The 72,089-nt window shown below is 33.7% G+C and overlaps 1 protein-coding gene across 1 annotated transcript; it reads right to left on the reverse strand.

Moving 5' to 3' along the window:
* Positions 1-46,970: 46,970 nt before the first annotated feature.
* LOC108338618 (uncharacterized) lies at positions 46,971-59,529 on the reverse strand. The gene is made up of 7 exons (XM_017575608.2): positions 59,243-59,529; positions 59,109-59,157; positions 58,442-58,544; positions 58,188-58,283; positions 57,980-58,054; positions 57,539-57,608; positions 46,971-47,271 (listed from the first exon to the last, which is right to left on the reverse strand). Exons 1-7 carry the CDS (start codon positions 59,483-59,485, stop codon positions 47,197-47,199), a joined length of 711 nt encoding a protein of 236 aa, XP_017431097.1. The 5' UTR covers positions 59,486-59,529; the 3' UTR covers positions 46,971-47,196.
* Between the last annotated feature and the right edge of the window lie 12,560 nt (positions 59,530-72,089).

Consider the following 72,089-nt stretch of genomic DNA (forward strand, 5'->3'; position numbering starts at 1 on the left):
ATGAATTGTGTTGCAATGTTTTGGTATGATGCGATAAACTGTTGTTTGTGATGAGTAATATTATTGGGTTTTCTCTATTGTTTTATGATGCATGTTGAGTTAATGATTTGTGAGGCTTTTAAACACAGATGGTGGTTGCACATAGTTGTTTTAAAAACAGATGCATGATTTCAATTCTAATTAATTTGTTGGGCATGATGTTATCAAATTGTGGAACTTGAGTTAACCAGTGAGAGGTTGGACTCCAGAGTTTTTGATTGATTGAATGTTATTGCTTTGGAAGCATGATTGATTTTGCCTAAGTTTCTATGATTAAACCTCTTGCTTGCTTGTTACATATGATCAAGGCCATTTGTTCTTCTCCCATATAAGTTAATGCCAATATGTGAACCCAACAAAGAACCATGTTTTTTTTTTATCCTTTGAACCTTGAGCCTAACTATGAAAAACCCTTTTGAAATCCTTGCCTTGAGTTGAGTAGAGTATGTTTATATGGTGATGGACAATGGTTCAAGTTTGGGGTTGTGGGAAACCGGAAAGAACTTTGTGAAAATCTTTAAAGAGCATTGAGCAAAAGAAAAAGCAAAAGAAAAAGAAAAGAAAGAAAAGAAAAGGTTAAGAAGCTCAATGAAAGGAAAGTTGAGAATGAGTTGAAGATTGGTTTCTCACATAAAAGGAGAAAGAGAGATTATTGTTAATGTAAATAAATGAATTATGCACTCTCTTAACTCAAGGAATTTTGTTGCCTAGAAAAACCAATTTTCTTCTTAGCCCAGCCATGTTACAAGCCTTGAAAAGCCCTTCTGATGATAACTTACTTGTGAGTGTGTTTGATGGTATTTAAATGAAAGGCAAAGTTGATTCATGTGACATTGTGATCGTAAAGTGTAAGAGTGTCACCTTACTATACACCTTTGAGTTTGAGTGAAACATTATCCTGGGTATGGAATTGTTCCATGCACTTTATGATAACATTCTTGCTTGATTATTGATTATTCATGAGGTTTGCATCTGTTGTGTATGTCTCAATTATGTGAGCATCATAGTTAAAGCTTGATTGGCTAAATCATCATTATATCTTGACTAATCTTTCTATGATGAGCAAACATGAGTGATTTACTTGTCCAAAAGGAAAATGCTTTTTGGTGTTCTAGACCATTGTAGTATGATTATTTTGTTTAAGCCAAGTTACATTTTGCTTGAGGACAAACAAAGTTTCAAGTTTGCGGTCGTGATAATGGTTGAAAATACCGGTATCTGTGATGCAATTTTGATATTAAATCAACCTTTTTTGACTTTGAAGTTTGCTTGAACTCATGTTTTTAGTTTAGTTTTGTGAATAAGTGAGTAGAGGGTATAATTAATGATTTTATCACTAAATTTCCTTAATTTTGTAGGTTATTGGTATGATTTGAAAGAAGAGCAAAAGTATCAAGGAGTTGGAACTCAAGAGGGACAGATCAATTACCAGAGAAGAAGGCTAAAGAAGGTCGCAGAGCGCCTGATTTCCCCTTTAAAGGGCCCTTAGCGCAAGATGTCACGCATCACCGCTTGGGCGCCCCCATTAAGGGCGTTGAGCTCCAGCTTCTTTGTGTCGCACACCGTTTGGGCACCCATTAAGGGGCCTTGAGCGCCAATTCTCTCGCAAGCTCGCCCGATTGCCCTAAGTAGGGGCGTTGAGCACCAACGTTATTGGACTTGGACTTTATTTTTGCTCTATTTAAGAACTTGCACACCTTAGGGTTGGTATCTTTGGAAGCAGAGATGCAGAAACACACTTTTCCACTCTCTCGAGGCAGAATTGGATGCGAGAGCTCCCCTCTTCAGTTTCTAGGGTTTTTCTATCACTTTCATTCTATTGTACACTTAGTTTCTCCATGATTATGGAGAACTAAACTCATTTGTTGTTGGTGAAGATGTAATCTCTAAGCTCTCATGTATTTGAATTTGTTATGAATTATTATATGCTTATTTCATTAATTGTTAGGGATTTTCTCCTTTGCTCTATGCTTGTTATCTTTTGATCATTCATGGCATGATTTTATGGTCTTCTTTGTTATTGGGAAATACCTAGAAACGACGATTTGGAGAATTTCTCCCAAAAGCAATCTTGCCCAGGGATGGGGATAGGAGGTTTAGTTGTCTTAAGCTTCTGTTCGTAATGCAAAATTAATTATTAGGGATGCAAGGGATTGTGGTCTAATAATTAAGGATAGGCTTTCTTCGCCGGGAGATCGGGTTTTTAGTAATTTAGATAGTGACGTTAACAATTGAATGAAGAAGATGAATTCTTATATGCATGAGAGTAAGGATGGTGAAATCTAAACCCCAACAACATACTCATCTCATATTATCAAAATCATTCATTCACTTTTGAGTTTTTCCCCAATTGATCAAATTGCATTCATATTTACTTTTTCTGCATTTTGCATTCTAAACCAATGAAATTGTTCTTAAGTCTTGATTAGTTAAGGTATTACATGATTGTCTAGTGTCGTGAGTCTTCTGGGATATGATACTTGGTCTTACCATTTTATATTACTTGATACGATTTGGTACACTTGTCAATGTGTTAACAAGTACTCAGTTGTAATCTTGTTGAAGATTATAATGGAACCCTCTAAGGTGCTAGAAGATACTAGACGTATAGCTCGGGTGTAGCGAATCAGTATAAAAACAATTGTGTGCTTATTGCTTTATGCTTTTTAATCACTTCTCTTACAAGCCTACACTTGTAGTTTATTTTTTATATAATAGCTTCTTTCATTAAACAAATTTTTGTTAGAAAGGAATTTTCGTTAAAACTATGCAGCAAACACTTCTTAACAACTGAAACGTACTTGAAACAAATTTATTGTTTAAATTGGTTTCAAAGTCGAGTGTTTAAGAACTCACGTAAAACCTTTTATCCTCGAGGAAAGTGCTATATCATATCTATTGCAAAATTTTTTTTCCAATAACACTATTCACTCCAAACCCCCTTCTAGTGTTTTTCAAGTACTTCAGCCTCTTCCTCCGTGAATCAAGGAATGAAGGACTCAAGGTAGCTCTACGATGGAGGATCTGCCTCTACGAACGAGCGAATGATCGAGACGATGAATGAATGAAGAGACTCTATGAATTGTGATATAAAACGCCAATACTTTCTATACCATCTACTTCTATAATGGTTCTGGAACCCATATAAAAAGCTTTTTTTAATAGGTATAAAAAAGGATTTTTTTTTCCTAGTGATTGCTACCTTTTTTTAAATATTTTTTTTGTATTTAGAATTTTTCCAAACCTTAAAAACAAAAAAGTCCCATAACAGTTCAAAAAGCCTCCATCTTAGATTCAAAACTAAAACTATAAAACACAAAATATAACAATCGTTAAAATAGAATGGCTTAGTTTCTCACACCAAGAGGGGGTGAATTGGTGAAGTGTAAAAAATATAATCTTTCAAAAACTATTTCACAAAATAAGATGCTTTTACACTTTTCTTGAATCGCAAGTTAAAAGATATGTAATGTAGTAGTAAACTTAATCGAATATACTAACAGCGTAATCGACTTAATAAAAGAGTGTAGGGATTAAAAAATTCAAACGCTAATTTTTATACTGGTTCGGCCAAGCCTACATCTAGTGTCCTTCCAACCACAGGATGCAAATGCACTATAAAGATCAAGGTTTTTACAACAAGGTTTTTACAGAGACCTCACGTCAAAAGTGTAAAACATCTCTCTAACCCTCTAATCTAAATATAGGCAACAACACAAACAAGACCAGCAGCAAGAACATCCTCTTATGTTGTCTATCCCTTTGAGACACTCTCAAAGTCAAGAACATCGTTCTTCTTCCTGCTAACACCATAAGAAATCTAAGTCAATCTTCAAAGATTGCAAACCCTGATCATGCATAATACAGCCAGTTGTGCAGATTGATCATGCGTTCAAATCAACAAGCCTTCCTTCTCAAGAAACCTCAAGTCTTTGATCACCACGGTCAATCTTGGTTCTTGGAGCATTTTCTTTCTCTATAAGATCACACAACTTTTTGTAAAAGATATGAAAATGTCATATTCACAAAAGTTCTTACAGAATTCAAAAAAAACGTCAATTTATAATAATACACTTAATAGACGTGTTTTAATCGATTTCGCTACTAATGTAGTCAAATGCATCTTGTAGTTATAACAAACTAACATCAGTCAAGCTCATTAAATGAATGCACATTTAATACAATGGACTTGCAATAAATGTTTGGTCAATATATTTAAAAATATGATCGTTAAGACAGTTATGTTAAGCATTCAATCAGTTTTCAAAATAATAACCAACTTAGTCGAATACAAATTGCATGTAGTCAAATAAGAAAAATCACTTAGCACATTTTTGAAAACTTTTCTCTTCAAAATAACTCACAGCACACTTGATAAAATTTTGTGCAAACACACGAGTTTTAATCGATTCATCCCATAATGTAATCGACTTAAAACTGTTGTTTTGCTACACATTAAAGTTCAACCATAGTGCTTATGGTTTTCCATTTCCAAAAACTCATGTCATGCATACACATATAAAATCACATATTAAACACAGTGATATGCAATGAACAACACAATCATGTTCACGAATATGCTTATACATATTTATCACAATAAACGAAAGTATATAACAAGTAAGCATAGAACATGTAACATAGAATACTCATGTGTAATTAATTATGTGTTGTCATCATCAAAAACACAGATATCACTGAGATTGTAGGTTCAGCTAAACCAGTGCTCCCCCTATCAACAATCTCAACAACAACTAACACTAAAGTTATCAAAACTAAAACTATTAAAACAAAACTAAAACTAAAATATCAAAAAACTTGTCATAAATTGTTTTGAAGTAAAATACAATTGTTGTTATGAGACCTAAATCCATCATTCTAGTAGATACATTGTCCACTCCTATGTTACATTAATCATTGTGTCATCCGTTATAGGTGTGGATTCTTCGAGCGCTAAGAAAATAACATAACTTCATTGTGTCATTTTTGAACATATTCTAAGAACTCAGAAACTCCCTTTTCATACTTTTCACTAATGTGACATTTATTCATCCAACTTCGATCCATACTATATTCATAGCAAACTTCATCCATCTCAGTTTTTTAACTCTTACAAGGTGAGACCCTACTCGTTCTGAAAAAAATATTTTCCACAATCTACTAACACGTATACGAAGAAGTCTAACATCATAAATTTGATAAAATTTCAATAGCATTTCGCATTGGTTTTCAAAATACACAAAATGAAAGTGATCACACAAGACCACAATCAAGTATTCATCTAGAGAACAACACAAAATGGTATCAACCAAAAGTTTATCAAATATATGCATAAACTTCAATGCACACATTATAACGAATTAAGAAAAATATTTTTTTCAAACATTCCAATTAGACAATTTAAGATTTAGTACAAATAATTAAAAGTTTAATAATTTGTACTAAGTCTCAAACGAGAACTAAGGTTCACTTAGTGTTTAACTAAAATTATAATAAATCTTAGAAAAACTAAAATTATTTAAACATACAACACCTAATAATAAATCTACATTTCATACTACATATATTTTAAAATTTCATTAAAAATAAAAGGCCAAAAAAACATCTAAAAAAATTGTCTCAGATAAAAACAATCATGGTGAAGACAAATAACCAATGCCAGATACAAGGAACAAGAGACAAAGTCAATGGTAACTAAAAATTCAATTTAATCAAATACCTAAAAGCAATTTGACTAAGTATATGAAAATTATTGTATCTTCGAATTTGGCTAAGTATACGGGAAACACCAAAATAACATCCAATAACGAATAATCAAGAGACAAATTGCATGCAATGTATATTAGAAACAAAAAACAAGTTGTGTATCCAACCAAAACAATTGAAGGAAGTTGGAGTGTGGTGTCGTCACTACTAAGGAGGAGTCATCGCTAGTGGGGAGAAAAGAGAACTCACGTCACGCTTAAAGGTGTTCAAAACAAAGAAACTACATGAAAACAATATGTGAAAACGTTATAAAATCATACCCAAAGTAGCCGCGAAACATGCATTTGCCTTATCTTCTCCACCATTGTTCTTAGCTTAGCCATCTTGAACAAAGACAATTATTGTTTAAACAAAACCTATGTTCCAAAGACTTAATAATATACAATGACCCTAGTTTAACCCATATTGATGTAAAAAAATTTCTTCTTAGTGACTTGTCTTAGTGTTTTATCACACCAAGACACAAAATTATGGTCCTTTAAGCTTTATTCATGTTAGTCTTCTCCTTTCTAGATGTAGATGTTGTCATGTTAATCTCACCTTTTACCCTTTGGAGTCTCAACACAACCTTGTTGTATCAAGCCAACTTCCATCTTGATCCTCCATAATTCAAAGTGGTTGTCTCCATAAAACTTCTCGATATCAAACTTCGTGACCATTTCTTCAACTTTGTTTTACTTTATTTTCTTGTTCTTATAAACAATGTCAAGTATTGAGTTCTTCCCATAGATGTATAAGAAAGGGTCAATATTTAACTTAGGAATTTAAATCCAATAAGTCACACTAGTACAATAACACCGTTTTACAACTCTACGAGACCTGAAAAGCAGAAAAACAACCAATTTCAGTTTTTGGTATTTTATAAAGCATGAACTATGAACGTGTAGTGTAGTATTAACAACAAACAAACAACAACAAACAGCAAACAAGTTCAATCAAACAACAACAACAAACAAGTTCAATCAAACAACAACAACAACAAACAAGTTCAATCAAACAACAACAACAAACAAATTCAATCAAACAACAACAACAAATAGGTTCAACCAAACAACAACAACAAACAAGTTCAACAAAAAAAACAACAAACAAGTTCAACAAATAAGTTCTTCAAAACGAAAACGAAAATGAAAAATAACCTTCAATAGGTGGGTTCGTTGAAATAAAGTGTTGAGACTAGTGAGAAAGAAAGCAGAATGCGCCTATGAAGGACAAGAACACGAAAATAATCAATCAAAACAAACGAAAATCATACCTAAAGTAGTTAATTAACATGCATTTGTAACAAATGAAAGAAAGATTACATATGATGGTCGTCAAACTTCGTTCCAGAAAAGTTTGATCAGAGAAAAGGGTGTTGCGTGCTAAGATAGAGTGAATGAATTTTCAATCTCCCGCTCAAATTTTTATTGAATTCACTAACCTTTTAACTTCTAACGTTGGGGCATTTAACATTTTATATCCTTTTGACGTCTAATTCTAGGGAATTCGACGTTATACATAAATACATTTTCACCTTCGTGCCAACCATTTTCGCAAAATTTACCCAATATAACAAATTGACGTCGAATTATAATTCTAAACGATGTCTAATAATTGCATTTATTTACAAAAACGTCACCTGTCATTTTTAACGTTGGTTATTCAATGGTTGGACGTTAAACGCGTGACGTCATATGCTGTTTTTGCACTAGTGTCATCTTATATAACATATATGTCACTATTTTGAATCTAAAATTTTAAGAAAATAAATTAGTGAATTTTTATACTTGTGTATTGTTTATCTAATTGATCTTTCACTTGATGTAAAACTCGTAACTTCACGTATTAAATTCCTCGTAATTACATTTGAATTTGTTATATTGCTCCCTATTAAGCGCGGATAAGCACAAAATATTGAAAATTTCAAAATTGGGTCGGTGATCGTATTAAAAATATCATATCCACTACTCGTATTAAAATTGAAAAGAAAAACCTAAATTCTGATATTAAAATTTATCTTAACTATTGTAGTTGAATTTCACCAGTCACTCGTTATCATGTGGTTCCTTAAAAATTGATGGTTCATGTGCTTCCAGGGCCCAGCACTGATATAATGTTTCCTTTCTCAAAGCGTGAACAGTGAATAATTGAGCGAAAATGGAACTAAGATGAAGTTAAGAACAAACTTGTAAGTGAAAGCACACATCGACCCACGCGCCCTTTTTGTCTCGTTGGTCACTTTCACGTGCCAAATATTCTTACACGTTTTTGGAGCCACATCCAAAAGAAATGCCAAATTAATCCAAAAGAAAAACATAGATAAGCTTTCTATATGTGCTCGATAAAATCATGCTGTGTGCCTGCTAAACTCATTTTGTAGTTAGTTTATTACACATAATGGAAAGAGAATAGTTGGTGATTACGATGTCTTCATCCTAAAATCTTGATTAGAAGATAGCTCTTTTTTCCTATCCAGTTCCTCCACCACCGCGAACCCCAGTTAAATTCAGGCATGATATACTTTTTAGTTATCGGGAGAACCCGAGTACTCTCTTTCGGATCCTTTTTTCTGAACTTTTGACAGTTGAGTCTCGGACGCTAACTAAAGAAACTACTGCATCTCGCTCTTATTCTAAAAAAAACAATAAAAAAGAAGACAGGTTGCCCTGCCCTGTCAGTCTCGAGCTCATAAGAACAATGTCAAAAGAATGTAAAATATTTAGGTGTGTCAAAAAATCTTTACTTTTTTAAAGTAAACATTCTAAGATTTTCAATTTAGATGAATGTACTGTATGACTGTGAGATCAGTAGTTGATTGAACAATCAACTCCTTCATACCTATCCTTTTGGACAACTATTATAGAAAAGACAATGATTAATTGATATGTCAACTAGTAAGTGATTAGGATTGCAAATTAAACTCATTTATAGATAAAGTGTATTTATCAGCTGTCAGATCATAATTAAGCAAATGTTAATTAAAAATTTATTTCAAAACTTATAAATATGGATTTAAAATAAGGAAGTAATTGCATTATTGAAATGGACTCTAACTACTGAAGTCGTTATTGGAGTGTCTTTGAAAACTTGAATTGTTAAGACACTCAGATATTTGTTTGGAGTTTAGCATTAAAGACACCTCAACCCCACTATCGAAACACGGTAAAAAGAAATGTTCTAAAATAATAAAGTTTTTATATAATAATTACTATTATGAGAAATAATTTAATGTTAATTTTGAAACAGCTTCATTCACAATTAAATATGCAAAAACAATTTTGCACGTCTTTAATGAGTTGTATCATAAATTTCGAATAATTTTAAATTAAAATGTGCCAAGAAAATGATAATTGATTCTAAAACTAATTGAAATATCTCTCTTCAAGCTAACTAAGGAAACAAACATTAAAGTAAATAGAAACAAAAAAATCAAAGTTATAAGAAAGTTAACACAAATAAAAATCTTACATATCTAAAGTATTTTAAGAAAGAATGAAGTAAATCAGTATAAGAAATTTTTTTTACAAAATATTATATAAAGAAAATTAAAATCAATAACTTAAACACATCTTAATAATCAATGATAAGTACATAAATATTTTAAACCTACAAAGAGTGACATGCAAATACCTTTATTCATCCATGCGAGAGGATTTTTTAAATGACTTAAGAAAAATATTAAAGATGAACTTTTATTTAAAAATTTCATTAAGTAAACTTATCATAATCTTCGAAATATTCTCATAAATAAATAGATTAGTCTAATAGATATGAGAAATAAAAAACAGTTTACCTCATAAGTGTTGTATAAAAGCTGACAAAATCACGAGCAGTATTTCCTGAGGCGTGTAGATTCACTATCCTTAAGGACTTATCCGTGATGTATGCGCAAGTCCCCCAGAATACAACAGGAACTTCCCATAATATCTCTGATGATCTCAGAATTAGCAATGATCTCTAAAAAGAGTATAAGATAAATCCAGAATAATTTTAGAAGAGGAAAAGAAGAAAGGAGAAGGAGAGAAGACTGTTTTTGGTGTGTTTTAGGAATGGGAGAAAAACTCTCTATTTATAGACCTAGGAAAAAATAAAATCAATAAAAGGCAATAAAAACCATTAAATATTTTACCGTTGGAGCACTTAATAAGATGAATTTAAACGTTATTGGCAATTAAAGTTTTGAACATTGCAATCCAATGTTTTTCTTTTGCAATAATCTAACATTATTACAACAATCCCCCACTTATTGCAAAAGAAAAAAGAAAGTTGACATAAAAGCTCTTTGACTCAAGTAGTTCAAAGACTAAAAGACAGATAATAAACTTTTATTCTAGTTCTCATAGGATGTAATACATTAGACCTGGTAGAGTAAGCTATATGAACCAGTCTTAGATTGAAATACTTAACACACAGTGTAGTTGGTATAGCAAGCTATATGAACCAAAGACACTTGACGTGTGTTAGAGGTTTATCAATCACAATACACCCCCATAATCCTTGTTGTTATCGTTGTGTTGCGCTTACTAGGTCATGCGTGTGCCCGGTAATCATGAGTGCTCTAGAGATCATGCCAAGATCTCATGCAAGCGGCCCCACTCGACACTCATATAGGTGATTTCATCAAGTGTATGCTGCAAATCATACACCACCCATAAGGGATATGAAAAGCATTAAAATCTTTGTTTAAACTAAAATTCTTTCACCATGGTGAATTTTAATAACAAAGTTTAGGCTCTCAATAATGCAGTCTCTAGCACTTTCACACACACCATAGGAATGGACATAATTGATTAAAATCAATTTAGTGCTATCAGAACTAACAAGTGACTTGTTTTTACCCATATGAACCTTATTCATGGGATCTCCAATCACAAAGGTTAGGTTACCATCACATGTTTGTTTGCAAGTGGCTTGAGTCTCATTCCCCTCGATGTTTCTAATATCATTTGTCTTCCCATGAGTTTTGTCAAACAATCTGCTAGATTCTGTTCTGACTTCACATAATCAATGGAAATAGTTTCACTCTTTAACAACTGTTTCACCAAATTGTGTCTCTATTCTTTCCATTGTAATTCTTGTTTTTAGCTATAGCTATTGTCGATTTTCAATCACAGTGTATTGACACCAATGGGGTTGGTTTCATTCCTAGTGGAATGTTTGTTAAGAAGTTTTTCAACCATTCAGCCTCACTATCAGCCATCTCAAGAGCGACAAACTCATATTTCATTGTTGATCTTAATTGTTTGTCTGGCTGATCTCCATGTAATCGCACCACCCCCAAGTGTGAATACATAACCACTAGTGGATTTTGTCTCATCTGAATCAAAGATCCAGTTAACATCACTTTACCCTTCTAATACAATAGGAAATCCACTATATTCAATGACATAATCCATTGAACCTCTTACGTATCTTATAAGCCTGGAAAGTGCATCCCAATGTTCTTGATTTAGACATTGAGTGTACCTACTCAATCTACCTACTGCATAAGCAATATCAGGTCTAGAAAAACTCATCAAGTGTAGTAAGCTCTCAATTATCTGGGCATACTAAGGCTGAGATAATGTTCTTAAGAAGTTTCTCAATATATTGTTCTTGGGATAGTAATATACTATCTCCCTTCCTTATGATTCTAATACCTAAAATCATATTGGCTTCACCCATGTCTTTCATTTCAAATTTTGATCCTAGAAACAATTTAGTTCTAGCGACAATCTCATTGTGTGTACCAAAATTTAACATGTCATTCACATACAAACATATAATGACATAATCACCATTTTCAAATTTAGAATACTATCAATATCATTAGGTGAAAAGCCAAAATTTATTTTTCGAGTAATTAAGTAAAATTACCTACACCCCCACAATTTTAAAATATTTAAGATTGGTAAACGAGAAAATACCTGGTTGTGCTTTTCTCTTTGTAGGTAAAATATATGAAAATTTACTCAAGTACCTCATCTTCTTTGTCCTCATCTGCGGTCCTTACAAATGCGAACAGAAGGCATCGTTGCTGCAAGCACCTTGGCAGCCTCTGGAAGCTATGGGTTTCGCAAATACCGTTTGAGTTCTAAAAACAAAGTTTTGATCCTTCGGGATTGAGTTGTTGATGTCAGCCATAAGTCCTTAAGATTGTTGTATAAAAGTTGACAAAATCACGAACAATATTTCGTGAGGCGTGTAGATTCACTGTCCTTAAAGACTTATCCGTGGTGTATTGCGCAAGTCCCCAAGGATACAACAGGAACTTCCCAGAATATCTCTAAGGGTCTCAGAACTAGCAAGGATCTCTAAAGAGAGTATAAACTAAACCCAGAATAATTTTAGAAGAGGAAAAGAAGAAAGGAGAAGGAGAGAAAACTATTTTTGGTGTGTTTTTGGAATGGAGGAAAAGTTCTCTATTTATAGAGCTAAGAAAAAATAAAATCAATAAAAGACAATAAAAGTCATTAAATATTTACCATTGGAGCACTTAATAAGATGAATTTAAACGTTATTAACAATTAAAGTTTTCAAGGTTTTTCTTTTGCAATTGCATCAGTAAAACATACATCAATAAGTAAAACATAAAAGTTTTGACATGTTCCAAAACTGTTAAGAAATAAGTCACACACATTTTATGATAAGTCAAAAACATTTAATGTGATAGCAACTTCAAAGTTTGATTAGACGCATGGAAGAGAAGTAGTATAAGAAAATCCTCATAATTACTACAAAGGTTTTGTGATAGTTTTTTTTATCATCAAGCTCTATATAAAGAATATCATTATGAAGAGAGAAGGTTGGCAAAAGTTTTGCAACAAGAATGTTTTAATCTTAATCCTTATCTTTGTAATTGTGAGAAAGAAAATTGTTCATGTTCATAGTATCCAAAATTGTGTTTTATATTATTTTTGTCATAAAATATTAGTCTCTTTCTACATCCTTGTGATCTTTTAAATTGATTTTTTTTTGTAAACCTTTACGTTTTTAGCTAAGAGTCACATTCTAAATAATACTCAAGTTTTAATCAAGTGTAGTTATATACTTGAGTTTATAACTATGAGTGATTGAGTATTCACTTATTTCTTCACAATAAAATGTATAATGGAACTTAATCAATTGATTGAAAACTGGTATAATTAAGTGTTTACAAATAATATAGTATAAAAACATTAAGAAAAACTTTCTCCTCTTTAATCTTTTATTATATATATATATATATATATATATATATATATATATATATATATATATATATTACATGTCATTCAACTATAATTAATATAAGAAAGAGAGATTTGTAAAATGTAAGTTTAAAAAAAATTGACAATGCTTCTATCAAACTTAAACTTAATAGTTGCGTATGATATTCTTAACCGTATACTAGTCTTGAAAAAACTTATAAAAAGATTATATAAATACAAACTCATATGTTAACGCTTATCAAATGAAGTTTTTTTTTTCAAAATTCTAAAAATATAATTTAATTGACTTGTGTTTTTAATTTGTTTTTAATATTATCAATACTTTTGTAACATTCTTCTTGGTTTATTTTGAATTAATCAGTCTTTACCTTCTAATAACTCTGGAGGAAATCATCTGTCCTTTGCATATTCATTGATAAGGAATATATACAAAAATCAAGCTATAATTTAAGCTACTACTATAACTGACAAGCTATAATTGAGGCTAACCTTTAGGCAACTAATACTACAAAATATACTCAAAATAATAACAAATTATTTTATAAAAGATCATGTAGATCATGTCTAACACACCCCCACAGTCGAAGCGGGAGGTTTACACACGCTGAGACTGTCCCGAAAATCATCAAAGAGTATGCGCGGAAGGCCTTTGGTGAAGATATCAACAATTTGATAGCAGGACGGAACATGAAGGACACGAATGTCGCCACACGCAACTTTTTCACGTACAAAGTGAATGTCCATTTCAATGTGTTTTGTGAGTTGATGCTGAATTGGATTACCTGATAGATAAATGGCACTCATATTGTCACAATACACCATTGTAGCTTTGTGAATTGGGCAATGAAGCTCAAGAAGAAGGTTTCGAATCCAACAAGATTCAAAAACAACATTAGCTACTCCTCGGTATTCGGCCTCAGCACTAGAGCGGGATAATGTAGGTTGTCGTTTGGACGACCATGAAATCAAATTATCACCGAAGAAAACACAATATCCAGAGGTAGATCGTCTAGTATCCGGACATCCACCCCAATCGGCATTTGTGTAGGAGAGGAGGTTGCCAATGGTGGATTTATACAGATGCAGGCCAAAATCAATAGTACCCTGAATGTAACGTAAAATACGCTTGAGAGCATTCATGTGATTTTCCTTGGGATCATGCATATGAAGACATACTTGTTGCACCGCATAAGAAATGTCAGGCCTTGTAAGAGTAAGATATTGTAATGTACCTGCAAGACGTCTATACTTAGTAGGATCTTCATACGGAATGTCATTAGAGGCACCAAGTTTGGGCTTTGTATCAACCGGTGTGGGACAAGTTTTACAATTAGTCATCCCTGCTCTTTCAAGAATTTCTTCCGCATACTTTTTCTGCGAGAGAAACATACCGGTTGCATTACGGGTAACTGCAATCCCTAAAAAATAGCTCAGTGGACCAAAGTCCTTCATAGCGAACTCTACACTTAATAATGACATAATTGACTTTCTAAGAGAGTCACATGAGGCTATTAGGATAATATCATCAACATACAACAGAATATATGCAATGTCCGATTCTTTATGATATATGAAAAGTGAGTGATCAGATTTACTATGATTGAAACCGATTGTGGCCACATGATCTGCAAAACGCTTGTACCAAGCACGGGGGGCTTGCTTTAGGCCATAGAGTGATTTCTTTAACAAACAAACATAATGAGGATGAGATGAATCTTTAAAACCCATGGGTTGATGCATATAAACTGTTTCATTGAGAGTACCATGTAAAAAAGCATTTTTGACGTCCAACTGATGAATGGGCCATGACTTTGATAAGGCAATGCTCAAAACTGTGCGAATGGTCGCCGGCTTCACTACTGGGCTTAATGTTTCATCACAATCTACTCCTTTCTTTTGTGACCTACCATCACCTACAAGACGGGCTTTATGCCTCTCAAAAGAACCATCAGAGTTGTGCTTATGTCGAAAAATCCACATAGACCGAATTACATTCACATCAAGAGGTCGAGGTACCAACTCCCATGTCTTATTTTTAATTAGAGCATTACATTCATCAGTCATGGCATTTTTCCAATTTGAGTCATGAAGAGCACTCACCGGATTTTTAGGTAAAGGGGAAATAGATGTGGTGGTGGAAGTACTCAAATTATGGGCATATTTGCGGTTGGGTTTAACTATGCCATGTTAACTACGAGTGGTCATTTGGTGAGGTCTGGGATCGGGTACTGGGGGCTGATGGGTAGTGGTCAGAGAAGAGAGAGGAGTATTTGGGGAGGCTAAGATCTGAATGGTGGGAGCGGGTGGGGTTGGTAGAGGAGAAGGTGGTCGAGAGTCTTGGCCTGGATGTGTGGTGGGGTTTGTAACAGGGAGAGTGGGCCATAAGTGATGAGTTAAATGTGGAGAGGTGTCTTCACTTAAAGGGTCAGACACATTTGGGGATGGAGCATGTATTTTTGAGAAAGGAAATTGTGTCTCATCAAAAATTACATGACGGGAAATAATAATTTTTTCACTCGAAAGATCATAGCACTTGTAACCTCTATGATGTGATGGGTAGCCAAGAAAGGCACATGGGGTGGACCTTGCTTGCAACTTATGAATTGTAGTGGCTGGAAAGAGTGGGTAGCATAGACAACCAAAGACACGAAGATGGGAATAGATGGGGTATTTCCGATAGAGGAGTTGCGTTGGGGAACAATATCCGAGAACTTTGGTGGGAAGAATGTTTAGAAGATAAGTGGCCATTTAAAGAGCATAATGCCAAAAGGAATGTGGCATGGATGAGTGTGTTAATAAGGTTCGCACAATGTTATTGATTGATTTAATTTTCCTTTCAACTTTGCCATTTTGAGGAGAGGTGTGAGGACAGGAGAATCGAAATTGCATTCCACTTTGTTGGCATAATTTTTGAAATTGACTATTAGCAAATTCCTTTCCATTATCACATTGGAAATTCTTGATGTCTCTTTCAAATGTGTTTTAATTAGAGTTGTGAACGATTGAAAGAGGGAAAAAAACTTGTGATTTTTTAGAAATGGGAAAAGTCCACAAGAATTTGCTAAAGTCGTCAAGAAACAATACATAATATCGATGGCCAAAAGAGCTAGATATAGGTGATGTCCAAATATCACTATGAATAATATCAAATGGCAATTCAGTGAACGAACAAGACGCATTAAATGGCAATTTCATGTGTTTACCAAGAGGACAAGAAGTGCAAAAATCAATACTGCCTTTATTACAATTGATAAAATTTTGACGACAAAGAGAGCTGAGAATAGTAGGTCCTGGGTGGCCTAAGCGATTGTGCCACAAATTAGGAGACAAGGCAATTAAGGCTGAAGGAAATGTTGGGGAAAATATGGCCTGATTTTTGGAAGGAATGGGGTAGAGATCTCCAGAGCTGTTACACCTCATTAGATGGTTTCCCGTCTGCAAGTCCTTCACAGAAAATCCAAATGGATCAAACTCAACAGAAACCAAATTGTCACTTGTAAATTTACGAACAGATATTAGGTTTTTAATGAGTTTTGGGGCATGCAACACATTGTTTAGGTTTAAAGGAGGGTGGGGTGGGGATAGTGCAGTGCTTCCATGACCATGAATAGGAATCAAATGACCATTACCAACAACAATATTATGATCTTTGCTCGAATAAAAATAAGATGAGAGTGTACCTTGGTCCGTCGTCATATGAGAGGTAGCACTAGTGTCCATATACCAATTCTCATCTGGTTGAGATAGTGAAAGGCTATGTATGGCCGCATTAATATCTGTAGGTGTGTAACCAACATTGGATGGTGTTACTGATGCATTGTATGCTTGTTGTGGTGGTCTTGATCCAAGAATACTAGCTTGGTGTGGAGGTCTAGGCTGCCATGAGGTTGCTGGATAAGGACAGGGAGGTTGGGCCCACCCTGCCCAAGGATTAAAGAATGGATGCTGGTACGGTGGGTAGGTTTGGTACTGCTGCTGTTGTGGTGCACCGCCCCTTGCAGCGCCTGCAGCCCAGGCACCACCGCGTCCGCCTTTGCCACCGCGGTTGTTGTTACCTCTGCCTCGATTGGGATTATTACGAGCCTATGATGAAGTGATGTTGCTGTTATGGTGTTGCGATCGTGAAGAGAAGCCTTCATCCACGGTTAAGAGGGCAGTGGAACCAGATTCACGGGTTGCTCGCTCCTTAATCGTGGTCTCTTCCAACTTCAAACGAGAACATGTTGTAGCCAAACTGGGCAATTCATCCTTCTGTTTCATAACCGTGACAAAACCAGCATAGGCTTCGGTTAAGCTAGCGAGCAAGCGGAGCATAAGACGTTGATCAGAAACAGGAGCCCCAACATTAGATAATTGGTCAGCAAGAGATTTGAGGTGGTTGCAATAGGCGGAGGTGGAGGAGAAATCAGTCAAGTACGTGTTTTTGAACTGAGTTTCAAGATACACCGCCCTAGAGTTTTTATTATCTTGGAATAAATTAGCTACATGCTGCCAGGCTCTTTCAGCCGAATCATCAGCCACGAGGATCGATGTGAGAATATCAGGAGATATAGTTGCATAAATCCATTGAAGTACAGCAGCATCAAGACGGTTCCATAGTGGGAGAACAGCGGCCTTGGTTGTTTGATATGCTGTTATGGCTGTAGCATCCGTAGGGGGATGATATGTTCGAGCACTGAATGAACTTTAGCTTGGACCTTATATAAGGTTGCCCATGAGTGATATTGGCCGGTTTCCATGTCCAAGGTGATTGGAATAAGATGCTTCACGTTGGTGACAGCTAGGGCAGAGTAATATTTGGAATTGTCGGCAATTGATGGGTAACAATGGGAAGAAGGAAGGGGAGAAAAAAAAATTGCTTGGAAGAATAGAAAGAACAGTGACGGCTAGGTGTTTTAGAATTTGAGGAAGGTAACCTAATTTGATACCATATTACAAGGTGGGTTTAAGCCTAACTCAATCCCACAAAACCGGCTTGTAGGGTGAGGTTTGCACCTCACTTATATATTCGAATTTGGCCTTATCTCTAGTCGATGTGGGACTTCCAACACACCCCCTTCACGTTGAGGTATAGACATCTCGTGCGTGATAGTAGAAATTGGGTGGTCCGATAACGGCCCGATTGCGGGTGGAATAGAAAAATAGAATGCCCACTTAGAACTCGCTAGGATAGGCTCTAACCATGGCTCTGATACCATGGAGTAAATCATCCGTCCTTTGCATATTCATTGATAAGAAATATATACAAAAATCAAGCTATAATTTAGGCTGCTGCTATAACTGACAAGCTATAATTGAGGCTAATTTTTAGGCAACTAATACTACAAAATATACTCAAAATAATAACAAATTATTTTATAAAAGATCATGTCTAACAAACTCCTACCTCAAAATTCAAATTCTACTTTCATATTTATTATTCTTGATATATAGTGATATATTTCATCCAAACAATATTTCATTTATAAAATCTTAAATTATATTTATAGGACAATTACAATCAAAGAAATACAAATTTTCTTTGTACATTTTTATCATGCCGAGTATCACAACGGAAACATAAAAACTTTAATATATAACATATAAAATCTAGAAACTAATGTATTACATATGTTTGAATACACCTCGATTACACGGATTGACATATACTCAATCTATATATAAGTGAATTGGAATAACATCATACCGACAATGATATTATCTAAAGTATCTTATCACTAGTAAAAGTTAAAAGTAATTAATTAGAATAAGTATCTAAAACATTATTACTACTATTTAAAAATTAATTAAAGTAACTAACTACATAAATTTAGGCCTATTTAAATAAAGACCTATAATTATCTTATAAATAACTTAATATTTAAAATAATGTTCAAGGTAAACTAATTATATTTACTATTATAACATTTATTATTATTTAACGCATTTAACTAACGTTAAATAATATTTTTTTTATCTCATTTCGAATTGGAGAGGAGGATATTTGTAAAGTTATCCACTCGGAAAAAGATTATAAAAGATATGTATGTTTGGTAACATCTTCAGATTTTAACATATATCGATATCATTAACTTGATTTCCTTTTTATCATTATTTTGTATTGACAAGAAACAGATAAATTACCTTTTTTTTAAATGCAAAAATGCATACTATACCATTGGCAAATAAAGCAATAAACAGAACGAGACATGCATTATTGTCGGAAAAGGCGAAAGTGATGTGATTGCAGTATTTGCGGTTGTTACAATTCATTCCGTTCCAAAATATTATTAAAGAATATTATATTGTTTTCTAATTATAAATTAAATATTAAAAGTCCCAGTGGAAAAGTGCAAAGTCTATATCTTCATGTCTTTCCAGTTAGTTAACTTTTATTACTTATTATAAATTAGTAATTTTTTTCTTATTACTAAGTAGAAAAAAAAAATAAAAGGATAAGTATGTACTTGAAAAAAAATTGAGAAATACAGTAAAGTTTGAAGTGGATTATATAAAGATTGATGAAATAAAAGTTAAATTTTGATATTATTTAACTTTTAAAATGTCATTATTTGATTGGGAACGCGATTCATAAATGCGTGGTTCAAGCTTTCCCTTGTGCAGGATGGTTCCCTTAGAAGCTTCAAAATCACTGGAACACTTTTTTGTCTTTTACGAAACATGCGAGTCTTAATTTCTCAGGATAATTGCAAACGCAATTGTGCAGGTAAATTTTTCAGTCATGGTTTAACTACATAACCAATTTAAAAGTTTATTGGCTAAGATTCATCCTAATTTGACTGTAAAGTACTTTAGAAATAGGCTGATCTTCTAAAAACTTTAGATTTTAGATGGTTGTTCCCTTTTTCTTATTTTATGTATTGCTTGTTTCATGTATAATAGGATTAAATGACATTTATATACTTTTAAATTCTGCTTTTTTATAAATAAATAATTGTTTTTTCGTAAAATATATACTTTTATTTTAGTTTTTGTATTCATTAAAAGGTGATGAGTGTAATCACATCCATTTATAAACCCTAAAAATGGAAATATTAAAAATAATATAAAATAAAAAAATTAACTTACACACCTTTAATTTTATATTTGTATCAGGAGGTATGGATAGTGTTGATATGATTTTCCTTTTCAACGTTAAGACTTTTCTTCACTAAATAAGTTAAATTATAATGTATTAGACTTAACTCAATAGTAATCTCAAATGATCATTTTTTTCAGTAATTTTTCCACATTTCATCATACATTTATATGTTTGTCCTAATTTTTGAACATCTTATACATATATATTAGTCTTAACTTTATAGTCATCTAAATATTTTTATCATAAATTCTTTTACCCGTTATAATAATAATTATTTTTATTACGAAAATGTTACTACTTAACTTATTATGAAAGTGAATTTCATCTATCATATAATAAGTTATCATAAAAAATATTTTTTTTTCCACTAATATCATACTTTTACATTTTATGTTTGACATGTATACAAAATTTAAGACTCTTTTACATTTGTCATACAAATTTTAAAGCTATAATAGGAACAAGATAAAACCTAGAAGCATATTTTTTTGGAAGCAAGACACAGTGGTAGGTGAGAAAGACCTGGAAAAAGACGAACCTCTAATTGTAGGTGACAAGCACGCAAATAAGAAAATGAGAAAGAAAACTAATAACTAAAACAAGAGAGAAGAATCTGACCTAAATGGACTCGGATGAAGATAAAGAGTAAACAAAATCAAGAAAGAAAACTCTATTCGCAATTACAAGTGACAAAACTGATATGCACAAACTAAATTAAAATGTAAAAGTAACCCTCTTAGAAGGATAATAGGCTATAATTCTACATAAAGCCATAGCCTATACTTTGCTCTAATTAAATTAACAAAGTATAGACTATAATTTTACATAAAATTGTAACTTATATCTTGTTAAAAACTATATAATTGTCACTACGTTTTTATAAGATGATTTTTTTAAATTGTTAACTGTATAGTGTAGTTAAATACAACATTTGTACTAATAATAAATTAAACAAAATATACAATCTCTTTTAATAAGAAAAATATAAAATCCTAACATATAATAAAAGTATAAAGGCAAATATTAAGGTGATAACCATCGTATAACCTTCCATCATAACTCGTATTGAATCTTTCTATCAACTATAAGAAGACAATATATAATCTTGCCATATTAAGACTTCGTCTTTATCACTAATCATTATTTTCCTTAAGAAAAAGAAATTATAGTTAGGAATGATATGTTTTGTTTTAACTTGAATTAAAACTTAGCATAAAAGGAGGCATGCCTCTTTCCAAGAAGTCACAATGGTTTCAATAATTTGAATTGATATCTGACCTTGCGCATGCACAAGATTTCCTTGTAATTATAAGATTCTGACAGAATATATAACTCATTTAAAAAACCATTCTTAATCAATCAATTTTAGCAACTGGTCACCCATCTCATTATAAAATTCGTGGATAAAATAAATTTAGCCGCACATTTCAATTATGATAATATAAAATTAATTTTATATCACATGAAACAAATAATATTAAACTTGCATTTGACGGCTGATAAATAATTTATTTATTTAATTGTATAAATTTGTTTAGCTAAAGTAAAAGTAACTTTTTAAGGTGTTTTTCAACAGGTGTATCAAATTATAAGCCACAGCTTATTTTATTTTCACCGTTGAAACAATTTTTGCATTACCTATTCCCATTATTTATTGAAGATAGTTCCTACTCTCATCTTTATATGTCACAAACAAATTCATGAAAATCTTAAATAAATTTGAAATAAATAATTTTTTGTAAAATAAAATTGTAATTTGTTTATAGAAATTATAATTTTTCTTTTATTGTAAAAGTAAGTATAAATAATAATTTTTGTAATTGGACTTATAAACTCAAAATAAATTAAACATTACTACAAGAAAAGTTTTAACATATGTTATTTTCGATGCACAAAAAATTTAATGTCTTATTGGAAGATATCAATTTAACGTTAGATTTCAAACGTGACGTTCATTAATGTTGGTTGTCACCTGGACAAACGTCAAAATTGATGTTGGACACCTATAGGACCGACGTCCACCACTACTAAGCACATTCTTTGTCCCGCTGAGCGAGAAAAATCTAGGATTACCTTATGAACTTTTTTCACGTCGGACTGGGCATTAACATACGTCCATTGATGCCTATTTTGACACTAACAAACGTCAATTTCACTTTATTTAAAATAATTAATTTTTTTTATAATATTACCACACCTGATATATAGAAAACCATTCCATATTGTAGCACGTCACACAGTTATGAATATTATTCGTTTCAAGCATTTCTCTATTAACTATTGAATACAATCCAAAGCAAAAGTATCAAAAGTAAACTAATTAATGTTTTCAAAAAAAACTATAATTGTTCGTAGTGGGATGGTCACAAGTAGGGATCGCAACGGATCGGGTCGGACACGGGTAGTGCCTATCCGCAACCCGACCCGCCGGATAAAATTGTACCCGCTACCCGTCGGGTACCCGTTTCAAAAATACCCGCGGGTATTTTAAAACCCGCAGATACCCGCAAAAAATAAAAAAGAAATATTTAATATATATTTAAAATAAAATTTAAATAAAATTAAATATATATATATAATATAATATAAATTAAATTAAATATAAATTAAAAAATAATTTTAATTAAATTTAACCTAATAAAATATAATTTTATTTTATTTTTAATTAATTTAATTAAAAAATATATAAATTTTTTTTTTTTTAATTTTTCGCGGATAGCGAGTAGTATACTACCCGTACCCGACCCGTTTAGAAGCGGGTATTAAAATACCCGCTACCCGTTACCCGCGGGTAGTAAATATCCGTGGATAATTAATACCCGCCGCGGATTTTACCCGGGGATACCCGTGCCCGCGAGTAAAATTGACATCCCTAGTCACAAGTCCTAAGTCCATCTCTGCATTAGATATGCTACACACTCTTGTCATATCTTCTTAATTGTTTCCTCTAATATAGGTGATGGATTCTTAAAACGCTGCAAGATTAATACATCTTCACTATATATGTTTGCATGCTAATATTCAAAGTTGAATGTGATTTGTAATGTATGAAAGGTAAGTATTATTACCTCAATCCAATCATCTGTAATTCTTGCTTGAATGATGATTTTGATCCAAGACATGACATAGTAGCCACATTCCCATGAATCTAGCTACAAGTTACACTAAACATGACAAAGAAGATAGTCACATATCTAGGTCATAAATAACATAGAAAATGAATAAGTAAAATATCAATGAGTTTCAACCTTTGTATACAGTATTTGAACTAGCTAACCTATGGGTTTACCCATAACTCTATTTACATTTGAAACATAGGTTAATATTAATATAACTATATTTATCATAAGAAAATCATACATTTACAACATGAATTTGTAACATTTGAAACATAAAAGAAACACTTACATTTGTAACATAGATCTTAAGTCATTTTTCATCCTTCTATGCAGGGAATTATGCATTGTCTTGGTATGATGACCATCAATTGCCAATGACACCTACCATGAATCACAAATAGTTACTGCATTAGTTAAGTAAACTTTCATAAAATTTTGTAACACATACCAATTAATGTATGACACAAGGTATATCTCTCTTTTTGACTCATCCATCAATGTTTGCAAATATTTTTGCTTGGTATCAAGTGTGTTACCAGAAGGTTGAATGATCTGATGTTCAATGAATCCGTACATGGAAGCCGGACCTTGCTCCACAATGACTATGTCCATCTACCTATAACAAGAAATTTAAGTATATTGTTAAAAACTAACAGTCTAAATATAACTAGTATGGAAAACAATGAAATATATTACATGCATCATAGTTGTAGGATTCAAATATTCAATATCATATATCCTTCAATAACCTCTAGTGCATCATTTAGAGTGATATAGTGGCACATGACACTCGAGGCCAAATACTTTTAAATCTCAGTGTAGCTCTACTGGTCCTCTATTCAACTTAGGTAATTTAGCTTTGTCTTGAAGTCCCTCAATCTAATTGCTATGTGGTATAACACTTTCTTTCTAATTTATACAGTGTTCAGAATATCAAAATTTTGTCGTTGAAAACAAAAAACATGTTAATGATATAATCAAATCATATTATCAATTTTTTTTTAAGTAAACATACCTGAATGTTCTGCCACAGGAGGTTTTTGTCCATCTTTAAGACGTCATCCAAGGATGCAATGACAATAGAGACATGTGTTTTTGCCAATATGTCCAAATAGCTCCTAAACTTTTCTGCATGTGGCCTTGGAGGCATACCCAATCGAGAATCAATCTCGACCACCAACCTCTCCATGGCAACGCGTCGGGATGTTACATCGGGCAATCGAGTCACAGATCTACCACGTCTGTTCTTTTGTGATCCGAAGTTCGTCAACCGAAGATGTTGTCTCAAGTATATCCAGAGAATCTTCATCGTCATATTTATGCATGTTTTTACCTTCCAATACCACTGACCATGTTTCATTAGCTAGATCATTACAAAGAATATTTGTGTTGCTTGATTAGCCATAATAAATGGTTTGTCCATGCCATCAAAGTGAACCCGAAGTCATCTATCATCCCACCGAAATTGATATAAACTCATTTACACTTGAAAACTGGAACTTAAAAACTAACATGACCAACTTCTCATATTTCTTGTATTATTCCAAAATAACTCATGGATGTTGTAACTAGATTTTTGTCTTTAGAACTGACAAAGTGTACAACCTCAACTTGTAGTGTAAGCCCACTATTTTGAACTTTACTTTTGTCATCTTCTAGCTTTGACTGAAAAGAGGTATTGTTTTTGTAGTAGCCACCATATGAGACCACATCAGTATTCGGTCCACGAGCTAGTCGCATTAGACTTTCAGAAACATTTGGAGTCACGTAAATCTTTTTCTTAAACCATGGTAAAAAAATTTGATATGTTCATTAAGTGTCCATTTTTCACTCATTCGTGGGTGTGAAAACTTTATTTCATCAACATGTTCTGAAATGTAAGGAATTACATCAATAGTGTTGTTTAAGATATACACTCAACCATTCTTCCACATAATTTATTCCTCGTGATCTTGTAGGTTTGTCTAGTACTTTTCCATGTCAAATCCAAACTGTATAAGTCCTCATTATACCGAACACGAATAGATGGTCACGGATATTGCCTAAGTCTTGAAGTATTTGATTGAGATAGTGAACACAAGGACAAAAATATGTCTCTTTCACAAAGTTTGTGTCTTGTTGAACATATTGCAAGAACTCAGAAACTCCCTTTTTCATACTCTTGACTGATGTGGTGTTCATTCATCTAGCTTCATCCATACTATGTTCGTAACAAACTCCATTAGTCTCAAAATTTTAACTCTCACAAGGTTGAGCCCTTACCCATTTGAAAAATTATTTTTCATAATTGCTAACACACATACAAATAAGTCTAACTTGATAAATTTGATAAAATTTATGCAGCATTTGGCATTGGTCTCTGAAATACATGAAATGAAAGTGGTCACAAATGACCACAATGAAATATGCATCCAGAGAACAATACAAAATAATCTCAACCGAAATTTTATCAAATTTATCCATAAACTCCAACGTACACATGTTATAGCAAATTATGAAAAAAAATTATCCCAAAATGTTTGATCGGACAATTCTAGATATAATACAAACGATTAAAAGTTTAATCATTTGTGTTAAATCTCAAATGAAAACTAAGTTTCACTCAGTGCTTAATTATGATTTCATACTACAAATATATTCAAAATTTAATCAATAATAAAATGCCAAAATTCAATCTAAAAAGTTTACCTAACATGAAAATCATAATTAACACCACAAACTTAATCAATCACGAATACACAAGAGACAATGTATTACAGAAAGACTAAAAATCACATCTCCAATAACCAATAACTACACTGTAGTGTATGAAAACCAAGAAACTAACCTCCTTGGAGTAACCGAAGATCGTTATTGCTATGAGAGTGGAGGGAAGTCATTTTTCCACCGATGGAGATTAAGGACTCTATGTCAGCGCTGTTAGAAGTTGTGGTCCCTCAACTCGCGCACAAAACTGCACCATAATCCAAAATTAATCAGTGAAAACTAAATTAAAATGTCAACAAACCAACAAGAACACATTTATTAGTAAATCGCCAAACACTTACCTTTGCTCTTTCTGAAACTCATGAATAAAGCACCAATGACGACGAACCGAAATGAAAACACGAAACAAAAGTAAGGCTTGTGTTCTGATTTTGGGGTTAAACAACAAAATTGACGTCGCCTACTCCATCCACTGACATCTTATTAGCCAATTTGAAGTCGGCTACTCCATAATTCGACGTCTTATCATGCAAAAATTTCTAAATTGGCACCAGTTCGAGATATTTTCCAGAATATATGACGTTTGTGTTCAGGGATCCGACATTTGCAGGGGTCGACGTCTTATAATTGAGAAAATGTCTTTTCAATTTTGAAATTGCAGCTTGTGGCAGAGGATATGATGTTTGATATAAGGGAGACAACGTCATAGACAATTTGACGTCGAGGGAGCTAGTAACCGACATCAAAATTGTAATTTTATTTATAAATGTCACCGATAATTTATAACGTTGACTATTGTGTGATTAGACGTTGTACGCATGTTGTTTTCGCAACTAGGAGTGTGAATAATATACAATATGATTTATAATATTGTCTAAGGTTTTAAAATTTCTAATATATATATATATATATATATATATATTAATATGAATGTCATCCAACAGAAATTTACAAAATTTTAAATTTATCATCTACTTTTAGGGAAATTTGAATATCATTGATAAATATGTGTACCAAGACACTACTCAAGTTGTCTGAAAAGCTGGTCGCAAGACAATATACACAAAGACATCAATTTATTCAAAACAGATAAGCCCAAAAAGTAACTAATCGTAAATCCCCTTTACATATATCCATTTAGATCATCCCAATTATGTTAAAAGAAGAAATAGTCTTATCCATAACATAGTTATTTAGTAGCCAATGGCTTAACTTTTAAAAGTTTTTAAAGTTGCAAAAATGTTTATTTATGGATAATATATGATTTTCTAATTTATATAGGTTTTTATATATTGGTTCACTCTATTCAAGAGTTACATCTAATTGTTCAACCACATTACCCAATCTCACATTATAACAATGTTTTACAAACACACGACTAATACAATCAGCATAAGAAATTAACTATTGAACCTTACAAGAATTTTTAACCGAGTAACACCTTGTTAATGTACAATTGAAAACCCTATCCAAAGATAGTAATGCAACACACACAAAACAATACGATGGAAGGAATTCACCTAAAACACCACAAGCACAACAACAAAAGAAAATTCGTTGGAACGCTATGCTTCTCCTTTACACTGAGATAATGATATTGAAATAACTCAAAGAAAGCTTTAAGAAATGTTTATTAACTTAGTAATAAGACTCTTTCAATAATGAAAATGATTTCATGAATGTGAGTTTAAAAGTCATGTCAAAAGAATTCGAAAGGAGAGAGTTACATGGATTTTAAATTGTCAATTTTAATGAATTAAAACTATATTTTAATCTAAAAAATTTCACTTACTCATAAAATTATTGGATTAAACTGAATTTTAACATATTAAAATAAAGCAACTCAAAATCTATTGAAAGCATAGGAAATATTAATCTACTGAAAACTTGTTTTAACAAATTAATAATAATTCTACAAAACTACTCATGGATCTAAATAATCTTAATTGATCAAACAGATATCTAATCAAAACTAAGATGCTCTCTCTAGACATTCCAGACTCGAATGAGAACATTTTAGCATATTAAAAACATATTGTAATCAGTTAAAAATGTTATATCACTAAGATAAGTTCTAAAACAATTTGAAATATCTTTGTAATGGTAATTGAAATATCAAACTACTCAAAGATAAACTTATTTTCAATCATAATAAATACAACACACCCCTTAAACACATTTAAGTCTTTAATCCTCAAAAAATTTCAAGGAATAGTTAGACTCATTGAATATAACATAGCTAACATAGCTCCAGCAACACAAATAGTTCTTTCTCCTCAAGCTCCCTAATCCTTCTATTAAACAAAATTTTGTATTAATAGTGTTCTTTTAGGAATCTCTCATTTTCTTGAATCTTAATTTTAGCACTTGTACTAACCCTTGAATCATATTTTCTCGTCTGTGTTGGCATCATAACTCGTCTAATTCATCATACTCAGACTTCACTATTTTACACCACGTCACTTTTCCTTAATTACATAGTAAATTGTTAGAACTATACGATACAAACTCTTGAGTAGGTTTTGATGATAACAAAATCTATAAACATAATGACTTGCAAACCTAAAACGTAACAAATAAATAAATAGAAAGAGCTTTAAGCAGGTTAGATGAAGAATGAACTTATTAGACTTATGAATTAATATCTAAGATATGTACTCTTAACTATAAAATTTATACCTATTTATGTGTCTAATATAATTATATTCTATCTAATGTGTTCTCATGAGACGAAGCAAGTTTGTATTAGTAAATATTAGATGAAACAAGTCAAAGAATGATGACAAGATAAAATAAGTCAAAGGAGTGAAGACTAATGATGAAAACCTATTTAGAGAACTAAATATTGAATATCTATTCAAATGAGCATCAACTTAAGCTAATGCTAAGAGAGGGAAGTAGAAGAAGGACTTTCAAAAGTTGTTTCTTGTTTTTCTCTAAGCCTTAAAAAAACTCTAACTACTAATAATTGTATATTCTTGTTTTTGTAGGACTCAATAAAGCTAGGACACCATGGACCATCACCCCAAAAGCTTCTTTGGACAAAGGAATCAAGAGCTCAAAGCTTTGGAGAATTTTTGCATACCTTCCGGATTCAATTCACGCTCTACCGAAGACTTGGTGCACCCAGCGCCTGCTAGGCGTTTTCCACATGTGCAATGTTTTCCATATGCCACTAGCGTAGAACTTGTTATCTAGCTCTGAGGCCTCATCCAAGCCATAAATAGGATATTTTACAACAATTTCTCACTTGAGAGCTTAATGTCGTGCTGTTGATTTGAATCCAGCCACTTTTTCTCTTTAGTCACCATGAATTTTCGAATTTCTTCTCACTCTCCTCTAACTCCCTTCCTTGGTAAGAAGGTTGTCTGAGCTTAGAGACTTCAAACACTCTTCAATCACTTCACTCAAACCTTCATGAAACACCTTCAACACTAATTTTCGCTGCATCCAATGTTCAAGCCGCTGCATCTCTGTTCGATTAGTTGATGTCATGCTACAAGCTTAGAGGAGCTTCCATCAACTAAAAGACACAAGTCACCTATAATAACTACAATAAATAAATACATTCATCAGTAGATGATGAAAGCCCTCGTTATAAAAAATAAAGAAGTAATAACTTATTAGACAATTCAAGATGAATTGATTGGACTTATCAAAAGTTAAAGTTAGACAGATAGCTCATTAGATGATTCTACTAAGTAGACACTTCAAATGTAAAACTAGCCAAACAAATCAGTAAGAACAAGTTATACGAAACCAAGATTGAAGATCACTCGTAATAAACTAGCAAGACAATATATCAAATGACTATAGAGTTAAGTCTAATTCTTTGTAAATTAACTTATCTAGTGAAGAAAATTCTTAAAGTTATAAAGGAAGATCATATCAACACTATCAATTTCAAGTGCCTCCTGATACGAATCAAGAATTAAAGGAAATTAATTTATTGAACATTTGATTAAACGAAAATCAAATAAAGAAGATCTGAAGATTATATACAAGATCGTCGTTGAAGATCTGAATGTCATAAGAGAAGAAATATATTTGTGCTACAAAGATTGCTTATACAAATGCTAGAGAAAGAAATATATTATATCACTAGTACAATTATTTGCTTTTAAACTCGCACAATATGCCTCATTTTATACCAACCCGTTGTCTATAACAACGCGGTGGCAGATTGGTAAATAAGATAACATTATAGGTCTCGGTTGCATGTATAACCGAAACATAAATGGCCTACCACCTCAATTGCGCTTAGAACCGGTGCCTAACCTAAGGTAATACTACCTCGGTTTAACGAAGGACCGAGGCAAAAAGCCTCGTGACACTGACACTCATCCTGCAACTCACTGAAACTCGCTGACAACTTTTAGAAAAGTTGATATTACTTCGGTTTCCAGCAGAACTGAGGCATATTTTTTAAAAGCTATGACTTTGGTTTTTCTAAGCTCGGTGTCAAAAGCTTGTTCGGCTGCGGTTGCTCTACTGACCGAGGCATATATTGTGCTACTACTTCGGGTTTTTAAGGCAACCGAGGTAGCATTGTTTAAAATATTTCAGCCCCTGCACGCTTCTACTTTTCTTTCACTTTCTGTGCACTCATTTCTTCTCGCAAGGCTGAGCTTCTGCTTCTTCTTCTTTCTCGTTTAAAATATATAAGCTTCTTCCTCCTTGGTTCTTCACTGCCTCCACCATTGTCACCGCTGCGAGCTGCCTCCTCAATCGTCGCCTCCATGCCTGATTTTCACTCAACTACTTGTTCTTCTTCTCCTCTTTGCACTCCTCTTTTTCTTTCCATTCTCCATGCTCTTTTTCTTTCTCGTCACCACCATCGTAGCCTCTCGTCACCAGCTTCATCCATTGGGGAGCCAAGGAGCCCACAGTCGAGTGTGGGGAGGCTCGAGGTGGGGCTGAAAGCACCGTAGTGGCCGCGGAAAGCAGGGCTTGAACCACTGAACCCCGGTACGGATCGAGGAATGGGGCTTGAACCACTAAATCTCGGTGCGGATCGGCGGCGAGTAGAGGGCTTGAACCACTGGACCCCGGTGCGAATCGGCGGCGAGTAGAGGGCTTGAACCACTGGACCACGGTGCAGATCGAGGAACGAGGCTTGAACCACTAGACCCCGGTGTGGATCGGCGACGAGCAAAGGAAACTGGTGTCGGTGGTGTCGGTGGTGTCGGTGGTGACAATGGTGAGGGTCTTGTCTTCCTGCTTATAATTTTTTGGGTTTTCTTACATTTAGATTCAGCCTCAGAAATTGAATCTCACTGATTGCCAGTGGCGAGTTCTAAAATCTGAAAAAAAGAACACGTTACTGCCTCGGTTCTCTAAAAACCGAGGCATAATCCTATCTTGTTTTATTTCGGTCCGTGACCGAGGCATATAGCCTACTTTTTTTACCTCGGTCGTATATGCCTCGGTTGCAAAATCGATGCCTATAAACAAAAAGAACCGGTGTATTTTCTTCTTTTTGTACTAGTGTATGAAGATTATATAGAAGGTATATTGAAAATTTCAAAAATTTGGAGAATATTCAAAGAATGATCACTCAATGATTCAAAATCACTAATCAAGTAATTAATTACAAAAGAGAAAATATTTTGAAGATATCAATGATGAAAGAATTAGAAATTTGGAAACAACAGAAGATATACTCTATGAAAAGATACTCATAAACACGGAAAGGGAAAGAATCAACGAGAATAGAAGCTGAAGATTATTATACATTAAAAATTGAATGAAGATAAAAGATCAAATCAAGAGAAGAAGAAACTAAAGCCCTAGAAATAATATCACAACTCATTAAAGAAAGTAAAATGAAGATATTAAATTAAATGAAGAGACTTAGGATAAATATATCAATGGTCAAAATCCTATAATTCCTATAAAAAAAAAGTAAAACTCGAAGAAAAGAAAGATAATAGAACAACACAGCGAGATGTACTCTACGTCATATTCTCAACAAGTGATACAAGAAGAGAGACAGGGACATTGAGCACATAAAGTTAAATCCAAAAAAAGGGAAACAATAAAAAAAATAGAAGCTGAAAATTATTATACATTAAAGATTGAATGAAGAAAAAAGATCAAATCAAGAGAAGAAGAAACTAAAAACCCTAGAAATAAATATCACAACCATCATCATTAAACAAAGTAAAATGAAGATATTAAATCTTATGAAAAGACTTAGAGATGAAAATATATCAATGGTCAAAATCCTATAATTCCTATAAAAAAAGAGTAAAACTTGAAGAAAAGAAAGATAATAGAACAACACAGCGAGATGTACTCTACATCATATTCTCAACAAGTGATACAAGAACAGAGACACGGACATTGAGCACATAAAGTTAAATCCAAAAAGGGAAACAATCAACCAAAATAGAAGCTGAAAATTATTATACATTAAAGATTGAATGAAGAAAAAAGATCAAATCAAGAGAAGAAGAAACTAAAAGCCCTAGAAATAAATATCACAACCATCCTCATTAAACAAAGTAAAATGAAGATATTAAATCAAATGAAGAGAGTTAGAGATGAAAATATATAAATGGTCAAAATCCCATAATACCTATAAAGAAAGAGTAAAACTCAGAAAAGAAGGAGAATAGAACAACACAACGAGATGTACTCTACATCATATTCTCAACAAGTGTTACAAGAAGAAAGACAGGGACATTTAGCCCATAAAGTTGAATTCAAAAAATGTCTTATGAGTAAACACCTTGGGTTGAGAGTGTAAATATTTTTATATCCTTTACATAGTGAAGTATACCCTATGAAAGTAATTGCACTCTCTTACTTTGATTATGTTTTTCATTATTCCATTTCAGAGTTCTTGATCTTAGGAGGGCCTTAAGAATGTCACACCTAGAGAGGTTGATACTCGTTATCTGGAGAGATTGTATTCACCTAAATAGGTTGATACTCGTGATACCTAGAGAGGTTGATACTCGTGGTGTCTAGAGAGATTCTACATGTGTTGTAATTAAATTAGAATATTTTATTACTGAAGCTTAATGCTTAAGAGATTAGATGTAGCTCTTGTGTTAAGGGTGAATTAGTATAAATTTTACGTGTGTGTGTTATGTTTTTTTTATCCTTTGTATTTTGATAAAGCCTCAATATAAGTTAATTTTGAGATCAATTTGGCATTTATCTTACTTGGACTTTGTTAACTTTTTGTGTAAATCACCCCAGTTTAGCTTCTTTTGCAGTTCTTGATATTAACAAGGAGTCTGATAATGTTGTCGTTCGATAAAATTAATACTACTAAACTATAATGACTTTAGTATTGCTAAGATAGTATCCAACAAACTAGAAAGGGTAAACTCAACGCTAAGTCGTCTCTCACCGAACACGAAATTAATTCTCAACAAATTAGTTCTTATCAAAACTATACAAAAGAGTTAGTAAAACAAAAACAATAAAGAAGATAAAGATCAATAAAAGACTAAAAAACAAAATAAAGAATTAAATTTATAAAAAGATTTAAAAAGATAAAAAGAATTATAAAGAAAATAGGTTGATTTCACTAGTTTTTCAAAATAGGATTCATCATTGGTTATCTAAATATTACTGTTCAATTATTTATTGTCTTAAAATTTCATATTAATTAATTTAAATTTTCAATTAATTTGTTGGTGCTCTCACTATTAATCAAAGTACATTCTCAATTAAATATTACTATGCCTAATTTTGTCTATTCTTTTACCTCTTATATCAAGAAAAAGCTAATCAACCAAAGTATATTCTTGATTAATTCTTGTTAAAGTTTTCACATCTAATCAAAGTACATTCTCAGTTATTGAAGAAAACTCATTCAACCACATGAAAGTTTCTAACTTTAATCAAAGTAAATTCTCAATTAAAAATAAAAATCCTTGGACTCATATGATTGATATTTTATGTAGATTTAACACCAAGCTAACTTGCTATAATGTAAAAATCATTAATTTTACTTGATTAAGTAGCAAAAGACATAGATAAAAATAAATAAGAACAAGTATAAAAAAGAACAAATAAATTTATTCATCTAACCTAACAATCCAATTAAGAAATTAAAATAGAATCAACCCCATAGGCTTAACATTCCGTGAAATGTTCAAATAACATGAAAATAGAAGAGAGAGAACAAAATTTGAACCCCCAAAGTGTTCCTCAGCTCTCGTAATATGTTTTCCTAACTCTCTATATTTAAATTGGATTGAGCTTTGTTTCATGTTTTTCTGTTGTTGTAATCTTCTTTATGATATTGTAATTTCCTCCAATTATCTTCTAAATAATCCAATATCTTCAACATATATTTTCTTGTTATGGAGATCTAAAAATATTTGAAAAGATATTTGCTAGATTAAAAAAGATTTGGCAAATATTACTTTTTTATATTTATTGATATAGTTAAATAAGGTAATTATGTAACAATATCCAATAAAATATCTTAAGATATATTTTCCCCAAATTATCTTTAATCATAAACATCTAACAACTATCAAAGCCTTTTTAGTAGAAAAAATAGAGAAAACTACAATATCCAAAAAATATTTGCATGTTCCCTCTTCTTGGCTTAGCCAAATTTCTTCACTTTTTCATGCTATGCTTGGATTGACTTATTGTGGTCTTGATTATTTGTTATTTTTGGATTTATCTTTAAGGTGCTATGACACTTTACCCAATTTATTTTCACACCTCAATGAGCTTAACTTAGTTGTAGTTGCACTAACACACCTCAAAATATCCAAAGAACTTTAATGCAACTAAAAAGTTATTTTTAACATGCTTTTTGTATTCATGCTAAATAAACCCAATTATAACAAATGTTAATTAAAATATTTTATCAAAGTAAAAAACCATTTAAGAATCCAATATTAAAGGCTAAATGAGAGCATAAATATGCATTCATAACGTCAAAATGGAAAAATAAAGGGAATGGATGAAATTCAAGCAATTGTAGACAAAAACTGATACTAGCTTAACTGAGCAGTAAAGTTGAGGCTTGAGCCACACAGAAAAAGCCCTTATGAGGAGGAAACTTCAAGCACTAAACATCAGGCTAAGTCATGAAGACTCCTTCACAAAGAAGTGATCCCAGGGGCTACAACATCAAAAAATGAGGCTTAAGCCACATAAGCAAACTCACCTTGGGAGGAAACCTCTACAGTTGGAGCCACAAGTGTACTGCTAGAGCAATGTCCTAGACAATTTATAAAATTAGAGTTATACCTATGTTTTGCAGACCCTTTGGAGAAGTTCTTTTGAGAGATTTTTAGAGAGCTTCTTAGACACTTACCTATGTATTTAGTGAACATTATTAGAGATCATAATAGTGGATGGTTGATGACAATCTTCTAAGCTAGGTTGGGCCAAAGCTAGAAGAGAAATCCATGGTGTTGGGTGAAGGGTGAGTGTTTGCGGAAGTTGGAGGAAATGAGAGCTCACGGTTTTGTGATGCTCTAAGAGAGGTTAGGCCAATTTAAAGAGGAAGGTGACTAGAGGGGCCTCATGGATTTCTCTAGTCTTGATCTAAGATAAGTATTATGGTTAAAACTGGGCAGCATAACATTACATAATATCCAAGGTGAAGACATCAGAGGAGACACCTCTATTTATAGGTTAAGGGTGTGTCCTAAAAACCCTAAAAACCAAAACTTTGCATGCCTACCCAAGTGACCCTCTAAGGAGTGGACAAATGTCCATAAATCCTCTCCAATGAGGGAAGAACATGTGGCCACTAACTTTTAGAAATCCTCTCCATTTCCATATGATGGCAATCTCCTAGCTAGGTTAGGCCAAAACTAGAAGAAAAGTCATGGAGAAGGTCATGGTCGATGATGTGCATAAATGATGATGGGTAAAAAGCTAAGTGTCCCAAACTTATGGTGTTTTATGGTGATGGAGGAGGTGTTTAATGATGCTCTAAGAGAGGTTGGGCCAACTCTTAGAGGAAGGTGGCTAGAGGAGGCCACTTGGGTTGCTCTAGCCTAGGGTGACCCAATAAGAGTAATATGGCACAAAAATGTTGGCATGAAGGAGAGTCACCTCTATTTATAGGCTAATTTGTCCCAACATAGGTAGAAACTCAAACCTAAAAGAGCCACCTTGGTTAGTTTGGAGAGCAAGGAGAAATCCTCTCCAATAAGAGGGAGACAAGTGGCGAAAATCTTCTCAAATAAAAGAGTGACACATGGCTACTACCTATGGAAAATCCTCTCCATTCCTAGGGTGACATGTAGCCACTAACTAGAAGGAAAAACTATCCCATAGGAGGGTGACACATGTCATGACCGTCCACTTCTCGCTTGTCCACCAAGCTAGCTAAAAATTTTGACCCCTTGGTTAACCCATGGCTTGGACGTCCCACCTTTGTCAACATTGTTAAAGACAAAATCGTCCATACAACCAAACGCTCTCATGTTTTGAAGTTTAATCAAATAACATTAAAATGGGTTAACATCAAAAAATAACCTAAGGTGAACACACAAGACCTAGAGCCAAAATCCCAAAACACACACAACCTAAAACCTGAACCTCAAACATAGAAAAACATCTAGGAAAACACTTAGGTCTTAGGAATAGAAAAACATCTACGAAAACACATAGGAATAGAAAAACACCTAGAAAACAAAAATGCTTGTCTTGTCTAAAAGCGTCCTGGAGATTGAGCTAAATGCTCAATGCTTATAATACCTTGAGTAAGTATTCAACGTCTCTCGAAAACAAAAAGTGGGTCGAGATAATGTCTCTAACAAGATCTCTTAAAAGACTAAATTATTAAAATATAGGAAAAACTTAAACATGTTAAACGCTATCTGACCAAAGATAAAATCTAAAGAAGTGTTTACTTGACCAGAAGATACCATGAGCTTAATAAATATCTCATCTTACGATGAAGTATATATCATGCTAGGTATCCATTGTGAAAAAGAGCTTAATCTAAAAATTCTACCTAACGATAGAAAATCAAAAGCACTTTGTTGTTCTGAGCAAGCATTAAATGACATTAAATGTTCAACGTTCAAAAACAACAAAAGTGATAAGAAAAGACGTATGTACCGCATGCACAATTTACTATAATTTTCTAGATAAGTTATACAACACGCATCCACAGTGCTACAAATCAAATATCAAAAAGTGAACGTTAGAAACAAATGAGATATTCACATAATTTTCCTCACTTGAAGCAAAGTCTAAAAATATCATACAACCTACTTCAAGCAAAGGACTGAAAAAATATGCATGCTCTGACAAAAGTTGACTTACACAACGGTTGTTGTGAAAAGAAGAAAGAGAAATTAAAAGTAGCGAGACTACTAATGACAAATACAGTCAAACATACATATATCCATAAAATTTATAAATAGAAGATCTCTCAACAAGAAAATCAAAAGGATAGCTCAAGAGCACAAGTAAAGCTTACAACGAAATATCTATCCTGAAGAGAAAGAGAGAGAAATAACTCAAAGAAAAACAATACATCTGAGTTGAACGAAAGAGAAGATAAGAGAAAAAAAGAAAGATATACCCTCGAGCTTAAGCGTCAAATTTCTTACCAGTATAAGAGAGAAGAGAGAAACATATGTGTGTGTTTAGACTACATTTTATTGTAATCAAATCCTTTTTGTGAGAGATTTAGTCTGAATTGCTTCTAAGAAATTGTTGATTACAATTCTCAAGAGAATTAAAATACTTGCAACTGAACTATGTTTTAGTTGAGGAATCTAGGCGTGGTAGTCTAGTACTAGGAGTGGTTCGAATACTCAAAGGAAATCTCAGCTAAGGTTGTTGAGTACCAAGCATGGTGTGAATACTCAAAGAAAAGCTCAGCAAGGGTGCTGAGTACCAGAAGTGGTGCGAATACTCAAAGGGAATCTCTGCAAGGGTGCTGAGTACTAGAAGTGGTGCTAATACTTAGAGGAAATCTCGGTGAGGTAGCTGAGTACCTAGAGTGGTGCTAATACTCATTTATAATCATGTAAAGATTATAGTGGAACCCTCTACAAAGGAGACTTGACGTAACATAGTTGGAGTGAACCAATATAAAATCTCTTGTGTTATTTTTGTTGATAGGGAGAGCTAAACCTACCCTTTAAATCTATGTTTTTGATGATGAACAAAAGAATGATTTTATAATTTCTTACACAACAAATGGCATAACAATTGTTATATCTGTATCTTATTTGTTTGTGCTTGTTATGAGAATACATTTGTATTAAAATGAATCATGCTTTAAACAAATTGAATATATCATTTCTGGGTGAAATAATCTATTTAACAGTGTATATAATTTGTTAGATTTCATAAAAGGGGAAAACTACACTGTAATAATCAATTAAAACAGAAAGTTAGGCCAATATATGTTTCATTTGTGATATATCTATTTAAAATGAAAATTAAATTAAAAATTTGCTTAATTACAGGACTAATCGATTACATAAGTTGTATAATCGGTTAAATCAATTTACTTTGTTTAAATCCATTTCATTTAATAGCCTGAACTGTCATAACGGTCAAATGATTTTATAACTGGTGATGAATCAATATTTTATCTTATTCGCTTAGCCTCTTGTACTAGATTTAATTAGGGAATTGTGCTTAAATGTCAATTATTTCCTCAATTTTGCTATTTAGGTTTAATTTGACGAGTAATTCTTATTTTTTAATTAATTTGAATTATTTGAGCTTAATTATTTCCATTATTATTTTCAAGACAATTTTAGGAATTATATTTTGGAACTCCAAGAGGGCAAAAATTTCAACAACCACTCTCCACATAAGCATTTTTAGATTAATTTCAATTGTAAACTTGTTTTTGTAATTTTTGGGCAGACTTTTGCACATTGGGTCACTTTTTGGTAAATTTAGGAGAGGCCCAAAAGTGGGGGCTGATTTGGCAGCCTAGGGTTTAGTGCCCAACAGCCCTTCACTCCCTCACTCTCACACATTCTACTATTCCATTGTGCACATTTTTCGTTTTAGCTTCTGGATAAAGAGCTTCCATGAGGTTTTTCATTTTTTATGTATTGAACTCATTTTCATTGCAATTCAATAGTTGTATTCGTTTCTGCACTTGGGTTTCCTCTTCAATTTCGTTTTCTATTTCAAATTCTCTCTGTTGAAATTCGTTTCCCATTTTCCATTGCATCTTCGTTTCATCTTCCTATTTGGTTTTCTGATTTCATTTTAAGCTTACGTTTTGAATTGCGTTTTCGTTTGTGTGTTTAACTTCGTTTGCAGTTCTTGCCTTTGCTGTTCAAAATTTCGTTTTTCAATTTCATGCTCATTTATTTTTTCTACATTGCATTCTCTGTTCCAGTAATGAATCGTTTTTGGTTTCAAGTTCGTTTCTGCATTTGAAGTTCGTTTTCCAATTTGTTTGCCTCTGCTGTGTTGGTTTGGTATTGCATTTTACTGTGTAGAACTCATTTTCATGGAAGGGTGAATCTGTTTGGTTGGTCATAGTTTCATTGCATTGCTTCCATGAGGTTTCTGCATTGTTATTGCGAATCTGCTGCCTTTCCCTTGCATCATGTCCAATCTGTTTTTGCACTTGCAATTAGGACAGGCTTAGTGGTCTAATTGGTGTTTAATTTTTGCTTAGTTAATTAATCTGTGTGTGCAAAACTGATTAGACATGTGCAATGTGTTTGCTTAATTCACATTTTTGAAAACCTAATTAATATTCACTTAGTTGGTTAATTGGTGTTGGATTAGGGGTGAAATGAGCATTTAAGTTATTGTTAATCAAGGATTGGAAACATTGTAACTACACTAATGACCAACCGTCTTTAATTAGTGTTTTAATTCGTGTTAATCGGTTAATTTAAGTTTGCAAAAACTGTCCAAATTCCCCCTCCCCCCACTACGTATTTGACCTATTGCTTGAACCACATTTGGTCCTTGAGAGACAACCTATAAGTCACTTCCTAGTATATACTGCATTTTAATTGCATATTAATTTTATTCGGGTACGGCCTCGATCAACTAGCTAGTATGATTAAATAATCGATTACATGCTTAGGATAATTTGTTAAAAAAGAAGCAAACTTGTTAAAACAGAAGGAAAAACTTAACATATTACATAAATAACTTAATCGATTATAATGTGTCAGATTCAGAAAATCTTATATATATGTATCTTGAGCTTTGTTTCAAAACATAAAATCATTATCACTTTCATATACTAATTGTTTCAATGAGTTTTGATTATAAGAGCGTTAAAAAAGTGATCTTGAAGAATCAAGGTTCAAATAGGGTTATTTACACATCAAGATTCTTTTAAGAAAGTAGGTTGAACTGTTATGATTTGATCTATACCAAGAGGAGTGTGATTGAAAGATTAGAATCATCATTGACAATTTGTATTTTCTACCTATGCGTGTTGGCCAAGTGTTGAGAGTTGTGAGTGTTCTCAAGGGTTGTAAGAGAGTGTGGGTATTCATCTCTTGTTTGCTATATTGATTTTGAGTGTGGTGATAAGTGCATTGAGAGGGGTATTAATGAATCATTATTTTGTACTATTCACTTAGCTTTCCGCAGCGAATTGTATTAGTGAATTGTGTTTAATTCACCATTATTATCTCATTTTCCCTATTTGAGCTTAATTTGACTATTAATTCTTATTTTAATTAATTTGAATTATTTGGACTTAATTATTCCAATTATTAACTCCAGGACAATTTTGGAATTATTATTAGGACTTCAAGAGGGTTGCCACATCATTTATTATTTTCCACATCAACATCTCTTTTTAATTTCATTTTTAGTTTAGGTTTGGGCCCATTTTTGGACATATTTTAGAAGCCCATATGAAGGGCAAAACGGTAAATGGGACTTTTAAAACCCTAAATCAGATTTCGAACTCCTCCTTTCTCCCTCATTCTCGTTTTCTAGGTCTTGGTGCGTTCCTTCTTATGTGTTGAATATTTTGGTCTAATTACAATTCTATTTTGTTCTTTTACTTCAATTTAGTTTTCGTTTTGCATTACTGTTTGGATTTATGTTTTCCATACAATTTCATTTTTCCCATTTGCATTTCAATTTTTGTCATAGATTTGTGTTTCCCATTGTGTTTTCAATTCTGTTTCGCATTTCAATTCTGGTTCACATTTCAATTCTGTTTCGTTGTGTTTAATTTTGTTTTAATGGTAAGTTAAGTGTGTTTGGTTGGTCATTAGTGTAATTGCATTGTTTTCCTTGAGATTGTTGGTCTGTCATGGTGATTTTTGCTGCTTTGGCTTGGCATACAATTGAATTTGTTTTGCGCTTGCGATTGGATATACGCTTAGTTGTCTAATTGGTGTTTAATCTTTGCTTAGTTGATTGGACTACATGGTGCAAAATTGATTGAATGTGGGCATCGCGTTTGTTTAATTCGCTTTTATGAAAGCATGATTAGTCTTCGCTTAGTTGGTTAATTCATGTTGGATTAGGGGTTAGAGGAGTGGGTATTTGTTGTTAATCTGTGATTGGAAGCATGACCATTGAGCTAGTGATCAACCGTTTTCATTAGTGTTTGATTTTGTGTTTTAGTTTGTTAATTTCAAGTCACAAATTATCCACAAAACCACCCTCACCAAATGTTCGGTCTAATGACTGAACCACATTTGGTCCTTGAGAGACAACCTAGGAGTCACTTCCTAGTTTATACTGCATTTTAATTGCTTATTAATTTGATTCGGGTACGACCTCGATCAAATTTGGTGTCGTTGCTAGGGATCGAACCCAGGTCGTCCGCGTGACAGGCGGAAATACTCACCACTATACTACAACAGGAGCATATGTTTCATCATAATCAATACCTTCTTCTTTACTATAGCCTTTTGCAACAAACCTAGCTTTATTCTTGGTGATGTTTCCATCTTCATCCCGTTTGTTTCTGAACACCCATTCTGTTTTTATCACTTGATGGGTGCTTTCTCTAGGGACTTGATTTCTTTCAAACTAATTGAGTTCTTCTTGCATTGCAACACACCATTGATTGTCTTCAAGAGCTTCCTTGACGCTCTTAGGTTTTAACTGTGAAACAAAAGCCATAGTCATGCAATAATTAGCTAAGTTTCTACGAGTACTTACCCCTTTTGAGACATCTCCAATAACATTGTCTAAAGATAATCCTCGAGGTTGTTGTCATGTCTTAGCTAAATCATTAGGTTGAGGATTATTTATCTCATCAATTGTTGTCTCCTACAAGTCTTCTTCTTCACCTGCAACTGATTCACTTGACTCAAGAGGTTTTTCCTTAAGGTCCACAATTTCATCAAAGACAACATGAATAGATTCTTCTATTTCAAAGGTTCTCCGATTAAAAACTCTATATGTTTTACTAGTTCAAGAATAACCAAGAAATATAGCTTCATCAGATTTTGAATCAAATTTATCCAAATTTTGTTTTTCATTATTTAAAACAAAACATTTGCATCCAAATATTTTCAAATGAGAAACATTAGGCTTTTCTCCTTTAAACAATTCATAAGGAGTACATTTTAAAATAGGACGAATAAGCATTCTATTTAAGACATAACATGCAGTACTTACAGTGTCAGCCCAAAAATGTGTCAGCCTAAAAATGTTTTAGAATCTTTGATTCATTTAATAGAGTTCTTGCAAGTTCTTCTAAAGATCTATTTTTCCTTTCTACAACCCCATTTTTTTGTGGGTTCTAGGTATAGAAAAATTATGAGAAATTACAAGTTCATCAAAAAAAATTCAAATGATTCATTTTGAAATTCCCCTCCATAATCACTACGAATAGATTTAATTTTCAAATTTATTTCATTTTGAACTTGTTTCGTAAACTTTTTGAAAACTTTGAAAGTTTCACTTTTTAGAGTAATAAAAAATGTCCATGTAAATGTTGAATATTCATCAACAATAATTGAAGCATAATAATTTCCCCAAAAAAATTTTATCCTTGAAAGACCAAATAAATCCATGTGCAAGAGTTCTAAGAGTTTTTCACTCGAAAAAATTTTTCGAATTAAAAGATGATTTGACTTGTTTACCCTTTTGACTTGTAGCACAGTTTGTCTTTAATAAAATTGAGTTTTGGTAGATATGAGTCCATTCAATTGTTGCATATGAATATGAGCAGCTCCCTTATGCCACAATCATGGATTTTCTTCTTTTACTACTAAACATGAAATATTTTTATTTGAAACATTTTCCAAATCAATTAAATAAATTTAGCATGTCTAACACCTTTCAACACAACTTCAGAAGAATCTTTTTCATGGATAGTACAATAATTGGATTTGAATGTTACCTTGAAACCTTTGTCACATAATTTGATTGCCAAGTCACTGATGGCAGTCACCTTTGGTTGTCAAGTCTTGTCCAAAGATTTAAGAATTTTTATATTTAATTCATCATTGTCAAAGGACTGACCTAACCTGATAGGATGATTCATTATGTACGTGAAGCACTTCTGAACATCTATAATAGTTTATCCCTACTTCATATGAAACATCTCATACTCTTGGATTAGAGTATTTCTTCTGGCTCTCCTAACATCATTAGTTTCTTCATGGGTAACTCTCAGCATCTCCCACATCTCTTGAGCATTCTTACAAGTTGAGATTCCGTAAAACTCATCAACAGTTAGAGCAGATGATATTATATTACGAGCCCTTACGTCTTGTTGGGATTTTCTTCTATCATCATCTTTCCATTTTTCTCGCGATTTGGGTTCCTGCAAATTGTTAATAAACACAATAGGAACAAAAGGACCGTTTGTGACAATTTCCCAAATATCACTATCAATAGATTCCATGAAAATTGACATTCTCACTTTACAAAAAGCATAGTTTTCTCCAGTAAACAAAGGAGGTCAGTTGATAAAGGCACCCTTAGCAAAGGTTTGATGTTGCCCTGTCATTTTGAATTATTATCAAAGCAAGCTCTGATACCAATTGTTAGAGTGGTGCAGCGGAATGATTAGTGTGTACAACAAACCAAGAGGGGTTGAACTGGTTTCTTATCGCAAATAATACCTTTAATAATTTTCTCATAAAATATAAATTCCTTAACAATAATTTAAACAAATTAAAGAGTAAGGAAGAGAGAAAATTGCACATAAGATTTTTATACTGGTTCGGTTGTTAATCTCAAACAAGAATTAACGCTTCATTATCACAAACCAACAAATCATTACAAAGAAAATAACACAATTTAAGGTTAGAACACCTCTCTTGTTACCACAAGAGATGAAACTCACTTACCTTCGAAACCCACAAGGGATGAACACCTCCTCCGAATGTTTCACGAAGGATGAGCATCTTCTTTGAATATTCACAAAGGATGACAGGCTTTAACTCAGCAACAACAATAGCACTCAATCACAACTCTAATGAAATTTCTTGCTCTATGCCAACACCAAGTTCTAAAAGTCAACGCATAAGGGTTACACAAACCCTAGAACACTTATCACAACACACAACAAATAAGAATTTCGAATACAAAGTATTTTGTATTTTAGAATGAGAGTCTCAATCCAATTTATAGAGATATCACTCAAGGATACCTCCAAAAATTTATTGTCAGCTATTTAACGTGTGATAATCGATTATCCACTTATGGTAATCTATTATGCACTTAATAAAGGCACAACAATCAAAAACTTGCTTAAAAATTTTCATAATTACTCGTGATAATCGATTATGGCAAGTCATAATCGATTACTAATAATCGATTATTATAAGTTGGTAATCGATTATCTTGAGTATAAATGAGGTTTTCTAATTCAAAACGAATTTTAACGTAACCTAAAGCCAAAAATACATAGAATCAAAGATAAACCACACCCTATACATAAATCTACTAAATTACAAAGGTTTTAACACAAAACAAGTCTTCATAAAGATTTTCTTTCAACAAGAGCACTTGAAATTTGACTTTGAGACATCATCATAACTTCTTCTCTTCAGCTTTATGCTAACAATTTTCACTCTATTTAAGCCTAAATGTGTTTTAGATTAATCAATTAATATCATTGTCAACTAGTTGTTTGAGATTCCTTTTTTCTATCTTTGGATTTTTTTTATTTAAATGCATAATTTCTTGTGACAAAATAAAAGTGTTTGATTTAAGAAAACTTTAACATTCTCAAAGTTGAAATCATTTTTTTGGAACTCTTTTAACAAATCTTTTTTAAAGTTAATCAAATATTTAAACACTTCTCCTTATTAGAATATGTAGGTGATTTGTTTCAATCTTTAATGGAGCTGGAGGAAGAATTTGGTAGAAAAAACTATAGGATGTTGAAAGAAATAGTCCATTAAAGAATTACAAATCATTGCAACACTAAGATTGTGTTCCTTTCAATAGATTTACTATTTGTGAGATAGCAAGTGCGAATGACATGCTTGTTCCTTCAAAAGATTTATAAACAAAAGAAGAGTACTTCGGGGAGGGAGGTGAGATTCTCTCTCCTAAGGTGGGGTGATTTAGGCCTTGTTCATTTGAAGGGATTTGGGGGAGAGTAATTGAGGGGATTTGAGAGGATTTGAATATAAATTTTTTTGTTGTTTATTTGAGTGAATTTGGATGTAAGTGAGAATGAATTTGGAAGTAAAGTTTGTGAGAATTAGTGCAGGATTTGATTGACGTGACAGATTAAAAAAATTTACTTCCAAATTCACTCAAATAAACAACAAAAAATTTATCTTCAAATTCTCTCAAATCCCCTCAATTACTCTCCTCCAAATCCATTCAAGTCAACAAGGCCTTAAAGAAATAAAAAAAAAACAATTAGCAAATAGCCCTAATATTTTCTAAAATTTACAACTCTTTATCTATGATAAATAATAATAATAATAATGAAATATAAAGTATTTAAAAATAATATTAATGTAAAAATACATCTAAATAAAATATTAAGAAAAGTTATAATGGTAAAAGTAATTAATTAATAATAGTATTAATTTTTGTATAATTCAATATTTAATTAAAATTATTTTTAACCAATCACATTTTATTTTAAATTAATTACACCTATTAATTTTCTATAAAAAGTATCCATATTTTATTTTAAATTAATTTTAACTAATTACATTTTATTTCTTTATTAATTTTATCCATTAGAATAAATATGTAATCTTACCATTTAATCTATTAAAAATGCATTTATCAAATCATTCACAAACTTCACTCTTAAATATCTTCACTATCACCTTCAAATATCTTAAAACAAACAACTTCATTTTATCTTCTCTTCTTCCTCAAATTTATCCACCCATTCTTCTTTAAATAATCTTCCTAAAAGAAACACAGCCTAAATGGGCTTGGGAGAAAAGTTTGAGGAGCTTGCCAATGCATTGCCTTGACAGTGGAAAGGAGAAGCGTAAGGCCGTGGCTTTTAAAACATATCAAACAATTCTTCTTTGTCTTCCAACTTTCTAGACTGTTTCTGCAAATTACTAGTTGCACCCCACAATAAAAGTAAAGTAAAAGACTCATCATTCACCACTACACTACACCATCCCACCATTGCTACTGTTTGCTGCCACCACACCGCTGCTATAGAGGAAGAAAAAAAGGACTCATTCTGAAAAAAAAAAAGGACTTATCCTTTCCAAAATATATTTCATGTAGGAGCATTTGAAAACCTCATTCTGAATAGCATTATGTATTATGTGCATTCCAAAAAGTTTATTCTAAAAAAACTCATTCCAAAAAGCTTATTTTAAAATGTATTTCAATCGTTCCAAATATTTTATTTCAAAATTCTCATTACAGAAATATCATTCTTGAATTCTATTTCCAAAATCTCATTCCAAAATACTGTTTCAAAATTCCGAAAACTTTCCAAAATAAGTATTTCAGAAGTCACTTTTACGGAGAGTAAAATAGTCATTTTCAAAATTTAAGAGGGTGCACGAAGAAATTGTAGAAGTACAGGGAATAAAAGCCTTTAAAGTTGTGCTTTCTCAATCCAATTTTTTCCTCTTTGATTCTAAAAAAGCTCTTCAAGAATTATTTTAAAAAATAATTTTTGAAGACAAAATAGCCAGATCACGATCAAACACTCTTAAACACTAAAATGCATATATAAATGGAGCCTGAACCTCCATACAAAGGTAAAAATGCACTCAGCTGTTCCGATTTTAATAAAATCAAACTTTAAGGCGGGCTGCAGATTGAATTAAAATCTTTTTCATACAGTACTCGTATAATAGAAACCATCATCAAGAAAATCTTCAAGATTAAGCTTATATCTTTTCCTTACACAATCATTTGAAACTCGATAATGCATGTGCTCAACCACTAGATAATTGTGTTCAATTGAGTTGCTGATAACGGATGTGGCACACTAATCTTTCAGTAACTCATCTACCTTATTTAACCAGATGTCATAAATATCAGGGGAGAACAGAACAAAGTGCACCTGAAACAAACATTTTTTGCAATTACATATTCTGAACGGTAATGACAGAAACATGTTAGGTATATATTGCAAAATTTATCAATCAAACTCCGACCTTTCAATACAGCATCTTGCCTCATCTCATACTTTATAGTATTTAAAAGTTTACGTTCAGAACCACAAAATGTAAACTAGTATTACGTAAATACATATTATAAACACCAAATTTCAGAAATGTCACCTTATTATAAACAATATTTATCGATCAAACTTTTAACCTGGGTTGCCTCTCCTCATCTCATAATTCTATAGAATGTAGAAGTGCAAGGATATTTGGAACAAAAAAATTGGGAATTGAATTAACTAATGCTATCTTTTCTGAAAAGTTAGAGTAGCAATTGATTTGATTTTCAAACAAACTCCTAAATTTGAAAAGTTCCGAAGAAGGAACTGTTAAGACCAGTCAGAGCAACAAGCTTTAATGGAAAAGGGTCAAAGGAAAGTTGAGATCTTAGACCGTCTTACAATCTAGATGGTCTATCTCTAGTAAAAACCCTTCAAGAGAGTTTTGATGATAACAAAAGTTAGACAATCTTATATATACATGCTCTATTCCTACGAACTTGCTAATGTGTGTTTTGTACAAGCTTCAGCTGTTCAGACTATCAAGTGGATACTCAAAGCAATAGATAATCCTATTAGAATAATTATTAAATCTAAGTATGTTAGAGTAATTATTAAGTCCAAGTAAGGAGTAGTGTATTGGGAACTACTTCCCGCTCTACCTAGTTTTGCACCTAGGTGTCTAGTACAGTCTTTTGATCTTTCACCTTCCCATTGTATCAGATTTCTATCATTATAAATTAAATTAAAGATCATAAGAGGGGTCTTTTAAGCCCTCCAAAATATGTTTTCTCTCAGTTTTAATTTTAAGTTGGTATCAGAGTGGGTCGATCTCACTTTGTTGGTCTCAATCATCTCTGGTGTATTGTTTCGCTGCATTTGCCTTCCGTCATTGGCTACCACCGCCATCTGTTGTCGTCCGCCACCACCAGATCTGGACCGTCTTCATTGCTACTTGGAGTGTGAAGCTCACACGTCGCCCTCCTCTTGTTTGAAGCAACATCACATCACCTCATCTGTGTTCGTCAATCTTTCCTCCATCTATTATGGTCCTTGGTTGCACTTTTCCAAGTGCAGTTTAAGGGGTTATCTAGGGTTTCCTAGTTAAACCTAGTTACTATTCTTGTTGGCTGTTGTGCTACCGTTTTTGGACTCCTAAAAATGTCTACTGGAGTTTTTGTCTCATTCTCTAAAAGTTCTTCCATTTCTTCTAAGAAATTAAATGGGAAAAACTAGCTCTCTTGGTTTGCATATGTTGAAATGTGGTTCCTTGGCCAAGGTTATCATGACCACCTTGAACAAGATGGAAGTAATGACCCTCCTGAGAAAGTTGAACCGTGGAAGAAAGTTGATTTTTAGTTGTGTGCTCTCCTATGGCCGTCTGTGGACCCAAAGCTATTAGGAACCCATAGAGCATTTAAAACTTGTAACTCTATTTTGTAAGAAAGCTCAACATTTTTGCAAATGATATTCAACGCCTTTATGACTCTACAGATAGGCTTGCATTGAAGATGTTCTTGGAAGGGGAATCTTTGGATGAGATCAGGAAAATACTTGATAAATATTATATGGGATGATTCATGCTCTACATCCAGACTTCAATCATATTAGAGATCAACTTCTAATAGGTCATGAAGTCCCTTCCATGGAAAGCTTGACATCACGACTCCTTCGAGTTCCAATGCATCAAAGCAAGGAAACTCATGAACACATGGAACCTTCTGTTATGGTTTCCACACAAGGAAAATGAGGACGAAATACTAGAGGAGACGTAGAGGTTGAGGACGTTCTCAGTGCACATACCGTGAAAGGATGGGTCACACCTAAGAAAACTACTTCTCCTTGCATAGCTTTCCTAACAAGACCACCAATGTCCCTAAGGTTGAAACTGTCGACCCCAAATTCACTGATGAAGAATATCAAGAGTATTTGAGAGAAAACTAGATGTAGCCCATAAGTTTAGGTGAACTAGTAGAAACATTTGTTGTGTTGTTTTTGGTTGCTTGTTCACTAAACAGTCTAGTCTAGTCTAGTTTATTACGAAAAGAGTCTAAAGGCTATATTCAATGCCCTTCTAGGAAGGGTTGTGCCAACAAGGTGTATTGTAGGAGGAAAAAGAACAAGTAAAGGAGTATTAGTTTAGTCGGAGATTAGGAGAGTTAGTTTTGTGAATCATTTCATTTCCCTTAAATGAGCCTCGAGCCTCTTTTAAGTAGAAAGGGAGGACTTCGAATATTTTGTAAAACTAAATAGATTCCATTATAAAGGAGTAGGCTCTTTTGGAAGGGTATTTGTATACTTTTTTTTTATATATAAAACTCATGCTAGACATCATTATGATTCTTGGCATCTTAGCTATGCTGACACCCCAAGGACATCTATTATTTGTCATGACATAAAAATATCATAAAAACAAAAAGAAAGATACAAAAAACTCATGGGGGACCCAACCAAAACTCATGAACAAAAAACAGGTCAGCTATAAAGCAATACACTAGCTAAAAAGCCCTCTACATAGGAAAAAGAAACCTACAATGATAAAAGTCCACTTGAGAATTAAACTGTAAAATAATTCTTGAGGTCTTGATTGATCCCTCCCATAATCTTCTATTTATAAAAATAAATTGACACAATATAATCATGATAAATAGCGTAACATAGACACAATATAATCATGATAAATAGGCTAACCCTATACACAATATAATCATGATAAATAGAATAACCCTAGACACAATATAATCATGATAAATGGGGTAACCCTAGACACAATATAATCATGATAAATAGGGTAACCCTAGACACAATATAATCATGATAAATAGGGTAAATATTCTAACACTCCCCCTCAAGCTGGAGCATACAAATTGTATGTGCCAAGCTTGGAATAAATAAACTCAATCCAACCAAATCAACTTGTCTAAAATGTCAAAACAATAGACGTGGAAACTTTGGCTCCGAGCAAGATGCACATATGCTTCAGACCATCGAGAGAGAATGTCTATAAACCAAATTGGACTCACAAACCAGTGTAACCAGAGAGACTCCTCATAAGCTTATGGAGAATAATATTGGACAACCACAAAACTTCATCTAGCACCATGAACCTTCAAGTAGGGTGACTTTGACAAAGTTGATTTCCATCAAAAGTGAATGCTGAGTGGTAGACAACGACAAACTGCAGAGACTAGATTGCCATCAAATAAGGATGGGGCTTGCATGGCTAAAAGCGACAAAAATGCAGGGACTGCTATCTCTGACTAGTTGGGGCCAGTAGTGGCTGAAAGCGACAAAACTATAGGGACTGCCATCTTTGACTAATTAGGGCCTGTATTGGCTGAAAGCAGGGACTGTCATCTCTGACTAGTTGGGGCCTCTGACTAGTGTTTGACTAGTGGCTGGAAACATACTCCCCCCTTACTGCAGGGACTAAATTGCCATTACTGACTGATGCGGCCTGCAGGGACTAAATTGCCATCACTGACCGATAGAGCCTGCAGGGACTAAATTGCCATCAAGTAAGGATGGGGCCTGCAGTGGACAAAAACATACTGCAGGGACTAAACTGCCATCATTGATTGATGAGGTCTGTAGTGACTGAAACATACTCCCCCTCATGGGGAACGACGGAAACTGTGAATGTGGAATGTCATAATGATCTCTTTTATACATCAAAGCACCACTAGGAACCATGGTTGGATTGTGTTGAGAACTGTAAGGATCACAGATTCAAGGAACAAAGATTGAGACATATGATGACATTAAAGGCCAAAGATAGGTTGGAGGTCCAAACGTTTTGTGCTAGACTACTCCCAAATGGTGATACTTGACACTGTATCACAAGAACTACGGGCTAAACAAACTAGACTCGGGCCCAAGGAGAAAGTGACCAATAACGATTGAAGAAAAAAGTGACGAAGTGGCGTCAAGAGCGGTCTGCTGACTTTGAAATCAGGAACCAAGGACGTATATGGACTCAACATGATTCGATGACTCAAACAATGATGAAACAGGATCTGAAGGACTTAGGGTTCCAAAACAACCAAAGGAGAAAACCCTAGGTCTGAGTTACAACCACTAAAACTAAGAAACAAGGACCAAAGTGCACTCACGAGGCTCCGGCGAGACGAATGGCAAAGTCACAGTGTAATTTCGACACTGGAAAGGTGGCGCGTGACAAACACATGCTGGAAGCTGATCGTAGAGAAGTCGTGCGTGACGTTGCATGCGGAGGAGAATGAGGCAACGACAACCAGGGATGGGTCGCGCTCCTCAATGCGCACAAAACCCCTAACTTCGTCAGAGAAAACAAGACGGCAGTGGCGATGGAGGTTGAACAGATGTGGCGCACGTGGCGGTGCTTGGATGAGAACTAGCCCTTGACAAAGGCAAGGTTGACCATGGCTCAAGGAGGCAATCCAGATCCATTGGTCGCCAGACTAAACTGTGGCGGTGGTCGGTGGTGGGCATTAGCAGACGGTGTCGGAATGACAGGAAACCGAGGTTGATGGTGACAAACTTATGTGGATAGCTCCTCACAGTGGAAAAATAGTGTCAATGGTAAATGGCACCAGACAGCGACAAACGGCACCAGACAGCGGCAAACAGTGCCAGACAGCGACAAACAGTGCCAGACAGCGACAAACAGTACCGGAAAATGCGGACAACAACTAGGGTTTGGAGACTAGATAGAAACCAGAAAAGGACTGCTCATTGAGGTATTTAACAAAAGATGAAATTTTTAAGGCCGCCGGTGGCAGCGGCCACGGGCCACCGGCGGTAAAGGCAGAAAAGATTCAGACAACCTGCTTTGATACCAACTTGAGAATTAAACTGTAAAATAATTCTTGGGGTCTTGATTGATCCCTCTCATAATCTTCTATTTATAAAAATAAATTGACACAATATAATCATGATAAATAGGGTAACATAGACACAATATAATCATGATAAATAAGGTAACCCTAGACACAATATAATCATGATAAATAGGATAACCCTAGACACAATATAATCATGATAAAGAGGGTAACCCTAGACACAATATAATCATCATAAATAGGGTAAATATTCTAACAAGTCCAAAGTTATAAAAGTTGGCATAACCTTATACCATTTAAACACTTCTCTAGAAGACAAACCAAAACTCGCAAACTTATCGGCATAATGATTTCCTTCTCGAAAAATATGTGACACCTTAAAATCTGTATACTTTGGTTCTTGGCTTATTACGAGTTTTCAATAATATAGAGAGGAAATTCATAATCTTTTTCCTTGTGTATCCTATTGTTACTTGTTCAACTTCTATCATTTTGTATACTAAAAAGGGGATCCTAACAAGTTTTGTCCAATGCGCCTGATATAGAAACAATGGAGAACAATTAAGCATGGAATGAAAGTGACCAAGAATTGGTTGCTCAATCAAGACCCAATGATGAGCATCAATTACTATGACATTTTTTGGCTGGGTTACACACAAATTTTAATGGAAAAGGGTTTAAATGCACATTATTCGAAGAAAATAAGGGGTTGAAGTGTTACGAATCGGGACAAGATTGAAAGGGGGATGATCTTTATAGCTCTACCATTGGAGGAAATAATGGGCAAAATTGTAATTAGTTGTAACTGGGTAGTTAGTTGTGTAGCTTGGAAGTAAGAACCTAATAACTAGGTCTTTAGTTGTAATTGGGGCAATTTTAGCATTGTTTTCTAACATAGTTGAATTTTCTAGAATGAAAAAGAGAGTGCTCCTTTAAGGCGTAATTTTGTTTAACTTGTTGCTTTGATTGTTGTAAGTTTGTGAAGAAATACTCTTCCTTTCATTCAGACTGTTTTGTAACAAAGAAAGCAGTTGTGTTAAAATTTCTATTTTTGGTTTCTAACAATTGGTCCGCCTTTTCAAATGCATTTATGAAGGAGATTGGGGTGGGACATTGGAGAAAATAGAGAGCAAGTAAGGAGTGAAACTGACATATCTTAGACGGATATTGTATATCAAGAAATTACTATTGAGACAAAACAACCAGTAAAATCGGTCCATAGAAGTAGACAATTTGAAGAATCTTGGGGATCAAGAATCGTAGGAGACAAAAGAAGAGGAAGAAAGGTATGAAAGAGTTTCCAAGAACATTTTGGACGGGTCAAGATACTTAAGGATCATAGACACAAGTATAGAAATTTTAAAAGTGTAACGGATGGCAATCCTCTAACCAAAGGTTCCATCACAAGATGCATTGCCAAACAAATACAAGAAGAGTCAACCAAAGAAGTTGAAGTCAAAGTCAAACTCTTCTTTTTTTGGGCCATCATTGAATAATTTGTGGGCTTTGTATTTGGACTTAGTAATGTAGGATTTTAATTTGGGCCTTGTATTTTGGCCAAATAGAGTAGAGTTTTGACCACCTAAGTCAACAAAGGGCCAAAAACCCAACATTGACCAAGGTGGACGTCCGAATGCTAAAGTTGACCAAGGGGTCAACATTTTTGGCCAAGCTTGGAGGACAAGGGTGAGATTGGCCATGACATGTGTCTCCACCCTATTGGAGAGTTTTTCCACCTAGTTAGTGGCCACTTGTCACTCTAAGAATGAAGAGTTTTTCCATAGGTAGTGGCCACATGTTAGCCTCTCATTTGAGAGGATTTTGGCCACATGTCTCCCTCCTATTGGAGAGGATTTCTCCTTGCTCTCCAAGCTAACTAAGGTGGCTCTTTTAGGTTAAAGTTTCTGCTCATTTTGAGACACCTTAGCCTATAAATAGAGTGTCTCTCTTTCATGTAATTACCTTTGAAATAGAGTAGTGTATGTTGTCATTTTGTGCACTCATACTCTTGTAAGGTCACCGTAGGCTAGAGCAACCCGAAGTGGCCTCCTCTAATCACCTTCCTCAAAGAGTTGGCCAACCTCTCTTAGACAAACTCTCCGTTTGCGCTCTCAAAAACTCTTCTTAGGCTATTCTCGACTCCAAAAAGGATATCGGTGTTACTCTCTTGAAACTAAGAAGTATTACATGTCTGCCAATGTCACATTCTTTGAACAAACTCCTTACTTCTCTCCATCTGTTCAGGATATTTCTATCCTCTAGTAGGTCTTTCCTATTCCAGTGGCTGAGTCAAATAGCTCCCCTGTCTCTGTCATTCCAAGTCTTGATCCCAATCCTCCTACACCCGTCTCTGTCATTCCAAGTCTTAATCCCAATCCTACTGCACCCGTTTCTACACATACTAAGATCATCCCACATAGAGCCCCAATGGATAGTCCACTTCCCCAAGACAATGGTGAGTCTCCTACTTCAGATTCTTCTCCCTCATCACCTCCTCCCACGCCTCCTAGTGAAAATGATTCAGCATGGCCTATTGCCCTCAGAAAAGGTACTCGTTCCACTCGAAACCCTCATCCTATTTATAATTTTCTTAGCTATCATCGATTGTCGCCCTACTATTTTTCTCTTTTATCCTCAGTGACTTCTGTTGTTATACCCAAAAATGTGAAAGAAACACTTGATCATCTTGGATGGCGACAAGCTATGATTGTAGAAATGCAGGCTCTTGACCACAGTAATACTTGGGAGTTGGTGCCCCTTCCCCCAGGCAAAAGGCGGTTGGTTGCCAATGGGTGTATGCAGTTAAAGTCAGCCTTGATGGTGAAATTGATCGACTCAAAGCCCGGCTTGTTGCAAAAGGTTAAACTCAGGTTTATGGTCTTGATTATTGTTACACTTTCTCTCATGTAGCCAAGATAACTACTATTCGCCTCTTCTTTGCCATGGCAGCCATTCGTCACTAGCCACTTCATCAATTGGATATCAAAAATGTCTTCCTACATGGTGATCTTGAGGACAAAGTTTATATGGGGGAGTCTGGTACGATATGCTAATTGCATCGATCTCTCTATGGCCTCAAGCAATCACCATGTGCTTGGTTTGGAAAGTTTAGCTCCATTGTTTAAAAATTTGGGCTAAAACATAGTGAAGCAGACCATTCGGTTTTTTCCTGTCATTCTTCTCTTGGGAAATGTATTTATTTAACAATATATGTTGATGATATTGCCATTACAGAAAATGATGTTGTTGGAATATCTCAACTGAAAGAGTACTTGTGTAGACATTTTCAAACCAAGGATCTTGAAGTCTTAATTCTTAGGCATTGAAGTAGCGCAATCAAAAGATGGAGTTGAAATCTCCCAAAGGAAGTATGCTCATGATATATTACAAGAAACATGCATGATTGATTGTAGACCGATAGACAGTCCCAAAAATTAAGGACAGAAGGTGAATTGTTCTCCAAGCCAGAGAGGTATAGGAGGCTGGTTGGAAAACTGATTTATCTCACTATTACAAGGCCAAAACTATCCTTTGAATTTGGAGTGGTTAGTCAGTTCATGCAGGGTCCATGTGTTGACCATTGGAATGCTCTCACTCGCATTCTAAGGTATATCAAAAAGGCTCTGGGGCAAGGATTGCTATATGAAGATAAAGGAAGCATCCAGGTCTTTGGGTATTGTGATGTAGATTGGGCATGTTTGCCTATTGATAGAGGGTCTACTACAGGATAATGTGTTTTTCTGGAAGGAAACATTATTTCATGAAAAAGTAAAAAACAGAATGTAGTAGCTCGATCAACAGCTAAACCCGAGTATAGGGCGATGGCGTCACTCACATGTGAACTTATATGGATGAAATAATTCCTTCAAGAGCTTAACTTCTATGACATCTTTACTATGAAAATGTATTGCGATAATCAAGTTGTTCTCCACATTGCATCAAATCCAGTGTTTCACGAGAGGACTAAACATATAGAAATTGATTGTCATTTTGTTCGTGAAAAGTTGTTAACTAAAGAAATATGTCCTAAGTTTGTTGGGTCAAACGATCGACTCGCAGATGTGTTGACCAAGTCATTAAGAGGTCCTCGGATTGAGTTTATTTGTTCCAAGCTTGGTACATACAATTTGTATGCTCCAGCTTGCAGGAGAGTGTTAGATATATTTTCTTTATTTTATATTTATCTTTTATCTTTAATTAGTTTGTTATTATTTCTTATTTGTATTTTGGACTTAGCCCATATTTCTTCTATTATAAATAAAGGACCATATGTATATTTTCAACACAAGAGAGATTAATTTCATATATAGTTTTCGCTATATTCAACTGGTATAATACCAGCTTTCAAGGGGCAGCACACTGCACACCTCCACATCTTTGACTAAGTTTGCACCAGGAGAAACTTTGGCAGAAGCTATGGCTCAAGATTTAATGGATCAAGATGAAGCTTTAAAACAATTAAAATTTCATTTGTAGAAAGCACAAAATCAGATGGCCTTTTATGCTAATAGGCACAAAAGATAGCATTAATTTAGCAAAGGGGATTGGGTATATTTGAAGATCATGCCTCATAGGGGTACTACCATGGTTACTAGACTCCATCCCAAACTACCAGCCATACATTACGGACCTTATTTGGTTCTACATAAAATTGGAGTAGTTGCATTCAACTTACAACCACCAGAATAGTTTCATACATCCTGTTTTCTATGTTTCACAACTTAAACAAGCTCCAGGGGACCATCTAGTGGAATCAGAACTACAGCAAAGTTATAGGGGGAGATTGACAATTTTAGCCTCTTCAAGCATTAGATAATCAAACAGTGAATAAAAATGAAGAGGTTATTCATCAAGCGTTGGTGCAATGGCAGAATAAACCTCTAGAAGAAGCTACTTGAGAAGATCATTCAAATTGTACTATTCAATTTCCATATTTAACCTTAAGGAAAAGAATATTTTAAAAGGAAAAAAGGGCAAAATTGTAATTAGTAGTAACTGGGTAGTTAGCTATGCAGTTTGGGAATAAAGACAAAATAAATAGGTCCTCAATTCTAATTGAGATTTTATTAGCTTTTGATTTCTAACATTGGTGAATCCGAATTTTCTCGAGTGAAAAGGAAAGTGCTCCTTTTGGGGTCAATTTTGTTTACCCTGTTGTTTTGATTGTTGTAAGTGTTGTGAAGAAATACTATTCTTTTCGGTCACACTGTTTTGTAACAGAGAAAGTTATATTGTGTTAGGATTTCTATTTTTGATTCCTAATAAAAACGGTAACAATTTAGCAAGAGGTTAGGAATTGTATATTTATTCATATCAAAACCCAGATGAAATAAGTAATGTCTTACCTCCTTAAAGTCATTTGGAAACTCTTTGACGGTAGAAATTGCTACTGTAGCGGCTTCATCATAAGGGTATCTGAGACAAAGCAGTGGTGTTATACAATTTTAATGAAAGTCTTGAGAGCTGGCGGACTGAAATTATTAGGTTTGAGAACAAACTATATTAATCATCATGACAAATAGGAAGGCTATCTTATATTAGAAAGAAAGTTATTGTGTTATAAATTTTAACAGTATGTCTTGTTTTTGTTCCAATAATCAAACTTTTGAAATGAAAAGCCATAATGGAAATAACTGTGCTTAGGATTCCATCATAAAGGCAATTACATTCTAATTTCTAACCTTTTCACACTAGTCTTCTCTTGCCACATGACCAATATTGATGATCAACAAATGAAGAATGAGTAAATTAGAAAGGCATAGGGATGTTTGTTAGCATAAACCTACCCATAGACACCACATGATATGGCTGGGAATGCTATATACTGAATGTTGTTTTCTTTCGCAACCCTTAAAGTTTTCCTGGAAATCAATGACAATACAAATCTCTCCATCAAGTGCAATGACAATTAACCAAAACACAAAATGAAACATAAACATTCCGATTCAAAGAGGATGAAGAATAGCTGAACAAGCACTCTTTTAAAAAAATCACCTGTAAGCACTTGCTAGAGAGGCAGCAGGATTACTATCACTACTGTAGATTGGGCCAACAGTGTGAATAGCATGAGAAGCAGGCAGCATAAAACCACTGCACATCAACAACTACAAGGTCTATGAGAGACAAGCAGAACTAGTTAAGGTGATTTTAGCTTTTGCACATAAGCTTCAATTTCTTAAAAAATACGACAACTTTTTCAATTCAAAAACTATTTTGACAAGCTCATCATGTGCTAAAGCACAACTCACCGTGTAATCCTTGCTTCCCCTGTTGGGCACCGAACTCCAGGCCTAACTTCAGGAACAGTGCGGCAGGCTTCGACAAGTTGTGGGCCTGCGGCCCTATGTATAGCTGAGAGCAGGGGTCACACCCATCAAAACAAAAGAAATGCTTCAAACATGCTATCTAGTACCTTCTTTCTAACACTCTCAGGTTGAAATATGTTGAAAATCACAAAATTGTCTGAATCCTCTCTTCTTATTTAATACTCATAATTTTGTAGTTTTCAATAAGATTTATCTAGAACAAACACAATTTCATCCATAAAGTACTACTCTCATACACTCCTTTAAGTAAAATAACTATAAGTGTAATCTCCCGAGTATTAGAAACCATGCTATACAGTCTCTAAATATTGAAAAATTATTCAAACTAATCCCTAAATACATCAAATTCAGAGACTAAACTGATGAATATATTCAGTACATTTGGGACAGTGATATAATCCTCTTATGTTAAATACTATTCACGATAGAAAGTAACGAATTAGGACCAAATTGATCATTTATTTATAAAATGAGAGTGTGACAGAGGGTTAGAGTGCAGCACCCTTCAACAAGAGAAACAAATACCTTTATTCTTTTGCTAATAATAAATTCACTGTACATAATGCATCATCCAGAATAAACAAGTTACCTCCATCAGCACCACCACCACCGAGCATTCTCTCGTTCGCGGGATTTACCTGCAGCGAACGCGATCATGCAATTCATTGATTTGACGAGCCACTCTTTAAGGAAAGAAAATATGAAAGACGAAAAGTCACATACTATTGCGTCGGTGGAACCATCGATAGACCATTTGGTGATGTCTCCTTTCTGAATTACTAAAGCGCTCGATGCAGATAACGGGAAGCGAACTACTCCGCCACCGCCATTGGAAACCCTAGCTGCTGCTGCTGCTGCTGCTGCTGCGTCCATTGCATAAACACGGAATCTCCTGAGATTATGTTTTGACTTTGAGTTCACCCCAAACTTCAGTATGAATCGGGAACCTGAGAAAATGCTGCACATTCTCAGTGAGTTTATTGAGAACGTTCACATGACATAAAGCAAAAAAAAAACGAATGTTTTTATCAAGGAAAAAATTATTTCACACTCATTACTCACTTAACCAACTTTATTGAAATAAAATGGTCTCAATAAAAATAAATTTTTGTATTTTCATAAAAGAAAAATAAAGAAAAGTAATGCTAAAATGAGAGTAAAAAAAGTTCTGATGTCCAAATATTATTGTTCATTTATCAATTATCAATTGGTTAGATGAGGCTAATAATGTTTTTAAAACAAAAATTGTTTTTCTAATTATATCCTATATTAACATTAAAAAAACACAAAGTAATAAGTTCCAGAATAATTTATGTTTAAAATACTCATTTTATTGACAATGTGTAAGATTCCGAAAAAGATGTATTAATGAGAGAATAAAGTGAGTTTTAAGACTTGAGTGTTATTGTTTGGTAATTGGGTTTGACGTTTAGATGTTGCTTAGAATTATAATTGTTATGCTAGTGATTTAAGTTATTAATAAAGTGTAACACATGATTGATATGTTGATACGTTGATAATTGAGTGATTGGTGTGTGAGTAATATTATCAATGTGATATGTTAGCTTGTTAATGGAAGGATGATTTAGGGGCAAAATGGTCTTTTATCTTTATTTAATTGGTGAAAAAATTAAATAAGGGGGTGTATGTAGGAAGTAAAAGTGTGTAAATTAAATAAAATAAAAGAAAGATGGTGAACGTGAGATAGAAGGAGAACAGAGATTTAGATAGATTTAGTTTTTAAAAATATATTATTATAAGTGAGGAGATATTAAAGATAGAGTTGGGTTCTTTTATAAATATTAAGATATAGAGAAAGTTGTGGCATTTGTGTTTTAGAAACCCTAGAAACTCTAAGTCAAAGAGAGAAACAAAGGAGAGAGACTTGGGAGAGAAGAAAAAGAGCAACAGAAACCCTTAGAGCAAAGGGAAGATTAGTGGTGTTTTGGCGTTGTAGTTAAAGCTTAGTATTGCCCAAAGTATGGGAAAACTTACCATTATTGCTTGTTGTTATATCTTATATGTGTTGTTGATTATCTTCATTGATAGTCTCTGTGTTGATGTATGTGTATATGATTATGGATATGATTACCTGTGATTATTGTTGGGTAAGGGTTGTGCATGCATGGGGATAGGGTTTATGTAATATTTGTGATGGGTTTTCCCTATGAATGTATGTATGGTTTGTTGGATTATCCCAATAGAGGGTTTGATGCTAAGAGAGAATAAAGTTATGATGTGTAAGGATTTCCCATGCAAATATATGTTGTAAGGGTGTGTGTGATAATCATATGAAGTATATATGAGTTTGTTGGGATATAACATGTATAATGATTGGGTTTAGATGATTCAAATGTTGTGATCTATGTGTTTGAGTATGTTATAAGGGTATATGATGCTTGAATGCATGTATGATATCTTAAGCATGTTTTCACGTGATTTGGGATTGATACATGGGGTTGGATCTTAGGTTTTGGTCTAGGAACGTGATTATTCGCGGGAATAATCGATTATTTGGGATGATAAATGATTATCCCTTCATGCGTGATGAATTCTGGTGATTTGTTATGTGGAACCACTAAGATAATCAATTATCTTAAGTGATAATCGATTATCATAGGGTAATTTGTGTACATGTGTATGTTTCGGGAATAATCGATTATCACTTAAGATAATCAACTGTTCTAGAGTAATTTTACTATAAAAAATGTGTTTTGATGAAGAATGAACGTGGACCAAGCTTGAGGAGTTGTGGAATGTGATGATAATTAGAGATGAAGATTAGTGGTTGTGTTTAAGGTCATGTTTGACTTGTGGTTGAGATTAGGGCATGAGTGGAAGATAGAATGCATAAGAGTGTGTGTGGTTAATGAGCACGAGGTATGGGAGATTAGTCTACTTGTTGTACCTAGTAGATCTTGGTTCTATCTACAGATAGGTGTTCCATTTGGCATTGATTGTTGAAAAGGGAAGGATACTCTCTTTGGAATTAGTTGTTGAAAAGAGAGTGATGTTCTCATTGATAAATAGTTGTTGAAAAGAGAGTGGTAATCGAGTGTTGAATCTTCTTTGGTGAGGTGGATAGATGTTTTGTTTTGTGTGATAAGAGAACAGGTTTGAAGTCAGAAGAAGGATGACTTGAGTGTATCTGTATGGGGAACCTACAGATTAGACTATAAGAGTTGCTATAGTCGGTGAGGTAGGGTACAAAAGTGTGACTGAGTCTTGTCATGATGGAGTTCATCATTTGGTGATGCTCATGGTGTTATTCATGATTTGGATAGTCATGATGGTGGTGTGATGATCATGGTGTTGGAGATACTTCAGGTTATGTTGAGTTGATAGTGGTGTTATTATAATGGTTATAGTAGGTAGTTAGCTTAGGTGCTAATGAGTGGATAAACCAAGGGTCTATGTGTGAGATGTTAGTGATGACATCAAGGTTCAAGGGTCAAGGATTAAGGATTAAAGATCAAGGATCAGGGGTCAAGTAATTCATTATGATTGAATATTTTATGTTAGAGGATTAGGAATCATATTATTATTAATACTATGTATGGGGTGGTTGGTTATGATTGATATAATTAGTGTGTTTATATCTTGTTATTAAGATTGTTTTGTCGGTAGCTAACTCCATACGTGTTTGTGTTTTTGTGTTGTGAAATGATGTTATCGGCGATGATCGTATAATGTGTTATATGTGAGCAGATGATATTGCAGATGTTCTAGAGACATGTTAGATTTGCAAGATGATGGGGAAAGATTTCGGTATTCTTTCAAAAGTTTTTTGGTATAGACTTTTGAAACAATGTAATTGTAGTTGGTTTATTTCTTAATCATTTTAAATACTTTTGGAATAATGTAATTGTACAAGACTTTTGGAACTATTATATTTTAAATAAGTTATGCATGTTTAAAGGTTAAGGTTTTTGAAAAAAAAAATATGTTTCCGCGCTATAAGAAAGTTTGAAATTTATCGGTTTTTATAAACTCGTGGCATTCTAGAATTTGGAGCGTTACACAATGAATAATAATATATTTTGGTTATAAATAATAATATATGACGTTATCAAATTGATAGGTTTAAAAACCTTGTCAAGCTCTAAGTCAACTTATGTCATCGCTTGAAAATTGATAAAACACTCTATAAAGAATTAACTCTTATGGAATATTAATATGGGTTCAACGGTGGTGGTGATAGTAGAAAATAATATTACTAGTACCATTTGGAACCACAAAAGAGGTAAGAAACTTGAGAGTAAATAAAACACTTGAAAACATGTTAGTCATATAAGTGCAAAAATAGTTGGATCGAAAAGTAAGAAAGAGTAAAAAGTATAGCACACAAATCTATATTTAAAAGCAAAAACACATTTACACTTCTTCATGGCTTATGACTTTCATACTTTTTATTACATCGCAATAAATACACATGTTATAGTTACAAGGATGTAAGACACAACAAAGATTTTGCATTTAATGTGCACCCTTTTGAAAGGTTTTGCTTTTAATGCTTAATAGGTGTTTGATGACTTTTAGATGATAGATTCTAAAAAAATAGGTAAATACACAAGCAAGAAGAAAGAAGGTTAAATTGAATTTTAAATTTTTATTGTAGTTTTTCATAAGTATTGTGGGAAGGTTTGCAATTAGACAATAAAAGATAGGTTTGTTTTATTTAGACAAACCAACATATATTTTTACAAATTGAATTTGAAAATTTCACCTTCCTAAGTTAGTGTAAGGTTTACCACATATTATATAATGATGAGGATGTGACCAAGAGCAAGGGAAATGATCCACTTGAAGGACTTACATGATCTATGACAAGGTCCAGAGCAAGGAAAGCAAAGAAAGCTCTTCAATAAGTGTTGTCTATATTAATTGAATACAAGCCTAAATTTCAAGGAGAGAAGGTCAAGATGGTGAATTGCATTATGGCCCAAATTGAGGAGAACTAAAGCACCATTTTGTTGTTGTTTTATTTTATAAGTTATTAGTTTGTTTTTAAAATAGTCCAACCTTTGTAAAATTGGCTGACCAAATTATGTTTTTAGGTCAATCAATTAGTGGGCTTTAGTTTAACTTTATTTTGAAGTTGTAATAAGGGCCCAATTTGGAAACTTAGTCATTAGCCCTTATAAGCTTAATTATTTTCATCAAATGCACAAGTCATGATTTTATGTAGAGAAATTAGGGTTTTATCCCTTCTATCTTAGTGAGAGTGATTCTCCTAAGTTCTTGAGTGATTCAAGAACCCTTTGCTATATCAAAGAACTTTCCATCCTTTGTGTGTTGCTTCCTTTGGAAATAGTGATTCTTTCCTTCCATTTTCTTTCTCACTTCGGTTTTTACTTTCTACTCCCAAGTTATAGAAACTTAATTCTGTCCAATTTATCTCGTAGTCATAATTTGCGTTTTACATGTCCAAATCAAGTGTTCTTGAGCCAAAATTAAACTTTCAAACGTGAGCTTTCACCTCATTTTGGAAACACCCCAATCGGAGTTCTATAGCTCGAGATATTGACATTTTGAAAATTTGGTTCCCCATTTTTACTAAGTTACGAAATTTCCTTCAAGGTTCTAACCCTAAAGATCCTAAATTAGCCCTTTGTAATGTAGTTCACATCATTTGATATTCAAAGCTTTGGTTTAAGGGTGTGAACGTCAAATTGGTAATATATTATCCTTCTTTCTCTTTTTACCAATTCACTATCTTATTTTCATATTATTTGTACTTGTGCTTAATCATTGCAGAAGTTAGGCCCTTTTAAAACAAAAAAATTATTGGGCTGAATGATTCAAGTTTATGAGCAATTTGTTATACGATTATATATTGGTGTTCTTGAAGGATTGTTGTTAATTCTCTTATTTACTAATTTTCTTTTAGTCCTTTCCTGTTGTGTTAGCCTTATCTTCTTTTTTGTCAACCTAGCCTTATCGTGCGCATATTGGTGGATTTTTTTTTTGTTGTGGCCATACCTCTTGAATTTCCTAAGAACCCAAGGAGAATTTGAGTGGTAAAAGGTAATAGAGTTTTATTAAAGTAAAAGCCAATGTAATGAGTGCAAACATCTGAGTGGGTGAGAAAAGTTTCAAACACAACATGTGTATATTTTGTTCTTGTCACCTTGATTTGTTTGTTAATCATGGCAGAAATGAATGATATTCAGATGCAAATTGCTGCATTACCTCAACATTTGGGGAGGTTGATAAAACAACAACAAGATGAGCTTCATGATAGGTTGGATCAATTATAGAAAAGAACCCCACTAGGAGGAAGAAGGCCACATATGAATGAGATTAGAAGCAATAAAATTAAATGTGCCACCTTTTAAGGGCAGGAGTGATCCCGAAGCTTACTTGGAGTGAGAGCTCAAAATTGAGCATGCATTTTCTAAATATGCTTTAATTTTGTTGAACAAGTTGCAAAGAGAAAGGGTTAGAGATGAGGAACCTATGGTGGACACTTGGGTTGAAATGAAAAAGGTCATAAGGAAACAATATGTACCTTCAGAAGTTGCGGGAAAAATACTAAAAGGGGGGTTGAATAGTGTTTTCATAACTCTTTTGTTCTATAAGGTTGATCCTAATGTACTAACACTTATGAGTTAGTTGTGCTTCATCTATAAACTTTATTCCATGTAGATCGTTTAATGAACTAACTCAATGTTTCCCAAGAGGTATCTAGACAATAACCCCTTGAAGATATAAAAGCTTGTTGATGACTTGTTGTTAACTTGAGTGTGTATGAGGATAGCTTCCATTATGAAACAATCATTTACTAGATAGACTACAACACACAAACACTTTTTATACTGGTTCACTTGTTAAAGCTACATCGAGTTCTCCTCTAAGGATTCCATTAAATATTCAATGAAGTACATTTTGTTACCAATAAGGATTATTGGTAAAACCTGAAGATGTGTTTTGATGATGCTGCAACTTATAGATTTTGGATGTAGTAGGAAAATATTTAAAAAAAGCAACTTGTAGATTTTGAATGTAGTAGGAAAATGTTAAACATTGTAATTTTTACTAGTATAATCGATTATGGTTAAGCAATAATCGATTATCACAAGTCATACTTGAATAATCGATTATCACTTCATATAATCGATTATCACTTTTTTGAAAACTCTGTAATGGACTTGAATAATCGATTATCAGTTACAATAATCGATTATTCATGGTAGTTGGGAGATGACCTTTGGCATTCAGTGTACTTGGCTATATAATTTGATTTGGAGAAATCAGAAGGTAACGTTTTTTGAACTGAGAAAGCTTAGAACACTGTGTGTCAGAGGAACGTTCTTAGAGAGCTTTTTGTTCATTGTTCCCTTGCTTGGTCTTGCGAAAGGAGAGGCTCGCGTATCGTGTGTCGATAGTCGGAGCAGACTCTCTTCAAGTTAGCAAGGTACTCTGCCTGGTCTTGTGAAAGGAGAAGCTTGCAAATCGTTGGTCGATTGCCGGAGCGGTTCTCTTCAAGTTGGTAGAGTGGTTCTTTTTGTTTTATTCCTGTTCATTTGATTGTAATCTGTTAAACCATTTTTAGTGGAACTGTTAATCACTATTTATAGTGATTAACGACTGGACGTAGATTCTGTTGAATTGAACCAGTATAAAAATATCTGTGATTTTTCTATTCCCTACACTCATTATTTTACGTATATCAACTGTTTGATTAATTTTCTGAAAGAAAATTATTTTTACTAAAAGGACCAAATTATTTTTAATTGTGATCGAACACGCTTTCTGCTACTCTTAGCTTTATTCCGCTGCGTTACACTCTGTCTGGTACCAACCAACAATTGGTATCAGAGCTTGCTTTGATAGTTTTTCAAAAAAAAAATTATTTGCGAAAATGGCCGGTCACAATCAAAACCATGTATATGCTGAGGGTGCTTCCATTAACAGACCTCCATTGTTTACTGGTGATAACTATGCTTTTTGGAAAGTGAGAATGGAGATTTTTATGGGGTCTGTTGATAGAGGTATCTGGGAAGTTGTACAAAATGGCCCTTATATTCCTATGAATACTGTTGATGGTGTAGAGACTGAAAAACCTTATTTTAATTAGACTGCTAAAGAAAATAGACGAGCTCAGTTTGATATTAAAGCTCGCAATATAATTTCATCTGTTGTTGTACTTGATGAATTTTATAGAATTTCAGTGTGTAAGACAGCACAGGAAATGTGGGAAGTCCTTAGAGTCACTCATGAAGGAACAGAGGACGTGAAGCGCGCTAGGAAGAACACTCTCATTCAGGAATATGAGATGTTCAGAATGCAACCTGGAGAAACGATCTCTGACGTTCAAAAACGATTCACTCATATTGTGAATCATTTAACAGGGTTGGGTAAGACTTTTGATACTGATGAACTTAATGTGAAAATTCTGAAATCTCTTCTGAAATCTCTCGGAGTCTCAAAATCTTACTCAGATGTCAATGCCAATCTTGTTTGGAAAGCTCCGTGAGCATGAACTTGAGCTGAGGAGATTGACTGCTGAAGAGGATCAAGGCAAAAGGAAAACTCTAGCTTTCAAGTCTGAAATATCTAAAGCAAAAAGCTCTAAGAGGATCGAAGAAGATGATTCTGATGATGAAGAAAACATGAGCTTGATGATAAAGAAATTTTCAAAGTTCATGAAAGCAAAGGGAAAGGACAAGTTTCACAAAGATAGGAAAGAAAGTCAAGAATCTCCATCAAACGTAAAGTCCTTCGGTTGTGGAGAAAGAGGGCACGTAAAATCTGAGTGTCCAAAAAGCAAGAAAAGTGAAGACAAGAAGGAAAGAAAATTTCAAAGGAAAAAGAAAGCATACATAGCTTGGGAGGATAATGCCTCTAGCTCAACGAGTTCAAGTGACACAGAAGAAGAAGCCAATCTATGCCTTATGGCAGATTCTGAAGAAACTGGAAGTCAAGTAAGCGATTCCAGCTTTGAATCTAGTGAATTAGATTTACAAAAAGCTTTCTTTGAATTGATGAATGAATCTGAGAAACTTAATGCTGCTCATAAAAATTTAAAAAAGGAACATAATGAATTGAAGTTAAAATTGATAAACTGCTTGATGATGAAGTTGTTCTAAGAAATAGAGTTAATACCTTAGAAATTAAATTATCAGATGCAAATGCTACTGTTGAACCTGTTGAATGCTTGTCATGCAAAAGTTATATGTTTGATATTGATATACTTGAAAACTTACTTGCTAAGGCAACTAAAGCTAATTCACATGCTAAAACAAACCTTAATAAGAGCAATGGAAACATGCATCAAAAATTTAAATCCAAGGTAAGAAGAACTCAAAAAATTTGGGTTGTTAAAGGAACTTTTATTAAAAATAAAATTAGTGATGTGTGTTGCTTTTACTGTATGAAGCATGGTCACACATCAAACAAATGCAATATCAAACATGTTGGTGTTCCAAGTGGCAAATATGCTTGGGTTAAAGCTGTGAGATGATGTAAACTTGCAAAAACTAACCCCAAGGACCCATATTGAGATTGGGGACCTAAAATTCTTGCTAACTTGTTTTGTAGGATCAATCTAAGTCCAAGAAGTCACTGTGGTATCTTGACAGTGGTTGCTCAAGACACATGACTGGTGACAAGAAAAGATTCATCTCTTTTGAGAAGAAGAAGCAAGGATTTGTAACGTATGAGGATAACAACAAAGGCAGAATAATGGGTACTGGAAACATTGGAGGAGGAAACACTTTGACAATAAAAGATGTCTTATACGTTGAAGGCCTCAAACATAATCTTGTAAGCATAAGCCAACTATGCGACAAAGGTTTCAAGGTAACTTTTGAGAGTGACAAATGTACTGTTTATTTTAAAAATTCTGCTGAAATTGCTTTGCAAGGTGTTAGGCATAATAACATATACTTGATTGATATTGAGAGTGCATCTAGTCATAGTATAACATGCTTAGTTGCTAAAGAAGAAAATTCATGGCTATGGCACAAAAGAGCTGCACATATTCACATGCAACACTTAAATAAATTAATCTTTAAGGATCTTGTGATTGGTTTGCCTAAACTAAAATTTGAGAAAGATAAACTTTGTTCTGCATGTCAAAAGGGTAAACAAACCAAATCTTCATTTTCATCTAAAAGCATGATTTCAACATCAAAACCTTTAGAACTTTTGCATATGGACTTGTTTGGTCCATCTAGAATTAAAAGTTTTGGTGGAAACTACTATGCTCTTGTAATTGTTGATGATTACTCTAGATTTACTTGGACTTTCTTTTTAACTCTGAAAAGTGAAGCTTTCAAAGCATTTAAAACTTTTGCTAAACGTATTCAAAATGAAAAAGATTTGAAAATCAAAACTTTGAGAAGTGATCATGGTGGTGAATTTGAAAATGAATCGTTTGGAAAATTTTGTGAAGAATTTGGCATTGCACATAATTTTTCTGCACCTAGAACTCCCCAACATAATGGTGTTGTTGAAAGGAAAAACAGATCATTAGAAGAATTAGCTAGAACGCTTATGAATGAATCTAATGTGCCAAAATACTTTTGGGCTGATGCAGTAAGTACTGCTTGTTATGTGTTAAATACGATGGTTATTAGGCCAATTCTAAAATTAACTCCATATGAACTGTTGAATGGTAGAAAACCAAATATATCTCATTTGAAAATTTTTGGATGCAAATGCTTTGTCTTAAGTAATGGAAAAGATAATCTTGGAAAATTTGATGCAAAATCTGATGAAGCAATTTTTCTAGGATATTCTTTGACTAGCAAAGCTTATAGAGTATTCAATAGAAGAACACTGATAATTGAATAATCAATGCATGTTGTCTTTGATGAGATTGTAGACCTTGAGGTAAATCCTCTTGAGTCAAATAGACCCATTGCAGGTGATGAGGATTACTTAAGAGAAGCCCTTGAGGAGATGTATCTAAATGAAAATTATCCTCCGGAGCTTCAAGAAACACCCCAAGTCGTTGATTCCAAAAGCTATCAACAACCAAGAGGACTATCTTTGGACAACATCATAGGAGATATATCAAAAGGGGTAACTACTAGACATAATTTAAATAATTTTTGTCTAACTGTTGCTTTTGTGTCTCAGGTAGAACCTAAAAATATAAAGGAAGCTCTTCAAGATGACAAGTGGTGCATTGCTATGCAAGAAGAGCTAAATCAATTTGAAAGGAATGAAGTTTGGGAACTTATTCCAAAACAAGAAGAATTCCAAGTCATAGGAACAAAATGGGTATTCAGGAACAAGCTTGATGAGGATGGAAACATCACAAAGAATAAAGCAAGGCTAGTTGCTAAGGGATACTGTCAAGAGGAAGGTATAGATTATGATGAAACGTATGCACCGGTAGCCAGGTTAGAAGCAATTAGATTATTACTTGCATATGCATCTTTGATGAAATTTAAACTATATCAAATGGATGTAAAAAGTGCTTTCTTAAATGGTTTTATAAAAGAAGAAGTGTATGTTAGTCAACCTCCTGGCTTTGAAGATTTTAAATTTCCTGATCATGTTTACAAGTTGAAAAAGGCCATTTATGGTCTTAAACAAGCACCTAGGTCTTGGTATGAAAGACTTAGTACCTTTTTAATTGAAAATGAATTTTCTAGAGGAAAGGTTGATTCAACCTTATTCATTAAGAAAGTAGGAAAACACATTTTAATCGTGCAAGTTTATGTACATGATATCATTTTTGGGTCAACTGATGATTCTTTGTGTGAAGAGTTTGCAAAAATAATGCAAGGTGAATTTGAGATGTCTATGATGGGTGAGTTAAACTTTTTCTTAGGACTATAGATAAAACAAATGAATGGTGGAACATTCATCTCCCAAACTAAATACTAAATACTGTAGAGAAATTCTTAGGAAATTTGGTATGGATAACTGCAAGGAAGCTAGTACACCCATGGGTACTTCATGTTATTTAGATAAGGATGAAATTGGAAAAGGAGTGAATAAAACCATGTTTAGAGGCATGATAGGATCCTTGCTATACTTAACTGCTAGTAGACCAGATATTATGCAGAGTGTTTGTGTATGTGCTAGATACCAAGCCAATCCTAAAGAATCTCATTTGACTGCAGTTAAGAGAATTCTAAAATATCTTAAGGGAACTACTTCATTTGGACTTTGGTATCCCTCTGATGCCTCACCTAGTTTAATAGGATACTCTGATGCAGATTATGGTGGCTGTAAAATTGATAGAAAAAGTACTAGTGGAACCTGTCATTTCTTGGGATGTTCTTTAGTGTCATGGCACTCAAAGAAACAAGCATGTGTAGCTTTGTCTACCACCGAAGCTAAATATATTGCAGCTGGAAACTGTTGTGCCCAAATTTTGTGGATGAAACAACAATTGGAAGACTTTGATATCTTCCTTGACAAAATTCCTCTAAAATGTGACAATACTAGTGCGATAAATTTGACCAAAGAACCCCATAATGCATTCAAGAACTAAGCATATAGAAATTAGGCACCATTTCTTAAGAGATCATATTCAAAAGGGGGATTGTCAAATTGAATATGTTGATACCTTACATCAATTAGCTGATATATTTACCAAGGCTCTACCTAAAGATAGATTTTTTGAGCTTAGAAGAGAGTTAGGAGTGTTAGACATATCTTATAATCAAAATCTATGCAAATTTTTGCATTTTTCGTAAACTTAACGCTTCATAGTCGATTATCACTAAGTTATAATCGATCATTCATGCATAAAATTCAATTCTGGAAAATCTTGAGCAGATAATCGATTATCATTATGCATAATCGATTATCATGCAATTCTGGGCAGTAATTATTGAACTGATAATCGATTATCACGAGCCATAATCGATTATCGCACTGACAGTTTCAAAAATAGAACCGTTGGAGCATCCCATAACGGCTATAAACGGCCATAAATGGCTAGTTTTTCCATTTTTCTTATAAATAGCCCCCCATAATCGATTATTAGACATTCCTTTGCACCCAAATACTGCTGAAATTAAATCTAGAGCTCAAATCTTCTTCATTTCTCTTCACCTTCTCAAAATCTCATTTTCCCATTCTTCCTCCATGGCTGACTCAAGAAGGCACCGTCGCAGAACAGCTGGAGCCTCCTCTTCTTCTCAACCACGTCTTGCAAACATAGATGGATGGATTTCAGATCAAGGGAAACATGCAGCCTTTGTTAATTCTTGGCAAGAAAGGAAGATCATGGCGGTAAAGTTTATTCGCCTTGACTTTTTCCGCTTCTATGGCTTTCAATTTCCAAACACTTTTGCTGAGCAGGGGTTAACGCATCTATTAGAACAAAAAAGATGCATTTATCCTGATCTTATAAGAGTCTTCTACTTCAACTTGCGCTATCGAGATGGGATAATATCTACTAAGGTCAAGGGAGTAAGCATCATTTTAGACGATGACGTATGGACCAATGTTGCTCAACTTCCCATCTGGGATGATGCTGTCAAAGTCCATTTAGGACTTGAAGATTTCAACAGGATGATGACTTTTCAATCCTTCCTGCGTCATCCTGAACGGCAAACCAATAGAAGGCAATTACTGGTTGGAGGTTTTAAAGTTGAAG

This window comes from Vigna angularis, chromosome 7 (assembly GCF_016808095.1).
Source record: "Vigna angularis cultivar LongXiaoDou No.4 chromosome 7, ASM1680809v1, whole genome shotgun sequence".
Taxonomy (NCBI): Eukaryota; Viridiplantae; Streptophyta; class Magnoliopsida; order Fabales; family Fabaceae; genus Vigna; species Vigna angularis.

What these genes read in the sequence shown, in the direction of transcription:
- LOC108338618 (XM_017575608.2), bottom strand. Translation starts at nt 59,485, where the DNA reads ATGTGCAGCATTTTCTCAGGTTCCCGATTCATACTGAAGTTTGGGGTG. An exon ending in ATGGTTCCACCGACGCAATA is followed by an intron (nt 59,158 to 59,242) that starts GTATGTGACTTT and finishes CGTTCGCTGCAG; the next exon opens with GTAAATCCCGCGAACGAGAG. An exon ending in TGGTGGTGGTGCTGATGGAG is followed by an intron (nt 58,545 to 59,108) that starts GTAACTTGTTTA and finishes CCCTGCTCTCAG; the next exon opens with CTATACATAGGGCCGCAGGC.